Here is a 72,089-nt window from a genome sequence, read left to right as displayed (position 1 = left end):
TACCCGTCTTAGGAAGCTTCTTTGTTCCTCACCTTTCATCCGCCACCACCTTGTCCTTGGGTTCTTCGTATGATGTTTTTTCCTCAACTTTTGCTCAAGGCGAAAATCCATGACGAGCACCCTATGTTGTGTTATCAAACTCTCTCCCGGGATAATTTTACAGTTAATGCAAAATTTTCGGTCGACTCTCCTCAACAAGAAGAAGTCGATTTGAGAGCTTGTCATGCCACTCTTATAGGTTATAAGATGTTCGTCTCTCTTTTTAAAACATGTATTTGCGATGAGAAGATCAAAAGTTGAGGAAAAGTCCAAAATAGTTTTACCCTCGGCATTGATCACCCCGAAACCATGGCATCCGTGAATACTCCCATATCCAGTCACTTCTCTCCCAAGATGGCCATTTAAATCTCCTCCTAAGAAAATCTTATCTCCCAAAGGTATGCCTTGAACCAAACTCTCTAGATCCTCCCAAAACCTTATCTTGTGTTGTTCGTCCGAACCCACTTGTGGTGCATAGGCGCTAATCACATGGAAAGCACCTCCCTCCACCACAAGTTTGATAGAGATGATCCGATCTCCCACCATCTTGACATCCACTACGTCCTTCTTTCACTGCTTATCCACAATTATTCCAACCCCATTCCTATTCTTCACATTTCCTGTATACCAAAGTTTGAAACCAGAAGTATCCAACTCCCTAGCCTTTGCACCAACCCATTTCGTAAAAAAGCCCCCAAAATTTTCATAACCAATAATATGCACACTTCCCTGCAATTTCTTGAGAGACAATCTGAGGTTTAAATACTCTCGGTTTTTATTGGTTTGCATTGTGACAAACAAAATTAAACTTTGATTGAGGGTTGATTGTTGGTTTAGATCTATATTTTGACAAGAATATTTTGATAAAATTTTTAATTGACGATTTTCCTCCATCAACTAACATAGAAAAATCCTTTTTCATTATTTTCAACCTATCAAGTGAAATATGTCCTAACCTATAGTGCCATATATCAGGATCATCAGAGAAAAACATTGTGCTTGTGTGCTTTATTGTGTTTGTGACCTGATTATTTTTAGATGCTCGTAGGTTGAATGTTGCCTCTTTTTTATTATTTTCTTACAGCATATACAAAATCTTTTCCATTTTAGATGCTCCAATCGTCTTTGAGGAAAGCTGATCCTGCACCTCACATTTTATGTGAATGAATAAAAATTGGCAAGACAAAGCATTAGTGCCCTTAGAGATAGAAATAATATTGAATAAAAAATTGGGAACATATAGAACATCAGTGAGGCAGAATTCACTGGAAAAATAGACTATTCCACATATGGTTAAAATAGTCTATGAACCATTTGACATCTTTATAATCACTGGATCAATAATCCTATGTGATTGGAAGAACTTTAGAGAGAATGACACATGAGTGGTTGCTTCTGTGTCTAAGATTCATTTGTGAGAAAAGTCTCTGAGTGTAAGAAGAAAGTATTTGAAAAACACCTGAGGATGGGGCAGTAAAGTTGTTGCCGAATCAATGTTATGAGCAGGGACTTGTGTGTGATGTTAAAACAAGGCAATCATTGCTTTCTTCTTATCTTCGAAAAATAATTCTTCAAAATTCCGACTCTCTTCCTCTTGAGTTGAAGTCTTGCTACTATTTTCATCACTACTTGCAGCAACTATTAGGTTGTTAATGTTTGCTCCTTTTTGGGTTCTTTGCATGTGTGGGGAAACTCATGTTTGTGGTAATAATTATCAACCAAGTGGCTAGTTTTGCCACAGTGCGAGCACATCTTTATAGATGCTCGACCTCTTCCTTTGCCAAATACTCCATAGCCCCTTCCTCTTCCTCTATTGCTAGAAATTGGGTTGCTCACTGCTGCAATGATCATAGCTCTAGAATTCAGGATTTCAGCTTGGTTCATCTGCCGTTCTTGTTGCAAAAGTAATGAGAAAATTGCAACTACATCGGGAAAGGGCTTCATCAACATTATTTGAGACTTCACAGTAATGTACTGCTCATTGAGTCCTCTTAAAAAATAGATGACATTCGTCTGCTTCCTATAAGCTTTCATCACTCCAAGCCCCACAAGAACATGTCTCAACACACTTGCATAGAGGAATGGGTCTAAACTCATCTAACGCTTCCCAAATTCCTTTAAGTTTAGTAAAATAGGATGTGATCGACATTTCTCCTTGTCTCATTGTGAACAAATCTTGTTGTAATTCAGCTATCCTAAAAATGGCTCCTTCATAAAACCTATGCTTCAAGTCATTCCAAAGCTCATATGCATCATTACACCATAATACACTTTGCAAGATTTCTTGACTCAAAGATGCATGAAGCCAAGAAAGTACTATCGTATTGCATCTATCCCAAGCACTGAAGATACTATCATTTTCATCAGGTTTTGGAAGAGATCCCTCCACCAATTTGATCTTATTTTTCGATATCAAAATAATCCACGCAGATCGGACCCAAGAGTGATAATTCTGGTTTGATAATAGAATTGAAGTAAGAACGGTACCTGGATTCTCACTAGGGTCTAGAAGAAAGGGACTCGATGGGTCTTGATTGAGGCTGGTGTTCATTTTCGCAGGTTATGATTAAAACGATGATAATTGTACCATTATTTTCGCAAACTTCTGAAAATCTGACACGGTGAATTCTTAATTCTCTGGATTTGGTTGATCCATCGTTCTTTCTTGCGTGTTTGCCAAAATTGGGCTTGAACCATAGGATTAGAATTCACAAAGCAATTAAACCTTGAATGGTGGAAGGAACTCTAAGATCTCTGCAATCGTCTATGCTCATTGCACCATGTTAAAGTTTTGTCTCAAGTAGCAGAAAAAGAACTTGACGATGATTTGGTGTGAGAGAGAAGATTGCTAAAGCAGAATTTTGAGAGCTTAATTCTAATTTATTATCACACTTACATCAGATACAAGCTTTCCTTATATATACATCATAATAAGCTTAACTGGTAGATAATTACCTGCACTATATAACTAACCATCTATTCTACATTACTAAGCTAATTTCTCTAATTGACTAACAAATATAAATGACTTAATTTACTAACTGAATTCTGTTAACACTTTTATTCTCCAACACTCTGTCACAAACACTAATTTCTCCTCTTTTTTCATATTCCTTGGATTGGGATGTGAATTTACTCCCGATGATAGAATGAGAGAAAGATAAGAAGAATAAAAAGAGGTAAAGAAAAAGAGAAAGTTGTAAAAAATAGATTCAAATAAAAAAGATTTGGAAGAATAAGAAAACTAAAGAATTAAAGTTGAAAAGAAAAAGAAAAAGAAAAACCCTTAAAAACACAGCAAAAACTCTAACATACAATTAGATGAGTCTTGATATATGCTTGATTATTACCTTCATTGTCAATACTTTCTTATATTAGGCTAGTAAAACATAATTATAGTTGGAGGATTAAGCAAGTTGCTTTTCCAATATTCATGATTTTCTTAAAACGTGTCATACTTCTTAATAATTTGTCGTTGTTTTCTTTTTCTAACAAGCACGTTCAGTAGATTAAATTTTTTATTTTTTAAAATTTAAATTTTTTTTTAATTTAAATTATGCCTATCTGAATTTTAAATTATTTTTTAAATTAAATAAATTAATTCAATTTAAATTACAATAATTTGAATTGAATGGTATTATATTATAAAAAAATTCAAATTAATATAATACAAATAACCATTGTTTGAAACAAATTAGACTAAATTGAAAAACAAAGTCAGATTAATAGGATTTTTTTTGGTGACTTCAGATTAATAGGATTTAAATCATAATAAAGTATATTATATCATATCTATTTTCTTCCTTAATATTCTAGACATTTGCTTATACTTAAAATTCAAATCTTAACACCTGTATTTTAGAAATACTTTTACTTAATCATATAAGCACAAAGATATGGTTAGCTGTGGCAAAGTAGAGAGCTCCCATAATGTGACTCCAAAGCTATAAATATCGCACCTGGATATCCAATCACCACTTGGCATAATCATAAATTGTGAAGAGCTTAAAAGGGTGGCAAAGACAATGAGAAGATCAACGAGACAAGGAAGCCAAAGAACAATAGTTATATGTAATGAAAATTCAAATTTAATTTTCCCTATGCCAGATGATTCAGGTTAGAGAGGAAAACAGAGTACCTCCAAAAGCAAAATAAAGAAAAATTTAATGACAAAAACCGAGGATAACCAAGCTTACTTTTCATCTGAAGGTTCATTTCTTAACACTTCAGGCACCATCCACTCGGCCGGCAACATGTTCTAAAAACGAATGTATCGCAATCCCAAACAAGGCCTTCGGAGCAAAACTAAATACGTGCAGAATATCGGAGCTGATCACACATATGAAAGAGAGGAGATTGAGTTATAGATGAAAAGCATGTAGCTACACTAAGGCCCCATTTGGCAATTATCAGAGAACAAACACAAAAACACTAGAGGATACAGACCTATTTGAAAAGGAGACATACAGATATGCACAAAATTTATCTTCCCTAAGACAAAATGTGCACAATTATCTCTATATCCTGTCTTTATATGTTTTGTCCAGAAACTCTTATAAAACAATAACTCTAGTAGATTTAATTGTAACAAGCAAAATTCAACAATTTCATGTTTAGGCCTCAACAAAATTAGAAAACATTTGATCATTTGTTACCAAAGACCATTAATCATAATAGAGTGAGTTGGTAAAGTCTAGACAAGAGTTACAAGAGTTAGTTACGAGAGAAATGTTGGCTGTTAGAACAGTGCCAGCTAAGAAAGGACAGCTGTAAGTTAGTTACAGATATTATAACTAACTTAAGAATGAAGGGACTGTTCTACCTTTTGTACAAGCTTGCACACCAAGCTACTCTTCTCTATATATAAGCCCAGATTAGCGATAAGCTCACTAGTAATGCAGACCATACATTTCCTATCTTTCTCTCTAAATTTTCCTTTCTCTCTCTCTGTGTTTTCTTCCTTCTCTCGTTCTCTCAAACCTTATTCAATTGACATTTTCTTGGCCCATAGCAATAGTAATTGTATTATAAATTGAACATATCATAAGCTGAGGCTGAAGATAGGTATTCATCATCACAAACGGATTAATATAAAATGCAAAACATAATGAATATTTAAGTGGCAAGAAGCTCCTGACTTTTCAAATTTTTTGTTAAAAGATAATAGCAAGTGCCTCCATTTGTGTATGTTTATATATCTTCAAAAGAATATAAAACACAACGAAAATAAAAAACTTGAAATGTTTGAATATTATGTTATATTAAATGTACAGGGAATCATCCTCTTTATAGAGAAATTACAGAAATAGAAATAACTAGAAAATGGGAAAAATACTAGCTTAAAATAAAAAAAAAATTTCTAATCATAAAATCCCTAAAGTTAAGCTAAACTAAAAAGGAAAAGATATTATAATTAATTCTATTTACAAAAAAGATTCATAAAAGAAATTAGGAATCTGATTTTGATTTGATCTAGTCAACAAAAAATATATAGCAAAATGAAAAACAAGAGCACCAAAGAACGAATAATTTGGAAGGCAGAGGGTATGACACAGTATTTGAGCTTAGAAATGAGGGTTATGGCAGCTTACTGTTCATGCAGTTGATCTGGAAGAAAGGAATGTACTGTGCTTCATTCTTGATAAGCCAAAATCACATACCTGTTCGAAAGAAAAAGAAAGAGTGAAAAAAAAAAAACCATATCTACAGTTAGCATTCAGCATGCTATCAAGAAAATTCAATCATGACAACTAGTTGGCACCTTCACAACCCAATTTTTATCAACAAGATGATTTGGTGACTTCAAATCACGGTGTACAATCACTGGAGTGCAGTTGTGCAAATAGTTCATTCCTCGGGCCTGAAGATTCAAGAGATATATGTCACATCAACTGAATTTCACTGATTATGGCAATGATTTACTTAATGAAACTACATTGCAAGAAAAGAAAATAGAATCTTACAATATCAAGGGCCATCCTCAACCGCCTTCGCTCATCTAATTGATTGTTTGGTCGATGAATTAGTCTGTACAAACTTCCTCTGCATAGGAAATATACAGATCAGACTTCAGAGTCATTAAAAGTAATCCTTCCAGAACAACATTAATCAAAATAATAAAAACTCCTGGAAAAGTGTAAGAGTTCAACACAATATATAGTAAGGTAAATTGTGTCTAAATTAATCAAATAATAACTGAAAATTTCATCTTATTTTTGCTTATTACTTCTCAATTGACATTTGAGCTATTAACAGCATACATCACATATTTTAGATGTTCATTTAGAAGTAATCTTTTTGGCCTGCATAGCACTATTCTGTACCATATACTAAGATCTATTTGCAATCCACAGTCTCACATGAATCTCAGGAAATAAGGAACCTTAAGTTACCTGGGAAGAAACTCAGTAACAATAGAAAGATTCGGAGGTCGAGTAACTGCTCCCATGAAGAGAACAACATTTGGATGCCTCAGTCTTTTCATTATTTGAACCTATGGCAACTTACATCATATGTTAAATATGCAGTAAAATCATATAAATTCATGAAAATGCACAACTAGTTTTGGCATTCATAAAAGAATTAAACAAAATCCTTTTTTTGAATAAGTACAGTCAACTACAAGAACTAAATAACTCCAATGTGCTAACCCTACTTCTTAGTCTCCATTTAATATATTCTTTCCATATATATATGTTCTCTTATATATACATTCATGCACCACTATATTCTCAAATTGCATTAGGAAATCTATTCATAGAGAGAAGCACACAAGATGGAAGTATATAACAACAATAGAAGCTATAAAATGTTGGAGAAATAAAACAAGGATTACATCAAAGACCTTTGAAATGGTCAATCTTCATCAAGTACTTCTAAAAAAAAGGCAATTCAACAGGACAAAGTATTTAATCCAAATTTCAAATTAGCCTGGGACAAATACAATAACAATCTAAATAAAGTATTGCAGCTCTCTGATATGTCATTATGGAGCATAAAAATCACATCTGATAGTTGTAAATGTGTACTAAATGAAATCATTCATCAACAAAGATAAACATGAGTAGAAACTACAAAAGGAGCCAATAATGAAATATTACCTCACCTTTGAATTCTTCAAGTGATTCCACCAGATATATCTTGATCAAGAAATCTTTTTACAGCAACTTCCCACAAACCAAAGCAGAGACTTGATGTAAATGAAAGAATTAAAAAACCTACAGCCTAACAGAAAAACACAACAAAAAATAATGACAAGCATAAAAGATAGTCAAGTATAAGGTATTGATTACTTTTGTTAAGGGTAAAAATGAAACTGAAGCCAAAAATTTCTTGGGCCTTGCTCAGTTAAGAAAAAAGTTACATTTTATAATTTGTTAGTTGAAAATACAATTTAAATTGTAAGATAGATATGGAATGTATGCCTGAGTAGGGAAAAAACTCACTGTTCCATGCCATTCACCACGGTTTACCTCCCCATACGATCCTGAATGCAAAAAATAGGCCAGCAAAATGTAATTTTAGTCATCATATGGGAATTTATATGTATAAAATTATAAATAACACCATCTAACAAAAGAATGTAACCAAATCTTATAGAGAAAAGTACAGTTAATATCAAGTCCGATACGTTCACCCAGTGTGATTTCCTCCAACGGAATGTCATGCTCGGCAACATCATCTAATTTAAAATCAGATTTTATACTGTCATTGCTTACTATTAGATCTATCAGATATTCTATCACCTGAATTTGCTCCTACCACAATATTCTCACCATCACCAGTACCCTTCGGCTCATAACCAGTGCCATCCATGTGTCCGTCACTTCGACTGCCTTGCTCATACTGTTTGCTGACAGCTGCAGTGGTTGCTACTACAGCTGCAGCAGTTGCAGTGTCCGCTGCAGCTACTGGAAGCTCAATGTTCGAGTAAGTGTTTGACTTTGCGACAGCAGCTACCATAGAGGTAGCAACAACCGCAGCAGCTGCTGCTGCAGCTGCCGCAACTGGAACATTTTTCCCATATGTTACCTGGGATGGTGTATGTTGTACAGCTGCTAACTTCGGATCAAGAAGGCGGTTTATTCCTAAAGCCTTCAACAGGCTTAGAGTGCTCTGGCTGGCTGCTTGAACTTCCTTTCGCGTGAACTCTGTGGTGAGGCAAAGTAGGACCGAGATTTTCATCAACCTGAGTCTCTTGTCCACTTTCTGGTTTGTGTTCATCTTTTTCTTCAGTTGGGGAGCCTAACTCGTTATAAATTTCAGAAAATAAATTTGGAGGAGCAATGACACCACTTTCAAGTAAAACATCATGTAGTTTTTGAGCTAAGTGAGGATTTTCCTTGGCAGCATCAATCATATATAATGAAACATCTCTGACTTTCGTTCTGCGCACGGCAGGGGAACTTTTTGCAAATGGATTTGCAAATGTTTGTAAACCTCTTTTTTGTTTTTTTAGTTTGTAGCATGATAATAGTTAAGATATATGGTCTCATAGGATAACAGTAAATAACTATCAGCTACTACAGAGAGATCTTAAACACTTACCCTGTAAGCTACAACGAGAAATATCCTCTAAAGAATCAATAAAGCATAGTGGAATCAAAAAGGATGATAGCAATTGCAAACATTGAAAGTTTAAACTTAATTGAATAAAAAGGAGATAGTCAAGACATCAGTGGTATTGATATTATGGCATTGCCAAATTCCGCTGACCCAACAGATACAGAATTTACAGAACTATGATACACATTCAGCAACAATAGAGATGTGATTTTAATTTGAATTGATGTATCTTATCTCTTTTCATCCATTCAATAAGCCTCTAGCAATCATTTCCCGAAGAAGTTTCTCCGCCATGTCATTCTCACCTTTTTCAAACAAAGCACGAATAACGATTTCAAAAGTCACAGCATTTGGTAAGCAACCATTGTCTTCCATTTCCGACAGCAGGGCCAATGCTTCTTCAAATAAGCCCTCTTTGCACAGCCCATTGATCATAATAGTGTATGTCCTCACATTTGGACGATGGTTTTTAATGGAAAGATCTTGAAAAATCTCTTTTGCATCTATAAGTCTTCCACTTTTACATAGGCCATCAATAAGTATACTATACGTGCATATATTTAGATCAATGCCACTCTCTTTCATCTGATTAAATAACATAAGTGCCTTGTCAAGTTGTTTGATATTGAACATCGCATCCAACAAGGAATTGTAAGTGATTATATCAGCAGGTTGACCTTTATTATGCATCTCAACAAGAAGCTTTGAAGCACAAGAGATTCTCCTTGATTTTCCCAAGCCATCAATTAGAGAATTGTAAGTTACCGTGTCAGGAACCAAGTTCTTGCAACGCATATCTTCAAAGAGATTCAAGGCATCATCCATCAATTTACTTTTGCACAAGCCATTAATAATAATATTGTAACTTTGGATATTAGGAGCCATTCCTATCTGGGCCATTGTGTCGAATATACATTTTGCCTTGTTTAATTTGTTAACCAAGCAATACCCATCCATTAAACAATTATAAGTAACCACAGTTGGTTCCACAGCATCTTTTGTCATCACAGCCAACACACTCTTAGCATCTTTGATATTTCCCTCCTTACATAGTCCATCAATCGAAGTATTATAGGTTTGAACATCTGGGGTAATGTTTTTCAGCATCATATGATTTAGTAAATCAATGGCTTTCTTAAGTTGACCCACAAGGCACAATCCAAAAAGTAGAGTGTTATAGGTGATGACATCAGGAGAAATTCCCTTAGCAAGCATTTCAGAATATAAATGAAAAGCCTCACTTACAAGTGTATCCTTGCAGAGGCTATCAATAATTGTGTTGTACATGACGAGATTAGGAACAGTGCCATACCGTGGGATCTTTCTCAACACTTGAATAGCAGCTGCTGTGTGTCCTGTCTTACAGAGCCCATTGATCAAGGTCCCATAAGTGACTTGGTTGAAGTGAAATCCATGAGCCAGCACTCTGTGATGAAAGTGCATTGCTTTTTCAACATTACCACAGAGACAGAGACCTTTAATGAGTGTAGTCAATGTTATTGTATTTGGCTGAAAACCCAACCTGAAAATCATGGCGAATACAGAGAAAGCGAGAGTGATCCGACCCATACCGCAGCAACAATTGATTAAAATATTCATAGTAACTATGCTGGGCGCAATTCCCCTGGTTTGCAATTGCTGAAAGAGGGAAATGGCGGTTGGGAAATGGTGCGTCTTGGCAAGAGACCCCAAAATCTTGTTAAATTGGATGATAGATGGAGCGCAACGCACAGAGAGCATGCGAGTGAAGGAATCAACAGCTTCATCAACATGGCGAGGGGATGTGAGTTCAGAATGAGAGTGAAGGCTTGACATTGAACATGAACAGGAAGGAAAGCGAAAAGGGAAAACATAGGGAACAATATGAAGAGAGAAGCTGAACTTGGAGAATGAGAGTAATGAAAATGATGCTGCACGCAACATGTTTGTGTAAAATCCGATCAAATGAGAAGAAGGAGTTGGAAGAGAAAAGAGCGAATTCAATGGTGGAAACAATCACTATCATGAAGCAAAGGTTGAGACTTGATAGTTGAGACCAAAGAAAAGGACCATGTTAATGAAATTGGAGATAATTTTCTGATTATTCGCACATCATAGCTTATTATCTAAAAGAAAGATAATTGTATTTTTTGTTGTCTGAATGTGAATGGTCAATGGAAAAAGAAGGTTAACGAGGTGGAGATTTCTCTTATTGGATTATTGTGTCTAATCCATTCTAGGTAAAAGCTAATTTTATAAAATATGTTAAAATTAAATTGTAGGGTAAATACATGCATAACCCTAGTACATAACAATATTACATGAAAGTCTCAAATTAAATAACATTATATATATATTTTCGTTTATAATTTTATATAAATTGAATTCATTGAATTTGAATTAGTCATTATAGTAGTAAATCGAATCAATATGATTCGAATTACATGGTGCATTACTAAATCGAATTATAGTACTAAATCGAATTAATATGATTAAAATTACATAATACATTACTAAATCGAATGAAATCAATCTAAAAATTTCATATGTTAAAATTTAATTGGACTATTATTTATTTTGGATAGTAGTTATCTTTTAAAAAAAGTAATTTTATTTATAAAATCATTATAAACCCTAATGTTGTGAATTGCAACAATAATTATTTTTGAAGTTTAATTTTGCTAAAGTATAAAATATTTATATATTGTTTAGAATTTTTTATGAGTAATTATTAAAATCAATCATAAATTACTTACAAATGGAGTACAAGGAGTATTTCTGCTAGAGTTTTTTTTTTTTTCTAAAATAGAGCTCATGTACCGTCTAGGTCAATGTTTGACTTTGTCAATTCTTTTTTTTATTCTCTTCTTTATTCCTTTCTTTTAATTCGCTATGAGAGTCCTTTCACAAAACTGTCAGGATTTGGAGAGACCTCTGACAGTTTATAACCTTAAAGGGACGTGCCAATCCCACTCCCTCAATATTGTGTTTATATGTGAAACAAAAAATCAATCTCGTCTAGTGAAAAGTAAGTTGCAATCTTGTCATTTTACGGATTAGATTATTGTTATGGATATAGCAGGTGAATTGGCTTTAGCATGGAAAGAGGGCACAGCGGTTGAGGTTGAGGTTCTTGTTGAAAAAGAATTTTTCATAGTTGTCAAGGTAACTGATCCTGCTTTGAACTGTTCTTAGAGACTGATTGGGGTACATTTAAATAGTTTAGATGGGATTCGATCTATCCAATACACAGAATTTTTCTCTTTAGTACAATATTTCCTTGGAAATGTTGTAATTATGGGTAATTTTAATGCTATAGTAAGCCTCAATGAGAAGGAAGGAGAGGGTTAGAATCAGCTTCATCTATTTCTGAAATTGTGAATTTTATTGATGATGGTGGACTGAAGAACTTGGGTATGATTGGGAGAAAGTTCACCTGGACTAATAGGCAAAGAGGGCAAGACCATATTAGGGAGCAGTTTGACTGTGCACTTACAAATGGTGAGTGGATGGATCATTTTCTGTCAACCTTGCTGTCTCAACTCATAGAAAACGGTTCAGATCATGCGCTTATCCTCCTTAATACAAATTCGATCATAGAAAATCTAAACGGAGGTTTAAGTTTTAGAAGAGGTAGTGTGGTTTAGAAGAAATTAAGGTAATTATCATCGAAGCTTGGAAAGAATGGGTGGATGGCTCAACAATATTTGTTTTGGCTCAAAAATTGAAGCATTATAGATACTGTATTATTCAATGGAAACAACAGAACAAATTTAATTCGAAGAAGGACATTGGTGAACTCACATCTCATCTTGAAATCATCAGAGAGGAGGGTAGTATAGGAGGAGAACAAATTGAAGTATTAGAAAATAAACTTGAAGATGCTTACTTTAAGGAGAAAAGCTATTAGAGGGAAAAATTTCGTGTAAAGTAGCTAAAAGAGGGGACAGAAATACAAGTTTCTTTCACCAATTATTCCAATACAGAATCCGAAGAAATAAAATTTAGAAACTAAAAAAGAATAATGGTACGTATGCTACCATCCGTAAGAAAATTACACAAGTAGCTGAAATATACATCAAGGATATCTTCACATCGATTGGCCAAGCTAATCCTGCACATGCATTTGAAGATTTTGAGACCAAAATTTTAGCAACCATGAATAGAAAATTAACTAGACCAATCAGTTTTGATGAGGTAACACGTGTGGTCTTTAGTGTTCACCTCCAAAATGTCCTTGGTAATGATGGATTTACGGCTAAATTCTTTCAATTTTATTAGAATTTAGTAGGGGGATGTTTTTAAGGTTTTTCGCAGTTTTTTTGTCGGTGGTAGACTACTCAAGAATTTCAATCATACACAAATCTATCTCATTCCTAATATTCCTGATGCAAAGGATATGACACAGGTTAGACCCATTATCCTTTCCTCAGTTGTGTATAAGAATATTTCTAAAGTACTAGTCCATCAGCTATGGAAATTTATGACTTCGCTGATCAACCCTAATCAGAGTGCCTTTATTAAGGGTAGATTGATTTCAGATAATGTCCTAGTCGCTCATGAATGTATGCACTATCTAAAGACAAAGAAGAGGGGCCTACCGACTGAAATGGCTGTTAAATTGGATATGAGCAAAACCTATAATCGTGTTGAGTGGCATTTCCTTTTGTTCATTTTGGAGAAATTGAGATTTGAATCTAGGTGGATTGGTTGGATACAAGAGGTGGTGACTACAATTTCTTACTCTGTCGTTGTTGAAGGTCAACCTTTTGATTTTTTTAAACCAAATAGAGGTATCCGTCAAAGAGACCTATTCTCTACCTTTTTTTTCCTGTGCGGAAGGATTATCCTTTTTACTAAATAAGGCAGAGTAAAATGGTCTTATTGAAGGTATTCAGATCAACCGAAGATGTCCTACTGTTAATCATTTATTTTTTGCAGATAACTCAAATTCTTTTTTGTAAAGCGTCAGAAAATAGTTGTGAAAATATTCTCAGTCTTCTTCAGCCATACGAAGGATTCAGTGGCCAAAAAATTAATTTGAATAAATCAGCTCTATTCTTTAGTAATAATACTCTTCCTGCTGCTCAATTACTACTGACTCAGAAATTGAAAATTGTTCATATTGGTTCACAGGATAAATATTTGGGTATTCCATCTACAGTCCAAAAATAAAAAAAAAACCACCTTCGGAGAAATCAAGGATAAGGTGAGGAAGCGAGTTCAATGATGAAAAAGAAAACTTCTCTCCTCTGTAGGTAGGCATGTTCTAATCAAAGCTGTTGAGGAGGCTATTCCAATTTATTTACTATCATGTTTCTGTCTTCCTAACATTTTAATTAGGGAGATTCACAACATACTCTCCCAATTTTGGTGGGGGTAAAAAAGGTATAGAGTGAAAAATGACATGGGTTAATTGGGATATTATAACAAGACCGAAATTAAAAGGTGGACTAGGTTTTAAGGATCTAGGGGCTCAGAATTTGGCATTATTAGCAAAACAACCTTGAAAAGTTGTCTCTCCACCACAATCACTCCTATCTAGACTCCTCAAAGGTAAATATTTTCGATATAGTTCTATAACGAATGCAGAGATTGGAGCAGTACCTTCGTGGGGGTGGCGTAGCATATTGGAAGAGCGTAAGGTTGTTGAAAATGGGTTGGTTTGGCGAGTTGGTGATGGGTCCAGTATCTGAATCTTTAGCGATCCTTAGCTTGCTCCTCCACATCCTTGTTGTCCCTCCATCTGAAGCTTCCAATCTGCAAAATTAACCACTTTTGATGGTCAAGTACTTAATACTTTCTAATGGTATGTGGAATCAAATTCTAATTAGAAGCATTTTTTCTGAGAGCACTAGTCAACTTGTACTAGCAACAACAATGGGAGGGTGGAGAAGATAAAATTTATTGGGTCCTTAATAAAAGTAGTTTGTATGAAGTGAGTACTGGATACTGTGTGGCTTATGAGTTCTCGCATCCTCCCATTGAATTTTTTCTAGAGATTATGAGACAACGAAACTTGTGGTGAGAACTTTGGAAGTTGAAAATCCTAGCCAAGATTAAGATTTTTCTTTGGAGGGGCTTCCATGAAAAACTTCCTGCAAAAGCTTCATCATCGCATCCCATCGATTCAACCCACCTTCCAAAGATGCTTATAATTTCCACAAACAATTAATCATTGCATCTTTTATTGTGAAAAATCAATGGAGATTTGGTCAAAATGGGCTTACTGGCTGCTAGAAGGGGCATCGAAGACTCTGATTTCTATGTTGAGTGGAACTTGAATGGGATCTTACGTACCCAACCTAATAGCTCCTCTCAAAGGATGATGATGGTGATTTTGAGTTGGTCCTTATAGAAGGCTAGGAACAGGTTCATCTTTGATAATGTATCAACTAATGTAGAAGAGATAATGGCGTGGACTTTGAAACTGTAGAAAGAGCTTCAACAAATCCACAATTTCTAATTGATGAGCATTTTACTTTTTTTATTTCTCTTGTTATATTATTGTATGATATTACCTTTATAATAGAGTATTGGGAGTTTCCCAATTTTTTTTGTTCCATATATAAATACCTACATATTTTTTTCACTTCATGAATGAAATTATCTATTTTAAAAAAATTGAATAAAATAATTGAAATTTTTTACTTTTGTAATATGCTAACAGTAATAAAATTTAAATCTTAAATCCAATACTATTATTTATTTTGGAACAAAACTTTTGGTTTTCTAAATGGAGAAGAGAGGGACGGCTATGTCAGGAGATGGATTATGTTCACATTTCTGATTCGAATCTTAGGATCTTGGACCTTTGGTCATCTGGACAGTGGAACCTTGAGAATATCTATTCTCCTCTGAATCACTCTCTGCAGAGCAACATTAACTCTTACAACCCGGATGTTCAAGCTGGTTCAGAGGTCGGTTGGTATTGGACTGGTGCGACTTCAAAGGTTTATGATGCTCGTAGTGGTTATTTGTGGCTAAGTAAGAAGATGTTTAGTTGGGAGGATAGGGGTAATTGGCTTTGGCTTTGGCGTCAACATGTTCTGGAAAAGCACAAATTTTTGGTCTGGCTATGTCTTCGGGAGGCTCTTCCTATTGCTGCATTTCATTTTATGAGGGGCATTTTGCACACGGATAGCTGTTCACGATGTTTGTCAGGTCAGGAATGGGTTTTACATTGTATTTGGGATTGTCCAAAAGCCCAACTAGTTTGGCAAGTTTTAGGGATCTTCGATCAACCAGTGGATTTGATGAGTTGGTTCTTACATAACAGCAAACAGCGCCCCTTTAGATTTTTTTCTGGTCGATTTGGCGTTCGAGGATTGGACCACAGACAAGGTAATTGGTATGGCTTTGTCCTTGGAAAAGAAGCTCTGAAATATTTTTGAATTGCAACGACTATCTATCTCCTCCACCATTAGTGGCTCTTGGATTCCCCCTCAGTGGGTACTTTTAAGATTAATTGTGATGCTAGCTATCCTGGCAATGGTGCTCGAGTTGGTTTTACTTGTGTTAGCAGATATTGGAAGGGAAGGCGGCAACGAGGCTGTCTGGGAACAATTGAGAGTCGTAGCATTTTGCAAGGAGAGTTGTTTGCTATTTGGAGAGGCTTTCTTTTAGCATGGGACAGACTATGTGAAACAGACTCTGTGGAGGCTTTTACTATGGTCAATAATTTACAGGATTGCTCTGGGCTTATTGATCCTTTGGTGTTAAAAATTCGAGATATCATGTCTTGGAAATGGCGTGCTGATCTTCAGTTGATTTTGAAAAATGCAAATACAGTAGCAGACATCATGGCGAAGACTACAATGAGGACCCTTTCTCCCCAAGTAGAGCTTTCGTTGCCTTATAAGGAGTTTGAAAGTAGTATTCAACGGAACTGTCTTTCTTAAACAGTTTCTTATTTATTTTTTTGTTGTTGTTTATTTTTTTTAAGTCACCAAAAAAAATCTTTTAGTACGTTTATGATCAAGAAATCTCCATTATTTTTAGCACTTAGCAGCAGTTTAAAATTTAGTTTTTTATTTTTTTTTTATTTAATCCCAGCTCTCTCCCTAAACTACAGGTTGTTTTAATCTTTTTCTCTTTTTCATTTCTTATTTTTTTTTTCTTTTTACAATGGTTCACTTCAAAGACTTCTCATTTAGATATATGTTCTTCTGACTATAAATCATATATCAAATTTGTTTTTGCATTAAATCTGGATTAGTTCTACTTGTCTTTAAAATAAGAAAAATCAAAGGCCGAAACTAATCAATGGATATCAATAATGACTGAAGCTCCACTAAGTAAGGATAAATAATTATATTAAAATAATATGCAGAATTTAAAATTTTCAAATTGTATTTTAATATAAAAAATTGATATTATTAGAGTACTTAGAGACACTCAAAAGTATTTTTTTATTAAAATAATACAAAATTATTTTTTATTTTGTGATATTTAGGAGCTATGAAAATTATTTTTTATTATAATTAACCATGTTCTAACTTTTGTTTCATTAAATATATTATTTTATTTATTTTTATATTCTATTTAATTTGTATTATTTTATTTTATTTCATACAAGATGTACTAGTTACAATATACCAAATAAAACCGTACAAGATGTGGTACTTATTTAGAGTCTATGTAAATTTCAACAAAAAAAACTATAATAATAATAATAATAATAATAATAATAATAATAATAATAATAATAATAATAATAAACTTTGGTTTAGCTATTTATTTTCTGTCTTGTAATTAATCTAGGTTTATCTAATGGAACTTTAAATTTATATACTATAAGATATTGATATTAGAATAACTTTATAATAAAATTACAGTATACATGTAATATCATGCATTAGTACTTCATCAAAATTTTTTGGAGTTGAAGAAATGGTAAAAAACATCAAACTGGTACAACAACATATGTATTTTCACAAACACGTAGATAATAACAACAAAGAGGATTGATAAGTACTTTGAATCCGTTGGATTCTAACCAGAAACCAGCACAATCAACCAAAAAACATTCTCTTTGGTTAAAAAAAAAAGTATATCTCTAAAGGTTAAATTAAATTAAGGCTGGTCAACATTTTAAGTGATCTTTTTAATATTTAAGGAAACATTTGATATCATAACTGTATTTTTTATTTTAAAAAAATCACAAAAAGTAAAATATTGTTAAATGGATAATTTTTTTGCAATGATGATTCACTTGTTACTACAATAAAAAATTATCCCAAAAGTAACCATTTTTTCAGTTCTTTGTTTTATAGTTTACATGCATGCAAGATAATTTGATTGCAATATATTCTAAATGAAATTGTTGTCATCATATTTTATAATTTGTTGTTATTTATTTGAGTACAAAGATACTAAGGTTGTATATGTCATTATAGGTAAGAAAGTTTTAAATATTATCACTCGGTTTGGAGTTGACATTCTATTATCCCGGATAACAGAATTCAATTTTTTAAAAGCTTGGTGCAAGCCTCAAAGATTAAGCACTAGTTCACATCGGTTTAACACCCCGAAGCTAATGGATAAGTAAAAGCTGTAAATAAAGTCGTGTTGGTCGGGTTAAAACGCCGAATATAAAATGCAAAAAGAGTATGGACGAATGAGTTCCATCAAAATTTGTGGGCATATCGGACAACCCCCACTCAACAAGCGGAAGAATCTCCTTTCCGATTTGCTTACGGCATAGAAGCCATGATACCTATAGAAGTCAATGAAAAATCTCCAAGGGTTAGATTCTATGACAAGGTGGGAAATATCCGAGCTCAAAGGAAAGGACTTGATCTCCTTCCAAAAGTTCGAGAAGAAGTCCGGATAAAAGAGGAAGTGTTGAAGCAAAGAATGGCCTTAAGGTATGACAAGAAAGTCATCAAAAGAAGTTTCTCTACAAACGACCTCATACTAATCTGAAATCACATCGGAGTACAGAAGTTGGATGAGAGAAAGTTGACTGCGAACTAAGAAAGACCTTATAAGATCATTAAAGTCTTAGGAAAGAGTTACTATAAAGTGTCCGACCTAAAGGGAACGAGCTCCCAAGATCGTGGCACGCAGCCACACATGTAACTTAAATAGGTACTACAGTTAGAAAGTGCACCTTGTTTCCTGGTGTACTCTTTTTTCTGACTTTATGGCTTTTCCCAAAAAGGATTTTCCTGAAGCAATTTTAACGAGGCACCATAGTAAGGGCTAAAGTTAACGAAAACCCTTAGTAGCAAGAAAACTTATGTAAATCATTTTGTTAATGATAGTTCATTTTTCTATTAATTTTCCCATTCAAACGCACTAATTTAAACTTGAAAAACCGCAAAAATTATTGTCTGGCCTAGGTGGTTGGCAAGATAAAGCGACGAGGTACAAATTAGCGTAAGAAGTTATGTAAGCAAATCGTAATCTGATCTCATTACAACCTAAAGAGTTAGGCCTAAACGAAATACAAAAGTAAGTTGTTAAACTCGACTACTAAAGGTCGGGACATAATTAATTAAAGAAAAATAGTATGGACCTTACAAACGAAAGGTTCCAAATAACGGCTAACCTATTTTTGACCAACATCTTCCACGACTTAGCAAAAATAGCATCAAAAGTTATCAATGTGTCTTAACGAAAACTTTTGCTAAGTCATGAAAAGCTAAAGAAACAGTTGTGCCAACTAATAAAAGATGTTTGAAGAAACATTCATTTATGCAAAAGTCACCACATATCCAAGTAGTGGAGAAAGATTTTTAAGCAAAAAATAAAAAAGAACTTGTTCAAACTACAGCTATTACAAAATTAAATTGTTCATAAAGATCCACAGGTCAGGCCATCCCATACTTTGAAACTAAAATTATGGCGGAGGGATTTGTTTGCTAGAGGTCATGTTAGAAGTGTTTTCAAGCTGCGCGGAGGAGGTTGGAAGAATTTTTGGCTGAGAGGGGTAGGCTCATTGCCCATACAAGTTGGAAAGCTTTGAGAAGCTTCCTCAACTTGGACTTCCGAAGCCTTTGGGTCGGGCATAGGAATGTCCTCCTCATTATTAGGTGCAGGGATGATCTTCCCATTAGCCACAACGTTGTCAGGACTAATGAGAGAGAGGTCCACCTCGAGAGCTATAACTCGAAACTGGGCCTTCAAATTTTCAACCAGCTCGTCTATTCCTGAGCTATAGTCTCCTTCAAATATGCATATCTCTCCCTTGACTTGGTGACCTCATCCACTTCAGTTTTTTCCTGAAGACCATGGTATAGCTCTCCTCAACCTTCTTTTTCAAGTCCTTTGCCATGGGGCAGGCGGCTTCAGATTGCTTCACCCTCTCCCGAGCTTTGGAAAGGTCAGACATCAGGACCTCCTTCTCCCTCTTCAACTCCAAGTTAGACTCCCACAAAGATGCCACCTCAGCCTTCAAGTTAGATAGAGATCGCTGGGTAGCACCAAGGGGAGTCTTCTCAAACTACTTTAGTAAAGCGTAACACACTCCCGCCATCCTAATCCTGCCCCGAGCTAAGACTTGAAGGTGGTGATTCACATAAACATCATCCATACCAATAAAGCTATGTAAAAAGATGCATTTCTCGCAAAATGCCGCCGAGTCAAAGCTTTGTTTGTAAATACCTACTGATTCAGTAGTCTTGCGCTTCTTAGGTTTCGACTCAGGATTGGGAGGCAAAAGGGAAATTGTTTGATTACCAGAACTGGAAGGAGGAGGAGTCGGGTTAGCAATAATTTTTATCGATGTTGAGGCACCTAAGTCCGACTTAGAGGGAGAAGGGAGGTCGCCAAATCCACCAGCCTCTTTTAGCTGTATATTTTGGGCAACAACATTCTTCTTGACAGTTCGGAGAGTTTTCATAGCAGTCAACTTAAGGACCATTTTTCTGCACGACATCAAAGTCGGGTTACGTCAAGCCACCAAAAAAAAACAATAAAATTGTATCTACCAAATGAAAAGAATGCTATTTAGTTTGGATTGGATTTGGCTTGGATTTTCTAAGTATTTCTTGGTGTCCAGATAAGGAGCTCAACCCCAACACTTTTTGGAATAAGGCGACTACTGATGACAAGTCATCATATACCTATTTTTCTATGCTTTTTCATACAAGAAATTGATGATTTGTGCTTAAATATTGAATGCTTTTGTGCTTAAATGATATATTTTCTTGATCTTTTAATTTTATAAATCTTGTAGGAAATAAGAAGAAAAAGAAGCAAAGAAGCACAAAATAAGCTAAAAAGGAGAAAAAAAGAGCTTTGGGGAACACTTGAAAGAGGGAGACACAAGGAAACCAAGGAAATGCTGCCCTCAAGGAGAGCAGACTGCTCTCTTGGAGGGCAGTATCGTGCTCTCTCCCAAAGAAAATGTAAGAAAATTTGAGTGGAGTGCTTTCACCAAGGCTTGAACTTGGGAACTCCTCTTGGAAGCACCATTGCGCTGCCCACAAGGAGGGCAGAGCAATATTCCTTGGGCGCAAGGCACGCACCATGACACGGCCCAGGGAAGCATGTCACACACAATTTGGCACGGTCAAGGGGCTTGGTGCATACAACACACACGAGCAGGATCCCCACACAAGGCTTTACTGCTCTGCTCTCCTGGGAGCATCATGGGCCAAGATTCAACCAAAATCTCATTTAAATTCAATTCCTCTCCAAATTGAATCAAGGCCAACTAAACCCATTTCTCCTCAATTCCAAAGCAAGCAAAGCCCACATCATCACTCAAAGGCACAAGAACAAGCTAGATTAGGAATTTTATTTTGTGAATTTATTTTTTATTTCAATTTCATTTTGTAAAAAGCCTATATAAAGGGCATCACTCTCATTTCAGAGAGGAGGTTGGCTCTAATAAGAGCTCGATTAGAAGGAAGCTAGCCCCATTAGAGAATATTGGAGGGCAGCTCCATTAGAAAGCTCTCTTAGTTTTCATTTTCGTTTTGGATATTGGGTGGAGAATTGAAGAACTTCTTTTTCAATTCCACCTTGAGATCTCTTGTTAATCTTTCTGCATAATTCAAAATTCATGTGTTGTTTTAAATCTTTTTCTTCTGCAACTCTAGCTTTTCTGTTTTGGATCTTGAATTGAGGTTGAAGAGCTCCATTGATTCAAATTCTGAGAATCATCTTCCACTCTTCCTCTCAATTGATCTAAGGATTGGGTTTTAATCTTCTCTGCTATTTTTTAAACCTCAGTTTCTTCTGCAATATATTTTCTGACTGAGCAAAGGAGAATTGAGATCCAGATTTGCTTCCTGAGTTCATTGCTCTTCTTGGATCCTCAAATTCTCTTTTAGATTTTACAATTGAGCTAAGTTTCTTTCTGTCTTATTCTTCAAGCAATTTTTCATTTCTGTTTGAATCTGCTGCACTTACTTCATCTTTTACTTCTTTGCTTGATTGCACTTTACATTTTCTTGTTGAAGTTTTAATTTCCCTGCACCCACTCCCTTTTACATTTCCTGCAATTTACATTTCTTGTCATTTAAGATTCCGTTAATTTACATTTCTTGCTCTTTAAGTTTCTGTCCATTTTTACTTTCTGCACTTTAAATTCATTGCAATTTTACTTTCTGATGATCAACTTCACACAATTCACTTAAATGTTAGCTTGACTAAACTAATCACCCACTAAAGTTGCTTGATCCATCAATCCCTGTGGGATCGACCTCACTCTTGTGAGTTATTATTACTTGATGCGACCCGGTATACTTACCAGTTGGATTTGTGTGTTGGAAATTCGTTTTCCGCAAAAACACCCATCAAGTTTTTGGCGCCGTTGCCGGGGATTGATTAGATCAACAATGATTAAGTGGGTGCGAAGTCTAGATCAAGCATTTTTTTTGTTTTGTTTTTGTTCTCTGTTTTAAATTGATAGCAAGGTGTTTGAGCTATTGCCTCACTAAGAAATTCTTTCTCTGTGACATGAATTTCAAATTTCATTGATGTTTAAAAAATACAAATGGAGTTCAACTCATCTTATGGTCAAACAAAATTTTATGGGATATCACCCACCATCACCAATCTCTAATGGTGGTTGGGAATATCACCAAGAAAATACAAATTCTAAGCACTCTAATCCATAGAGATTTGCTTCACAGACACAAGATGAGCAAGAAAACCATATGGGATATTTCCCTCCACCACAAAATGATGCAAGTCATAATTCCAATGGTGGCTTGGAAAGGAATTGTAATGCTCCATATGATATTCATCCAAAGATATCATCACTTGACCATGCTTCAACAAAAAGCCCCTTTCAAAACTTACCACTCACACAAACTTCCAATAGCCAAAGAATCTCAAAGCTTGAGTCCATGCTCAAAAGATTTGCGGAGGAGAAAGAGAAGTACCAGAAAGAACAAGAGAACTCCCTCAAAAATATGGAAGTGCAGTTAGGCCAATTGTCGAAAGCATGGAAGGAGAAAATGGAAAAACAAAAACAAAAGGTCCCTATGTCAAGTGAAATTGCAATGAAGGATGAGGGACATGAGCCAAGGATTTTACATTCACAAACGCTACTTGAGGTGACAAAGGAACATGAACATTCACAACCCTCACAAACTTCCCTTGAATCTGTGATCGAAAAATATGAAGAGGAGATGAAGAAATCTTGGGAAGAACAACAAACCTCCTCCATAAAAGAACTATTAAGTCAAATGTTGGGTGCAAAGAAAGGAGTGGAGGAGCAAGAAAGTGAGAAAGTCATTCCAGAAAATTTACACTCAAGTGAAGCAGAGAAGTACATAGAAGAAAAGCTCATGGAACCACCAATTCAAAAAACTATGGATGAATACGAAACTCCAATAATCACACAGCAACCAAGTCTTGAATCCAAAAGAGTGAAGGCAACTAGCAAGAACACCAATTCTGTCCCTAATCCAGCAAGAACACCAAGATCAATCAAGCCATTTGCAAAAGGAAGCTTGCTGAGGAAAGGCCAAGACAAGGGACACTAGCTGAATCTTTCCCTCCTTTGAGGTCTTTCCTCTTAACAAACTGGAAGAAGAGGAAGAAAGTTAAGAACAACATGTCAAGCTAATGACACTAAAAGAGCACTTGTTGGGAGGTAACCCAACCGTAGGTATAATTTCTCTTCTCTGCTTTGTTTTCTTTCTTTGCTTTGTTTAAATTCAATAAATTGGCATATGGTTACATTCTAAGTTTGGTGTTGCCATGCAACACATTGTTTTCAATCTTTTTGGATGATTGCATCAAATAAAAAAAAATGAAAGTGACACACCAAGATTCTAAGTTTGGTGTGCCACCTATTTTTCTATGCAAATCATTCAGCAACACCACTTGTCTGCATAACCATAATGTCTTTGCAGTGTTAATTTTCTTTTGGTTTGATATTTTGTTATTCTGTTTACTTTAGTTAATTCTTTGTTTTTAATGCTTTCATTTTAGTTTGCTTATTTACTGTGTTTGTTAATACATTACCAAGAGAGCTTTATTAATGACAGATTCTTGGCTTGGTGATTGTACTTAATAAATAACAGTTTCATTTGCTTGGTTTTAATTCAAATAAGTGGACATAAGATTTCATTCTAAGTTTGGTGTTGCTATGCAACACAATTTGCTTCAAATCTTTACTGGATACTTGCATTGATTCCAAGTGAAAGTGTCACACTAAGTTTGGTGTGCCACTTATCTTTTATGCAATGTATTGTGCTCACCTTCTTAAGTTTGCAATCACAATGCCTCTATCTCTTGTGCCTTGATTATTATCTTTAATTTTGCTTGCTTAGAACACATGTACTACTAACTTTTCATTGTGTAAGACATTCATGATCCATCTTAGCCCCATAGCCATTGTTCTAATTGTTGCTTGAGGATGAGCAAGCATTTTGAGTTTGGCAAGGGAAAGAGGAAGAATAGAGGAGAAAGGACAACAATAATGAAGATGAACTACAAGGTTGTAGAGTTCCTTTTCTTCTCATTTGTTTCCAGCACTTAAATTGCATGATTGTCTTCATCTTTTCTGTTTACATGTGTGTATGAATAAAGCATAACTTGAATCTTGATTTGTAACATGTTGTTGTGGCATTATAACTACCAACTTGAATCCTGTGAGTTCAAAAGCAGTAAATCATCATGATCATAAACAAACAAGCCATTAAAGAAGAACTTAGCATGTGCATACAAGTATTGGAAAGCTAGTATGATTGATTGTTGCTCAATTGCATTGGATTTTATTTAATTGAACTTTTTATCTAGGACATTTTGTGAAATCTTTTGAAATCATGAAAACCTTGAAGAAGCAAATACAATTAAAGTAAGAAAAGAAAAAGGGAAAGAATGAGAAAGCTGAAGGCTCTGAGTACCAATGGCAATTTATTTGCTAAGTGCTTGTGGTGTTTATGTATCAAGCCAAATACTTGAAAACAAAACACTTAGAAGTCAAGGCTAGGCTCAAGTGCAAAAGCACTCTCTCAAAGCTCAAGGTTCTGAGCATCAATGATTAGAGAGTCAAGAAAAGAAAAAAAAATGATGAGCTTAATGAAGTCCTCTAATTAAATGCTTGTGATGCTTATGTATCAAGTGGTAATACTTGAAAACAAAGCATTTAGAAGTCGTAGCTTTGTTATCAACTCATGGGGCAAAGCACCCAAAAGGAGAAGCTAAAAAAAAAATTTCAAAAGCTTGTTTCAAGGAAGAATTATAAGAAAAAGATTTCATAAATTGAGCTAGATAGAAGCATCAATCATTTACATTTCTTTTGTGATTGAAGCATGCATAGAAAACTAGCTTACCATGAACATTAAATTGCTATTCTTCTTACCTTGGATTGTCAATTTCTATTGCATGATTCTTTTCTTGCTTGGGGACAAGCAAGGTTTAAGTTTGGTGTTGTGATGACAAGTCATCATATACCTATTTTTCTATGCTTTTTCATACAAGAAATTGATGATTTGTGCTTAAATATTGAATGCTTTTGTGCTTAAATGATATATTTTCTTGATCTTTTAATTTTATAAATCTTGTAGGAAATAAGAAGAAAAAGAAGCAAAGAAGCACAAAATAAGCTAAAAAGGAGAAAAAAAGAGCTTTGGAGAATACTTTGAAGAGGGAGACACAAGGAAACCAAGGAAATGCTGCCCTCAAGGAGAGCAGACTGCTCTCTTGGAGGGCAGTATCGTGCTCTCTCCCAAAGAAAATGTAAGAAAATTTGAGTGGAGTGCTTTCACCAAGGCTTGAACTTGGGAACTCCTCTTGGAAGCACCATTGCGCTGCCCACAAGGAGGGCAGAGCAACATTCCTAGGGCGCAAGGCACGCACCATGACACGGCCCAGGGAAGCATGTCACGCACAATTTGGCACGGTCAAGGGGCTTGGTGCGTACAACACACACGAGCAGGATCCCCACACAAGGCTTTACTGCTCTGCTCTCCACAAGAGCAGAGCAGCCTCCTGGGAGCATCATGGGCCAAGATTCAACCAAAATCTCATTTAAATTCAATTCCTCTCCAAATTGAATCAAGGCCAACTAAACCCATTTCTCCTCAATTCCAAAGCAAGCAAAGCCCACATCATCACTCAAAGGCACAAGAACAAGCTAGATTAGGAATTTCATTTTGTGAATTTATTTTTTATTTCAATTTCATTTTATTTTCATTTTGTAAAAAGCCTATATAAAGGGCATCACTCTCATTTCAGATAGGAGGTTGGCTCTAATAGAGAGCTCGATTAGAAGGAAGCTAGCCCCCATTAGAGAATATTGGAGGGCAGCTCCATTAGAAAGCTCTCTTAGTTTTCATTTTCGTTTTGGATCTTGGGTGGAGAATTGAAGAACTTCTGTTTCAATTCCACCTTGAGATCTCTTGTTAATCTTTCTGCATAATTCAAAATTCATGTGTTGTTTTAAATCTTTTTCTTCTGCAACTCTAGCTTTTCTGTTTTGGATCTTGAATTGAGGTTGAAGAGCTCCATTGATTCAAATTCTGAGAATCATCTTCCACTCTTCCTCTCAATTGATCTAAGGATTGGGTTTTAATCTTCTCTGCTATTTTTTAAACCTCAGTTTCTTCTGCAATATATTTTCTGACTGAGCAAAGGAGAATTGAGATCCAGATTTGCTTCCTGAGTTCATTGCTCTTCTTGGATCCTCAAATTCTCTTTTAGATTTTACAATTGAGCTAAGTTTCTTTCTGTCTTGTTCTTCAAGCAATTTTTCATTTCTGTTTGAATCTGCTGCACTTACTTCATCTTTTACTTCTTTGCTTGATTGCACTTTACATTTTCTTGTTGAAGTTTTAATTTCCCTGCACCCACTCCCTTTTACATTTCCTGCAATTTACATTTCTTGTCATTTAAGATTCCGTTAATTTACATTTCTTGCTCTTTAAGTTTCTGTCCATTTTTACTTTCTGCACTTTAAATTCATTGCAATTTTACTTTCTGATGATCAACTTCACACAATTCACTTAAATGTTAGCTTGACTAAACTAATCACCCACTAAAGTTGCTTGATCCATCAATCCCTGTGGGATCGACCTCACTCTTGTGAGTTATTATTACTTGATGCGACCCGGTATACTTACCAGTTGGATTTGTGTGTTGGAAATTCGTTTTCCGCAAAAGCACCCATCAACTACACTCTCCTCAACCTTATCCAAGTCATCAAAACTGTACTTAACAACTACAGGATTTTTCTCCCAGTACAAGCTAAAAAGGGGATCATCTCTCTCATCCAAAAAGAAAGGTCGGACACACTCAACAAATCGGATTTCAAAGAAGTAATTTTAAAGTCGTGGAAAGAGTCATAAAAAATGGCAAAGACCTTCCTCCCTTGAATAGCTCGGAAGGAGATCCAACCTTGCTTTTTAGAACTAAAAGGTTTGGTAAGCACAAAAAGGTAAAAGAAAACTCTAGTAGAAGGAGGGATGTCGAGTTCACATCAGAGGAGTTGATATATTTTCATAAAACCCCAAGAGTTGGGGTGGAGTTGGGAAGGAGCGACTTTACAAAGCCTAAGGACTCCGAACTCAAAGTCGGTGAAAGGAAGGATAACTCCCAACTTTGTAAAAAAGCATTCATACACGTATATGAAATGATGTTCCAACTTGTCAAGTCAGGAAAACAAACCCTCTCTTTAGGATCAGCAATTGTGACCTCATATCTATACTCATCCTCCCGGTTTTCACACAACCTATGATGCCTACAAAGGATCTCAACATACTCATTATCAATAACAGGAATGGAAGAAAGAACAGATACATTTACCCAAGTTAAATCGGATGGGACTTTAGACGACATGCTAACAATTACTGACTGAGATATAAAAGCTATACCTACAATATAATAAAAGAAGATCATCACTACAAGTTGGCATGCCAGGCATAACAACATAAGCATTTACACAAAATTAAAAGAGGTCGGGTTGTCATCAACTAAGAACGTTACAGTTCTTATAACCCTTCATATGCCAAACAAACATACAAATATGGAAATGGTATCATCTTCAATGAAAAATATGATACCATTTGGGGGCAACATAAAGTAAAATCCCATTCAATTTTACAGCGGCAATAACAAAAGTTCAAGAAAAAAGCAAATTCTCAAACGAATACGAAACAAAACCATCAAATGAACAAAGAATTATCGCTAAAATCAACAAAAATGAATTCAAAATAGAAGTACATCACCAAAAGCACAAGCACAGAAGATCAACCTCGATTGGAAAATAAAACGAAGCACACACAAGCAGCAAAACACAAACGTTCCTTTCAAAAGCACGAGCAAAGCCTTATAGGCCTCAAAATAAAGAAATCTTGAACGTAAGAGTGGTTTCATGAAAGAAGTTGAAAAGATTGAAAGAGGAAAAATGTTGAGTGTAAACATTTCAAAAAAGAAGTGAAAAAGAAGAAAGAGAAGTGAGTTTGGGTATTTATAAGACATCATGGGTAAAAGAGTAGTTTTGTGACCCCTCATTTATGGCACACACGGTTACCAAGGTAACCGTAGGGTAACATGTGCAGAGCTACAAAAGGACGTGACGTCTCAAATTCAAAAACATGTCGAGTACCTAACCTAATCCTAGAAAAGTAGTTTGTCCGAGCTGATGTGTCAATCCACAAGAAACCAGTCTAATCTACAAATGCTTGAGTACCCCTTGTAAAGCTCAGACTCAAGTAGGGGCATTGTTCATACATTGGCTCAAAAAATATATAGCCAGGCCCAAATAAATAGAAGCACACTCAAGAGATCCAACTACTACACCTACCTGACCTCATAGAGGTCGGGCGCGACGACGGCAGTTCAACTCTACTTATTTGAATAAGTAACTAACTCCTAAGATATCTCCCACTTATCTAGAAGGGAGATCTCAAAAACTTCCCAAAAAAAGGGAACAGTTATCCATCATTAAAGGTGTAACTATTCTAATAGGTGGTTATCTTTTTTACTATAAATATACTAACAATTCTCAAGTATATTCAGAACCCAATTTACTAAAAACCTGCTTTAAACCCTTGCTAACTTAAATATCGGAGTCCTTTGCAGGTACCACCCCCACCTCCTCACAAGAAACTCGGACGGCAGCATCTCGACACCAGTAAAAGTCGGACACTGCCCTAAAAGAACTTTAGACCTCACGTTCAGGCCAAAAAATAATTCAGTTTCAAGTAACCCACGAAACAATACAATTGCATTACAAATTTATATATATTTAATAAACGTTTTAACTATGGTTACGCTCGGTGCGAGTGACCAAACCTTTAATTTATACTCCCAAATCCCACCCACTTTTTTCTCCATTCCCTCTATTTAGAAATAGTTATTTAGTTTAGTTTAATCTCTTTTATTTATTAGTATGATTTTCAAAATTAATATATCCTTAGACTAATATATTTAGATAAAAAGCAGTGTGTATCTAATTTATATATGAAATATAGCTTAAATTATAAAGTTATTATTTATGTTTATATTTTATATTTATTTTTTAAATTTAGATTTTATTTAATTATGACCAATTTAACGAATTTAACAGTAACTTATCGATTAAATCAGTGACTTAGTGATTCAGTAATCTGATTGGTTCAATTGTCAATTTGCTTTATTCTCATTTTCATGTATTAATAAAACGTTATCTACATATGTAAACGGTAAGATTGTCATTGGAATGCCCTTTCAAATAATGTCCTTGAACAAAAATTATTCACTTTCATGTGTATCCAAAATTATTCTAATGTTATATACCAAAATAATTTTTTCTAAGAAGGTATCCAAAATCGAGATCTCATTTAATTCTCCCTACAATCCCAAGATTAGAAGAATCTAATCTTTTTTGATGTCCCTCCCACCTCCGAAAATGTTATCTCAATTGTCTCACCCCATTTTGATGTCTCCTTCAGGTTAGTGGCAAATGAGAAAATGGCTAAAAGAACAAGAAAAGGAGAAGAAATGGTAATGGAGAATAGTACTGAAATTATGTTAGAGAACATATGTATTGATAATGTTATAGAAAGAATTTCAAATGTACCAGATACACCGATATTTCAATAATTTTAACCATTAATCTTAATTATAAAAAATATATATTAATTAAAATATAATATATATTAATTAAAATCAACGATTAAAATTACTAAAATACCAATATTCTAAGTACATTTGAAAACTTTCCAATGTTATATTACATGGTACTGTGTCAAAATCACTACTTAATGCCAAGGGGAAAACAAAACAAAACAAAAAGTTTTTCACATGCATACAGGAGTTTAAGCTGAATAGAATAATTGACTTTGGTTGAATAATATGAATTGCAAAACTCCATCGGGCCTTATATCAGCTTCAATAATTTACATAAAATTCATTTACATCAAATTCTTCAATGGTAACAAAATGACATTGACAGCGGATCCACTAAGTACCAACATAACTTAAATAAAGGAATTATTCTTTTGCTGCATTGAATGATTGCATAACATATTACAAAAAGAAATTATGGTTTGAAGGAGGATTTACAATAACCAGGTAATCTACAATGAAATTCAGACTCAATTATACAACAGTGCTCTTGAAATATTATATTTACTCACATCCTTGTAGAATTTTTTATGTAAAACTGAAACCAAATTTCAGATCAGATTGTGTAAGTGGAAGAACCACTCAAGTTTTATGAGAGCCTGCCTCTTATGATCACTCGTTCACTCTACAAGTAGGAACAGTTGCTAGATTTATTGCAAAATAATCCCCTAGGGGGGAAAAACAAATTAACACCTCATCTGATCAAGAACAAATTATCAACTTGTGCAAAGGCCAAAATTGATCATGAAACCTGTTGTACAAAATAGTATGCATTACAATTAGTCTAATATGTTAGACTATTGATACTTAACATAGCATAATCATCATAAAGCTGAAAAGAATGGTATTTAGAATCACAGAAATGGAAAGGTATAATTATTCTAGAAATTTCTATAGTTTCACTAAATTTCAATTAATTTTCTATAGTTTAAAAGTTCGTAATCAAGTTCTTAAATAAAAATTTTTAATTAGATACTTGTAGCTTAAACATTTCTAAGTCCCTGTATTGTACAAATGTTAATACAAGGACTAAGATTATAAAAGTTTGAACTAGAGACCTAATTTGAAAATTTCTATACAAAAGAATTTGATTACAAACGTTAAAAATAATAAAAACCTAACTAAAAATTAAATGAAATTATAGGGACCATTGGAGTAACTTAACCAAATGGGGAGATCAATCTTATCTTACAGTGCAAGGTATTAAAATCAGTGTCGCAAACTTATGAACTGAATGATCAAATGGCAAAGTTTGATACCGCTCTAGCTGCAGGCACTGGCAAAGTTCATTGCAATTAATTTTGAAAATTCCGAATGGCCTTCAAGAATTTGCATATGGCCTTCAAGGATGTTCACCATTTTCTAATTTAGAAAACTCAGAGTCATCCTCATCTTCCCAATCAATGTCTTGCTCCTCATCAGAATCATCATCTTCATGTTCATTGTCATCATAATCATCCAAACCATCAAAATTTTCATCTTCGCTCTGCAAATAACATAAAGTGGAAAAATTAATTTTGGAATGAAAATCTATTCTTTTCAAAATTAAAAGGAAAAAAGAATCCCATCAGTGTTTGACCTCCTACACTCTTTCAATGATAGGTAAATTACTGTGATGAACAGTCTCATATTGCATTATACTATATAACTGTGTTTACATTAGATCCAAAACTTATCACCCAAGTTGTTGTCTAGGAGAATCAGAATTGTATGATCAAGAAAATTATGAAAGCCATGGCTATATGCAGGAGTTGTATTGATTTGGCAAAGAACAATTCCATTGCATTCCCAAAGTAAGGCAGATAAGAAACCATTAAAAGAAGTGGGGTATCTTACTTGGCTGAATTCCGAGCTATTGTCTATTTGGTTATGGTCCTCTATGTTTGGCATATCTTCATCTTCCAGATCTTGAGGCATTCCCTGTGGAAATTATTTAAATTATAGGTTGATGAAACTTGATAATAGAGACCATAGAGAAACAAAAATGCCAACATAAAAACACAGCAAAATTAAATTATGACAGATCAAATACTTACAAGTTCTGTTTTCATTTGTTCTATGGTTTTCTCCAACTCAGTAATATGCTGACTAAGAGCCTGTACAGTTCATACAAGATTGAATATAACATTACAGATTTAAAAAGGGAAAAAGAAAAGAAAAAAGATGAACAGATTAGCAATACAACAAAGGGGTACCTCATGCCGCTGCATAGCCACCGATCTCTTCAATGCTTTTTGCTTTGTCAGTAAGTTTTTAGGCCTCAGAATGATGGGCCTCTTATAATTCTTTCCACGATAGTAAATAAGAGCAAATCCTTTGGGAACTCTCTCTATTGCCACTAGGATTCCACCACTTTCAAATTCCAGTAACCTTGCTGTATCTTCAACAAAAGCAAGGGTCTTCTGTTTTGATATCAATTTTACAAGCTCCCGATGTTTCCAATGCAAATGCATGTTCTCAACGACACCATCAAAAACACCACGAATACCTGCAGTTAGACACAAACTGATGTCAGTTTTGTATCATTGGAATGGAACAGCTTTCGGTCAGATGAAAATCAACCCACCAAGTGGTAAATATGCCTTCATTCTTAAACCAATCCGACGGAACACAACACGTTCTTCATCTGTGATTGTCTCCTGGTCATAATCAGGACCAGCTGGAACCATAGATGCTTCTATTTTTGCTAACAGCCTTTCTGCCCTAAGTTTTTTTGCCTCAGCCTGTTCATGCATTGAGTGTTAAATACAAACAAGGGAAGTTAACAATTGTCAAGATTTGCAGAGACCAATCAAAACAACATGAAAATCCCATTCAACCCAGAATCCGGCAACATATGTTGCATTGCATTCATCTTAGCATATAATTTTAAAGTTACAGCCAGCTGATCTAGGCATCATAATTTGAGTAAATTTACAATCTAAACTAAACTTTACAAAACTGTCAGCAGACAAACTAAAAGTAAAATTTAATGGGATAAAGTTAACAAGATAAGGATATATATTTTGAACAATGAAGAAATAAAAAGACAGGACCCAACTCCTATGCCAAACATATACCCACATGCACAATAAATCATGTCAAGCATATAAACAATTGATTATTTTAAAAAAAAATTAAAAAAAAAAAAACCACTTACGGTAGCTAATTTATGTTCGATATGTCTGACTAGCCTGACTTGCTTGGATTTGGCAGCTTCCTCCATCATCCTCTCCCGTTCTTCAGTAGATATATCCCTTCCCCAGCGTGCCTGAGCTTCATAGAACTCTGCTAAAGATCCTGCTCGTGGTGTTGCTGATTCATCTTTCCCTGATGGAGTAGCATCAAGAACACCAGACCGGAACTTGTCTTCAACATCTTGTACCTGTTTGGTCAATTCCTGTCTTTCAGCTAGGACTGTAGCTACAGCTGTCGGGACAAAGTCCTTCCCACGATATATAACAATGTAATATTTATTCCGTAGCAGCAAGGTACCTCCGGTCAATGTCTGCACTTTAACAGAGTAACAGTCACTTTTCTGATAATCAGATTAACATATGAGATGGATTTACATATTTCTAGCTTATAACATGTGAGCAATTAAAGAATTATGCTTTAAAAAAAACACAAAAAAACAAAAACAATAAATAAATAAAACATAAACAAAAACAAAACTAATTTTTCACCACCTTACATGAACAAGCCCATAGAATGAGTATCAATTTCTTCAAAATAGATCCCCCCCCCCCCCCCCCCCCAAAACAAAAAAAAAAGATAACATTTAAAAAATGAAGATAAAAAAAGAACCACATTCTTATGGATAAAAGGAAAATAATAAAATAATATATTCTTTGAGTATATAATGCCCCTAAAATTATTCTTAGGTATAATTATGTTACTAGTAAAAGTCAATGCCAAAAATGCACTACTTCACTGGAAGATCAATCTGTAAAACAATTATTGATTGGTTTGTTACTCCAATGTACTGAATAAAGCATAGCCAACAGCTTAAAGGGACACTGTTTTTTCGGTTAAAAACTTCAGAGGTCATTTTAACAACCCCCACACCACAGCCTCACCTCCGCACGGTCTTGGTTCCAATTGAACCACCCACAAGCAACTCATGTTACCTACAGCCTGATTGACCTAATTAGAAGAACCATGACTTGACTAACAAACTCTACCAGCTAGGGCTGCCAACTAGATTAGGACAAAAAACTTATGAGCTAAATACCTAATCTACCCCTGATGTATCTTCTCCCTCAAGCCTCCTCTGTCTCACTCCCTTCTCATTCTCTAATATTTCACTTGATGTTATCAACTTTCCAACCTATTGTGAGTGTTTAATTCAATCAAATCTATGTCAGCACTTTGTCCAAAATGTGAGGCGTCAGGTTATTGTGAGTGTTCTGGATTAAACATAAGCATAATTATAGAAGCAAATAACTGCAAATGGGAAACCACAAATAACAGACCTTTATCTCCTCAGCCATCAGTTCATTGTTTGTGTTCTGGATACCACGTTTTACAGCAATCTTTGCAATTAAACTTTTCTCCCAAAGCTTAAGAATAGCACAAGCTAGGCCTTGGTGACGTCTATTTCTCCCTTCATAATTGCCAGGAAATAATCCATATAAGTAAAAGGAAAATAAACTCAACAAAATATTACAACAGACAAATTTTACCTAAGGCAAAATGACAAGGAAGTGTCTTGGCAAGTTTCCTTAAATTGGTCATTTCCGCATTTGTTAGTCGAGAACGCATTCCAGTAGGAAGAAGCCTAAAGGGTGTTTTGTAACCTGGAACTGTAGGGGGAAGTGAATCAGCATCAACAGGAAGTACTCCTGTACCCCACCATTCAATGAAACGAGGACCTAAACTATCAAGCAGGGCATTGTACTCCGCTTCCTCCTCTGTCATGTTTTCAGGCTGTACTTGATTCCACACAATAGGCTCACTCTTCTCCGATGATGAGGCTGCATCACTGTCTTTTGTTCTCGAGGAGACATCCGGTACAAAAAAAGCATCACCTTCTTTTGCATTGTGTTGACCCGCAGATGAAGGCCCTTGGTAATTAGCACCACGATAAACCATCATAACACTACCTGCCCTCCATGTGACCAACCCTCCTGTTCGGCGCTGCACACTGCAACAAGTCAGTTGATATGCTCTTCAACGCATTAGAACAAACATCAAAGGTAAATCTCTAATGGCTATGCTTGAACAAGGATACAAGTATAAATATATATATCAGTGATATATCGACCAAACAAGTAAATCAAATGCAAATTTTAATTTTAGAAGCGGCTCATGAAACCCACCAAAACATGAATAACACTGAAGTAAATTATTCATGCCCTATCACATGTCAACTTCTACAACTACAATATAAAAAAAGCTGCCATTTCTAGCATGTCTGGATTTGATATTGCATTTTCCAAAGCATGGTTTAGAAGGTGTGCATCATGTTGAATTATATTTCAACATGATCTTTAGTCCTAATCTATGATTCGCACGCACGCAAAAAAGAGTTTATTCTTAGATAAGCAAAGATCTATCCCCCTAAGCATCCTACTAAATACCAAATGCGAGAAGAGTTGAAAACTTTTTTAAGATTTCAATACATAGAAAACCTTTACTATTAAATTGTTTAGAACATTTTTGGGATGCTAGATCATTACTCTTCTCAGAGAGATCAATTCATTTGCAAACTATAAAACCAACACATCATTCCAATTGACGCTATCAGGTCACGATGATCAATCGGCACCGAGGTCTCAACCGAAACAAAGAAATTCAAAAGCAAAAGCAGAGGCAATGAACCAAACCTCAACAATCTCATGAGCAGTTCTCATGTCCCTTGCAAGGTCCTCATGAAACTTGAGCCTCACAAGCTCCTCCTTCCTCCACCTCTCATGAATCTTCTCCATAACCTCCTTGGTGAGCCCAGCTTTAGGGACATTAACCCTCTCCCTAGTACGCATTCCTTCCCTCCTTAACCTCCTCAAAACCTCGTCCTCAAGCGTCAGCTCCGCCAAAGTTGGAGCCTTTACCCTCCTCTTATCCCTCATCCCTTTCTCCCTTCCCTCTTTAGCAGCACCCATCTCTCTCTCTTCCACTTCTCTCTGCCATGGCAAAAAGACCATCTCATCATCACCAACACCATCATCTTCACGTACAATAGCATCAGGCCTAATCCATTCCCTTCTCAGAAGCTCACCAAGCCTCTCTTCTCCGGTCACCGGAAAATCATCACCAACACCACCAATTGAGACCTCTTCTTTTCCTTCTTCTTCTTCTTCTTCTTCGTCATCATCATCTGAAGCCAATCCTAGGTTCCTCAACCGAAGAACGATCCTCTCAACCGCGTTTTGCCCCTTATCACCGTCAAAGTAACGATTTTCCGTTGTATCATGAAGTGGGTCGTTGGTGTGAGATTCGGTGACCCTTTTGGAGGAATTATTGGGGGGAGGGGTTTTTGCGAGCCATGGGGCAGAAGGGTTGCTGGTGCTGGTGTTGGTGTTAGGTTTTGTTGTGGAAGAAGAACGGTTATTCTGTTTTGTATGTTGTTGTTGTTGTTGTGAGGTTCTAAGAGAAGAGAAGGGTGTGAGTGTAAGAGTGCGGAATGGGGGTTTAGAGCGAAAGAAGAAGAGCGTTGAGGAGGAAGATGAAGAATGAGGAGAAGTGAGTGAGAGTGATGAAGGTGAACAAGTTTTGAGATGCAATTCAGAGAGGTTAGTAGTTGCCGTCCTGGTGGCTGCGAACGCCATTTGTTTTGTATTTGTAGTTCTTAATAGAGTCGCATTGTTCGTTTCGTTTTCTTCGGAAGAGAAAAGTTGCAGACTTTGGAGGTGTGTAACGAAGAAGAAGAAGAAATGCAAGTGGCAGCAACAAAAGGCGATAAGGTTTTTCACTTTTTTGGGTGTGAAAATTAACTTACATAAAAAATATCTACAAAATTATTTAAAAAATTACTATGTAAAATAAAAACAATCATGCTAATTGCTAAACACTAAAATTAATCCACAATAAAATACATATAAAATAGTACTAAAATGAGTTAAATTATATATGTATTTAATTATTTATACATATTAATTGATTTTACTGTAAAAATAATATTTTTAAAATAAAAAACAATCATTAAATTAGTTATATACTTATACCTAAATATATATTATTTAATTTATTTTAATAAATATTTTATATTAATAATTAATTTAATGATTATTTTTTTTGAATTATTAATTATAATTTATGATTTGACTTGTCATTTTAAGCTTACAAATTAATATTATTTTTATTACCAATAAATTAATTGGGATTAATCTATTTATTATTTCACTCTCTGTTTATGTAAATTTTTTTAAAATCGTTTCAGAAAAAAGACATAAGTTGCCCAGAGGTAAAAGTTTGTATTTTCAGCTTTTCTCAACTCAAATTTAAAGATCAACATAGAACATACAAAACTAAAAACAGGAAACATTAGTACTCTGAAACAAACAAATATGATCACACAACCTCATTCATCACAACAAAAGTTCTTCATCGTCTTATGCTGATTCTTTTGCTCTCAACTGACAACTTCATTCACACACTAACAATTTCTACATTCTGGATGGATGTTCTTTTGTGTTTAAACTTTCGAACTTGGTTAATTTGTTACCCATTGTCTGCAATTATCTTTTAACGAAATCACTTTGTTGACTACAGAAAAAATTCTTCCCAATGAATGTACTTTATCATTTTTAAAATGAATTTCACCCCAAGGAAATGTTCTCTTGATTGGTCCATTTTTTGGCAGATACATCATGTAGTTTCCATATTTAAAATTTTTTTTAGCCAAAAGAGAACAAGAGAGAGATACAAAAGCATGCTAAATCTAAACAATCAACCATGCCATATTACATTGGAGATTTGACCTCAGAATCATATATCTATCTATTAAATTTGTTGACAATGACAACTAATAGTATCTCTTCAGTTACTGGATATGTTAATGGAGACATGATATATGCTCAAAAGTGACAAATTATACATATGCAAAGAAAAATAAACAAGAGTGGAACTATATATATTATATGTCACCAGTGTAAGTTTACATAAACACCACTCATGTCAACTATATAATGGTAACAATTCCACAACTAACCTTCACATCCTATAAAATCATGTCTTGTGAAAAGACTACACAACCCTTACATTCCTACAATAGAAACAAAACTAATTTTCTGGTTGTCCAAACCCATGAATCTCTAAGGATTTCTACTGGCCTAAACCCTATGAAGAAAAACTATAATAGTCCTTTCTGTATTGAATGCAGCACCTGATTCCCAACATTATGCATACCAATACAAAAATTAATCAAATTAACCATATACAAGCTATAATGTGATACTATAAGATGACTTGCGTGCTAAGAAAATTAGAAAACATGTACAAAATCTTTCCATGATGGTCCTTCTTTTTCCCATAAGCAAAGTTGAGCATGGGAAAGTATATATTAACTTCAACTACAAAGTAGAAGGAAGACAAGGGTCAGCTTCCACTTCCAGAAGATCTTCGACTCATTGAAGGAGAAGAATTAATCATCTCTTGACCTAGCTCCCTTATTTTGCTGAGAAGCATCATTTGCTCAGTTTCCAATTGGACTATGTAACCTTCTTGTGTATCCTCTAAAGTTTCTAGCTCACTCAAAGCTTCTGATAGCCCGTCGAGGTTTCCATCCTCTATTAAAGACCGGAACTTGATCATCATCTGTTTAATCTGCGACGATATTTCAATTTATGCAATGTGTCAACATAAAATGAGGATGATAATAACTTCACACAGCACAACTTATATGTTCATAGTTTTGCCACATTTGTTCAATAATGCTGAAAATTTGGTCATTTTGAAGCTCAATATAGCAGTGCAGAAAGTTTGCAGCAAGCATTTTTACATCAGCAAGAATATTTTATAGCAGTGTATTTGCAAGCTCTAGGTTCTAATTTTATTCCGTTTTGCAAGTTTTGTTAAGGGACTTAACACAGGTTACACCTTAGGCTTACAATGTGATTTCTCTCTTCAATTAATTCTTTTGATGTGCCTCCTATTCTATACTTCCCCATTTCATTTGATAAAACATTTCATTCATAACATTGAATAAAGAACATGTAAGCAGAAATAGTAAGAAAGAAACATTTTGCACAAGAGTGCTTCAGCAAAAGTCGAAGCCATTGAGAATTCTGTTGTCTCATGAATGGTATTTTTGTTGTGAGAATTCACTCATCACCACTTAATCATGATAATTCTCCAATGTAAGTTATGTTTTCCCAAGTCTTTAGCATAGATGTTAGCCATTTCCATACCATTATACATAGTAGAATTGTGTAGTTTTGTTATTTTATGATTTTATAGTTCTTATTTATGTATATTTAGCACAAAAAGAGGAAATTCAACCTATTGCAACCATGCCAGAGCACAATCAAGTCAGAAGATACAGGATTTCAACATTCGCAACTGTGGGCTCTAACACAGGCTTGCCATGTTGGAGCACAATTGCGACTCTCAACACGTAAATTATCTAATCAACATGTGATTAAGGGTAAAAAAAGGGGTATTTTTAAAATAAAAGAGGAATGTCATTAAGAAAATTACAAAAAGATGAGAGTATCAGAGATCCTCCTTACAAAGAAGCAAAAAACAAACAAAAGACCAACCAAGTGCAGCTTTCCAATCTCAACATGTTTGAGAGCTTACACCAAATAGATGTTATATGACTAATTTGATCCCATAAAACTTTTCAAGCTGAAGATCTATCATTAGAGGTGCATGAATTCCAATCCAACTAAATACTACAGAGTCTATCATTCAAGGGTTTTTAACCATGCAATTAAGCATCTTTTGGCACAATCTCCATACCGTTAACACTGAGGAGGCAGCTGGAGAAGGTTCTTGGAAGTTATTGAGTTCCAAATGATCACTAATAGATACAAAAAAGGCACCATGGCTTCAATCTCAATGGAGCTTCTTTCACCTCTCTGCTCCATTTTTGTTATCTTGTTCTCATCATTAATGAGATATACCCTTTAATTAGGCCATTGATATAGCCACTCTTTGATTATTAATCTCATTATGATGTAATTCATGTTTTTTATTCGAATGTGTAATCAACACTTGATTGAATTGACATGAACTTGAGAAAGGAATTCAAACCTTCTTGTCATGCTTGCCACAGGTTGAGTGAAATTAAGAGATAAGCAAAAGTAATTTGTGTGGTTATTTGGTAAGGAATCCACTGATCTTAATCATTCATTTCAGTGTAGTTTATTCTAACAGATTAGGTATTCACATTGAGGTGAAGAGAATTCATGATTTCAAAAGAAACACAGTTAATCTAGGAAACCCAACTATTAATTGTTAAACAAGGAACTGAACAACATAATAAAGAGTTTAGTGGCATGATTGATTAGTTTTACTCAACAAGAAGTAAGAGCAAAAGCGAAACAATATCCTATTTTGGTATTTTTCTTTGGGGCTATTTAGATATATAAATTTGTTCTATGGCACGAGTTGATGATTTCAGAAAGCAATTACTTAATTTGAGACGATGTCCAACATCCACTCATACTTCAAGTATATATGACAAGAAATCATGGAACATGTTCTATTGCTTATATATTAAAGAGTTTTTCCATTATTTATTAACTTATATTATTTTACTTTCAAACCCATACTTTACAAATTGAACATACTTCTTCACAAAAACAATTCCTACTACTTGGCATTTTTCCAGACAGGTAAGCCTTTAGTTCTTGAATTTGGATCCTCTAAATTTTGAATTTTCACTTAGAGGGTAAAGTGTGATCTCTCACCATTTATTTCATAGGTGGGACCAAGAGAAAATATGAGAGAGAAACTATTCAAAGGTGAGAGATCACACTTTACCCTCTAAAGTGAAATTCAAAATTTAGAGGATCCAAATCCTAGATTCTTATCCCATTAGTGTTTACAACAAAACATAATTTGTTTTGCTCAATATCCAATACCAAATAAACTTACATGTGAAAAAAAAAAAAACCTTTGGTTTGTCAATAATTTCATGTTTGGATGTATATATGCACCTATTGGCAAATTATATTAGTGAAGCCTGGAATCTAGGAAGGGCAACAAGTATGTGCAAGTTTTGTGGGGCATTACATCGGTGCGGAGACAACAGAGTATACACTCTAACCATCTATAAATCTACATTATTGTGGAAACATCACAAAAGCCATTCCTTGTAATTATTCAAATTTATAATGGGGCTTTGGCCATAACAGCTATATACATTTTTCTATCTTTATACTACCAAATTTGTAATATTTGAATCCATAACTCGGCTTTGGGTCATCATAGTTACATACCTTTTCTTTCCTTTATGTTAGTAAGCTTTTATTTTATTGTAAAAGACAATTTACTTTCACTAAATTTTCATTTCTCTCTTAATTATTTCTACTATTATATCTATAAAAAATATAACTAATATGCTTTATCTACCCATGCTTCTCCATCTAGTTAGCAACTTCGAAGAGAAATTTCTAGATTTGCAAGATCTCACCTGGTTCGGAATTTGGTGTAATTTGCTCAAGGAAGGTTCAGAATCTATACTATTTCTCTTTTGCAACTCCGGAACTTTTCTAGTAATTTGGATGTGAATCTCTCCCCTTTTCACACCTTGGAGGGGTATCCACTTGTCGGCAGTTTCATTTGGAGGCAGCATTTGATATTCGACGACACATTCACCTATGCTTGATGCGGCCAACAATGCATTGTGGTCCTTCACATAGAGTACAAGGGGACTACCATCATCGAGGAACTCTAAGGTCTGGTTCCACTGAGGGTTAAGAGTTTTGTATATAACCTACACCACAATGAAAATATGAAATTACAAGACAAAAAAAAGTGCAATCTACCCTTGGAAAATAAAGCAATACATAATTGAGGAGCAAGTTACCCCAAAAGGATTAAAGGAAAATGAAAGATAAGAGATATACGGCAGACTGAAAAGTTATAGAAGTTAGTAAGAATCCACCATGCCATGGATACCTTTAATATCTAAGGCTGCTAACACTGACCAGTCCTGAAATTAGGTGATGTTGCACACAATTCCCCCTTGATTTATCATGCTTACACTACCCTCCTTCGAGTTCGAGGGGAGGTCAATATGTTTATAATGGAGGTTAATGTCACATTTTACAGAATACAAGGTTGTCAAGTGTTATATAACCTAAATTCAAAAGATTAGTGTATATTTTTACAAACGAAGGAATGTCATTTTTACTAATATTGCTTAACTGTGGGGCAAGTCAGTGTAATTTGCCTTAATATTTGTATCATAATCCAGATAAAACTGTAATGCCTAAGGAAAATCACTTTCATGAAAAGAAACCAAGGGAAAAGTGTTCCAACCTTCGTCTTTTTCTTTATGTTTCCATATTGCACCCTCACAAATGGATCACTTGTGCCTCGTAGATCAGCGGCAACAAGATCCCTTCCCTCAATCAGAACAAGTTCTATCCAACCGTTGGCCGGGCCTGGAGCTGATCCCTGGCCATTTTCAATATAGCAAAGCATGTTAGAATTAAGTGATTAAGAGATAATATATAAATAGAATCTCAGCTGTTTGCATATCTTTTCTTCTGATTTGTATAATTTACTAAAAGCATCACTAATTTTTTTACTGATAAAACACACCCTTGAATTTGATCCTTCTTGGTCGTCGAGCCTGACTGCTTGTATTTGAAGTCTTAATTCTCCAGAACGCACTCTTTCTAGAGGTATCCATACATCCCTGACTGTTCCATCTACCAGCCCTTCCAAATTTACATTTGCACTACCAATGTTTTCGTCTCCGAAAATTTCTTCACTGAAGCCTTTTACTTTTAAGTAGTCACCGCCACTAACCTCATCGAATTCAAACGTCTGGTTCCATACAGGATTCGAACCATGGGCAGTCTTCGTTTTCAGGACAGTCTGGAAGATTAACAACAAAATTATATATGGCGTAATCATTACAACCTCAGTTAATCATGTTAATGAGAGAGAAGTGTCTTGGAGACACAACACCACTCACCTTTCCATACTGAAGTTTAACATATGGATCAAACTTTCCAGATTTATCTTTTGCAGCGAGATCCTTTCCTTCCATAACAGTTATGTTAAGTTTCCTTCCAGTTCTTAACTGAATATTTGATGATCCACTAACTGATGACTGAGAACTCGACCGGAGACTGTTCAAGCTATGCGTACCATCGGAATATTGCCACTCTTTTACTACAATGCTGACCTTCAACTGAAAATTGAAGAAAGGAGGTAAATGAATATGCCATTCAATAATATTTTATTTTCTTTCAAAAAGCTACATCAATTATCCATCACAAAATCTGGCCTAAGGAGCATTTTTCTAGGAAGGATTATTAAAAATCAGTCAAAAATAGAAAAATAATCATTTTGTATATTAAAAGGTTATAGAATTCATTAAGACCAATTAAAATTGATACAATAAACTAAGCCCGAACCACAAACAGATGAGGCTAGAAGCATTGCACAACAAAGGCTATCACTATGAAACTCCATAATCAATTTTAAATGATTAATATCGATATAATGTTATTTACAAAGAAATGTTATCAACATTGAAAATATGTCCAGTTCGTGTACAAATTTCACATGAGAAAATTGTTTCCCGCATGGCCATAATGCAACCAAGGTGTCTAAATCATAAAGCAGGAGGAACTAATTATAGAATGGTCATAAACACTGTACCTCCCCGGGGTTAGCCCCCTCAAATGGGACCATCATTTCAACTTCATCTCCACAAAATTGTGCTTGCTTTGCTATGACCCCAGAATCGGGTCCTATTGCCCAGAATATCGTTGAATCATCTTCAACATGCCTCATCTGCTCAAAGACTTACCATAGTAAGGATTGTATAAAAGTTGAAGTAGTTTCCAAAACATAATAGAGACTAAAGAAACGTAACTACTATTTGACCTGACATGGTAATTATCTTGGTACCTTGATTTCACAACTTGCTAGGTAGTCACACTTGATATTGTTGGGATGAGACTCATAAAGATTGAAACGAAGGTTTCCAGTGTTATCATGTAAAACCATATTAAATGGTGCATCCCATCGAGGGGTTGATCCAAGTCTGACATCTGTTCTCCTGATTAAGTCCCCAACTTCTACCTCGACAAATGTTTGTAGGTCCTTGTCATCAAAACTGTCCACCGAGAAACTATTGGTTGTACCATTTTGAGGCCTCCTAGATCCCCCCTTGAAGCAACTCCTTGAAAGTTTACTAGCCGCAATCACTCTAATATATATAATGCCACCAACAGCCTTCTTCCTCAAATCAACAGCAGGCAAAGTAAAACAGCGGCGCCGAGGTTCCACCATGGTCTTAACCAAGGTGTCAGTAAAAAGCTTTTCCTACAAAAATTTAAATTCAAAATAAGCATGATTACAAGAAAGGCATCAAGCTGATATCCATTTACGTAGAATCAGCTTCATAATCCACAATGCATTACAATTTCTAGGAGTTGCATCAAAACCGAAGTTCATAGTCTTTCTACTACAGCACCGCAAATAGAAGTTTTTTATGGAAAACAGCACAACTTGAATTTTATTATTTTTCTTACAACAATTATATTAAATCAAACGTAGTAGAAACACACCAGCCAAGAAGAAACACCGGGCCATTCAGTGGCAGGAAGTGACTGGCTTCCACCGCTTCCAAAGGCGATTCCTATTCTCACCTCAGGAGTTGATACAAATGAATACAAAAGTGCTTTTCCATCCAGGATTGGTGTAAATAGAAGCTGCAAAATGAATATGAATCTTAATAACAAAAAGATAAAGCACCAAACCATGTTTTTAATTAATGCATGAAAATCAGTTCATAGCCCTAGAAGTAAAGATAACATATCCAAATGTTTTATTTTTCTCTAAATTTGCTTCTTCAAAATTCAAAATGCGGACATTGCTTTTACTTACATCACCCTTGATATGAAGACTATTAATCACAATCCGAGCTGTTCCGATCAATGGCTTTGCAAGCTTCGCAAGCATCAAAATGCTCATTTCATTTGTGTCCCAATCCAAACCCAGTTGTAGGACTCGCTGTGAAATACAAAGAAAATGCTCATTTCATTTGTGTATGAATCAAAACATAGGCATGTGAAATATTCTTAATAAAATATCTAAAACTACTATTTTTCAGGTTATAATATTGAAATGTGAAGGAAGTAAAACCTGATCACCGATAGTTGACCATCGCATCCCTTGAAGACCCACACTAGGAGGGCATGAACCCAATGAAAACTCCTGCAGCTCGACTCTTTCCTACAGAATGATTTCCCTAGTTCAGCATGCACCTATGAAATTTCCAGCATCTATGATTGAAGGAAAAGAGTGTTTCTTACTATAAGTCTTGGCTTCCGGAGCTTTAAACGTTTCTAGAGACATAAAGATAAAAGCAAGAAAATCAAATTAGAAAATCCATCACAATTCGTGCCGGGGGAGGGGGGGTGTTAGTGCATGTATGAAGAGTGTGTTGCACAAGAATTGCTAACAAGAAACTTATCGACTCTTTCAATGTTTTCTTAATCACCATAAGAGCTAAAGGAAAAAACAAAATTACAAAAACAGAAATCTGTTTGTGTTACAGACTTCCAATCTAAGTTACCCTTTTATTGAAAACATATAGAGTATTCCAAAAAGTAGAAGATAACAATATGTAGAATCTAAAATAACTAGTTTAACCATAATAACTACTATACTTTAATGTTGACAGTAACATAAATGTTGGTAATTAGGAAACGGCACTGAGATTTCACCTCAACTATCGCCGATAACCTTATCGAAAGCTTTGGGTTATAATGGCTGGACCAGATTTCAGTCAAGAGCTTATTCAGCCACTCGCAATGCTCCAACGGAGTGATCGGCTATAAGAACAGGAAGCTGAAGTCAACTTCATAAAGCACTTTGGGAATTTGAAATGATGAAAAGGAGAAGAGAAAGCTACCGATGTGTTCAGTATGATTCGTTGCCATTTCTTATCCAAGTCCTCAACAAGTAGTTTCCGTTGATACCTACCATACTAAAAATGGAACAGCAAAATCTCACATTAACTGCTTATATCATTAAGCTCAGGCTCAACCACCATTGATTTTGTCTATTTTCTTCTATTACATTACACATCAGTGTTTCGATGCATAGTTACATGAATTCACAATTCACCAGCATACCGAATTTTCCTCAAAATATTTTAAGTGTGGCATACTACATACCGGAAACGGATTGCGTTCTATGTAACTATGGTCCAATGTCAACTAATCAAAAAAGGTCAACGGTGACCGTTTATACTAAAAACTTAGGTATCACCATAATCAGAAATATAATTAATCAAAAATTGAATCTGAAATGACCTCAATTTCATGAAATTTGACAACAACAACTAAAGTGATCAGGCAAGATAGTTTGTAGTACTTATTAGTAAATGCCACATGGATAAAGTAAGACAAAAAGAGGGGAAACTAAGGACAGTGATTGAATACAAATTTTAAAATGAGAAAATAAAAATAAAAATAAAGAAGTTATCAATCATCAGTGAAGCTACCTGTATAGCTATCCACACAACAAGAAGAATGGGAACCCAGGTGGAGAAAGAGAACATCCATTTCTCAATAGCCCAAGCAACCAAAAGCAGAGGAATGAAGAATGGAATTGATGGCTTCTCCTTCAAGAGATGGTTGAAGAAGAAGTCCACTGCAACTTCTTCTATGTTGAACAAAAGTCCCCTTTTCTTTCTACTCATTGCAACGACCAAATCACTCTCCTCTTAATGCCACAAAAATAAAAAAGGAAACTTTTTTCCTTCTTGTTCTTCTTCTTTGTAGTTGTCAAAAAGTGTGATCTTGTTGCTATGCATTACCTACTCATTCATAGTTTTTTACAATAAGAGACCATAAACAAGGTGGGGTAAGAGAAAGGGAAATGAAAGAATGGAATAAAGGAAGAAGATTTGACGGATTTTGAAGGGGATTGTATTACTAGAAGAAGAACAGAGAGAGAGAGAGAAACAAAGACCACAAAAAGTGGGAAGAGCTGAATGGTAAATTCGATAACTGAAACTGAAGCAGTTTCCGAATGTCTTCAAGTGGAAAAATGCGGATATTAATATTATATACTTTTTTAATTTTAATTAATTATTTAATTATGGAGTAATAAATACTAATCTGGATTTCGGAGTGATGATATTTCAATGATTTGGAGAGTGATCGTCTTTATTAATGGGTAATAATTAATTAATATCTACTGACGGTGAATTTAAACCGGTTTACAATAAGATTTTAAAACAAGTTTACTCTATATATATATATATAAAAAATCAGTCATTAATATTAAAATATAAAACATATATTTATATATAAATATATTATAATTCATTTTTAAATAAATGAAACAAAAATTAATTATACTTAAATTAAAATAATAAAATACATATTTTTTAAAAATTATAAATTCAATTGTGATTAACACTATTTTTTAAAAATAATTATCTTGTCCTCACTTCTCATAAAAAATTTAATGGTCATATGTACATATGTGATATACATGGAATGGAACAAAAATTTTCAGCTATACAAAGAGTTTATGTATGTCATTATAACACCAATATTATTTTTTCAATTCTCTTCAATAGTATTTTATCATGTCACAAAAAATCTAACTAATTTAAATCAATTAGAATAAAATTATTAAGTAAGATATAACTAATTACTTAACAAATAATTCAAACAAACTAAAAATATTTTTTCATGTATTCCATTTTCAACGTGAATGAGATAATTATGCATATATTTTCCTTTTATTATAGGTAAAATATATTTACAATGATCTTAGTATTTTATTTCATTATAAACTAAATACACTATTATTATTTTTTATTTATCTCGTCTTTTTCAAAAATGAAATATATATATATATATATATATATATATAACAAATTCGTTCTATACGAAGATGAGATAAATAATAAAGTATAAAAAATTAAATATTTCAATGTATATCTATATCTATAATTTTTATATTTTTTATTTGTTTAAAAAAATTCAATTAACTCCTTATTTATCATGTTACTGATTTTTTATTTTAAAAAATCTAAATTCTTTTATTAAAAGCGTAAGTAGAATTTTTTATTTTTAAATTGGTACTAAGTTTCTATTGAAAGAAAGAACAAAAATATAACGTTTATTGTTTTAAAAAATATTAAGATTTTCTTTAAAATATAATACTAAATAGCAAAAATATATTCAGATATTTCACCGAACGAGTGACTATAATAATAAGAGTTTCATTCTCTTATTTATTTATTTATTTGTTTACTACCAATCTGAACTAGAAATGTTATTTTCTTTCGTTTTGAAATAGTTAATATTTTAGTTTTTTTTAATACATAAAAAATTAATAAAAGGTAGAAAAATATAAAAAACAAAATAATAATTATTTTAAAATGAAGTGAAAAATAATATATGAAATGAGAAAGGTAGGTTTATTACTTTATATGCAGCATGTGGCCAGCCACATTGAAGGACAACTTGCCTTTCATGCCCATCGATGCCACCCCATTGCTAATCATCACAATAAATCTATACATCCAAATTTCTCACCTGCTTTTTGTTTTTTTGTGTCCAATGCTATTTAAAAAATTTTCATATTTGTATCCATGATATAAAAATAAATAAACATAAGAATTATCCAAACATTTTAATTCTTTATTATTATTATTATTATTATTATTATTATTATTATTATTATTATTATTATTATTAGAGAATTGCAGATTGATTCAACAACCTATATGTCATACCCGAGTTGACCCACAATCTAATTGTGATATGCCATTAGACTTTTCTCTTTTATTTTCTTGGTAGCAAGTCTTATTCCATAATGATAGGCTTGACCATCAAATTAAATTTTAATATTGGCCGGTCTAGACTATATTAATTTATATTTAAATTGGTGTGTTTTTTATTGCTAAAAGAAAACCATAACTGGAAGAATTTTCTTTTCTCCATAAAGTAAATGGCTTAATTATTAAATCCTTAAAGGATAAAATTAAAAGTACCGAAAGTAATAGTCAAGTATTTTTGTCTTGTTCATGTAATAAGATGTGGTTTTCATCTTACAAGCACTCTCAATTCTCTTAATCAAGTACTTGTAATCGTAAATTATGTAACAACAGTAGTATTCTGTTTTTAATTGAGTGTTGATTTTTAAAATTTTTATTTAGATTAAAATATTATTAGAATGTATTAAAGTTATAAAAATTAAGAATGAATTTATAAAATATTTAATTATTCTATTGGTTCTTATAGTTTCGTAAAATTTTTAATTAAGTTTCTATACTTTTTTTTCTTTTAATTGAGTTCTTCCATCAAATATTTTTTTAAATTGGATCCTTATATTTTTTTATTTGGGTCCCTACATCAATTTTTTTAATTAGGATTATTGTTAAAAGGGACCTAATTGAAAAGAAAATTTGGATTAAAAACAAAAAGTATAGAAATCTAATTGAAAATTTTGTGAAATTATAGAAAATAACAAAGTAATTAAATATTTATAAAACTATTCCTTAAAATTAGTATTTCTAATAATATTTTATTTATTTATTTTCTCTTATTACTTATTCTAAAATTGATTTGATCAAAATAGTATTAATAAGGAGTATAACTAAAAAAAAAAAGAGTAAAAAACCAATAATATTACATTGATGGCTAGATAAAAACTTATTTATAAACTAAAATAAAAATTTAAAAACAAATACTTATTTAAGAATAAAAGGGCGTCTTACTCATATTTGAGTTTCGCCCATTTGCTCTATAATAATCTCTCTTCTCTATGAGAAATGAGAACTCAACACTATCACATTTGAATAGAGATCATACTCCAAACCTAAAATTTTCATACTCATTATGAAAAATAAAATGTACATTATAAATAAATTGTATAAGAAATTGAGAGAACGAATTTGCATTTTTCTTTCAAAAGATACATGCATTAAACTTTATTGACGAGTGAAAGAAAATTATAAATAGGTCTAACAAGACAATAAGCATAAACATGTGAAAAAATAAAATAGAAAATCTCTAGTATACTATTAGAAGGTAGACAAAATAAAATTACATAGATTTAAGAGAGAGGAAGAAAATTTGACACCGAATTAAGATTCATGAAAATTCAAGCTTTGTTTTGACAAGAAGAGCTTCATGCAGTAGCTTCCCTTAAAAACCTTGTTATTGTCATTATCAACGAGTGCTTCACATGTTTGTAACATGCAATTGAGACATGTCAAGCATTGTAATCTTTATTTTATTTCATTTTGTGATTTTCTCATTGGTAATTGCACATTTTTAGTCCAATTTGATAAAAATTTTAGTTTTCAAAATAACTTATTAAAACGAATTTTTGAAATATATTTTTATTATTTATAATAGTTATGTTTGATAAATAAAAAAATTAAAATTAAAATTAAAATTTATTTTCAGTACATACAAATTATAACAATTGTGTTTGACAAAATTATTTTTAAATTTTAAAATAATTTTAAAAGACATAAGCTAACAAAAAAAAATAAACATAAATCCATATTTTTTTCAAATGATATGAAATTATATTAAATTTTTTAATTTTAATATATATAAATTATCTTTTAAAAATATTAAAATTATAAATACAAGTATCGGATATGATATTTGTTATTTACAAACAAACAATGATATTATTCTATAGATTAACTCTCAACATTCAAATACAATTCTGATATTTATTTCATAATAATTTAATGATATTCTTTTATGTCTCAACGGTCAACTAGTTGAAAAACCTGTGCTATTTTACGGGTAAATAATTAGAAACAATTTTTAGAAATTAATTATTTATTTTAAATTTTAATTTATTTTTAAATAATATAATTCTATTTCATTCTTTAAAATTTTTATCATTTTCTAATTGAACTCTGTTCAAAATGGAGGATGCTCCTGCTCCTATAAAAACGCATAAAACGTCTTTTTGTAAAGACATATTACTGGACGTATTAATGAACCGGTTATTTTTAATTTCTTAACAAATTAGAATAAAACTGTTTTTTATAATAATAACAATAAACCTAATTGTTATCAAATTCGGTCGAACTGACCAATTTACAAAACCCATTTAGACCATGGTCTTTTTTGTTTTTTTTTTTAAATAAAAATTAGAAATATATTTATCTCTTTATTAAAAAATTTAAATATGAGGTCGTGGAGGAGGAATGACGGGAGAAAACTGAATGATCTACTTCACTCTAAATCATGCCAAATTTAGAAATAACAGCACTAAAGCGACTAAACCAAGCTTGAGGAGATTGTTTCAAGCCATAAAAAGATCAGCGTAAATGACATACTAAGCCGGAAGACTCCCCCTGAGCAACAAACCCGGGAGGTTGCTCCATGTATACTTTCTCCTCGAGATCACCATATAAGAAAGCATTTTTAATATCAAGTTGATGAAGAGGTCAATGGCGAATGGCAGCCATATAAAGAAAAAGACGAACAGAGGCCATCTTTGCAACAGGAGAGAAGGTATCACCATAGTCCAAACCAAAGATTTGAGTGTAGCCCTTAGTCATAAGGCGGGCTTTTAATCGATCAATGGTTCCGTTTGAGCCGACCTTAATAGTATAGATCCAACGACAATCCACAGTAGATTTGCCCGGTGGCAATGGAACAAGATCCCAAGTACCAGTAGAATGTAAGGTAGACATCTCCTCAATCATAGCCTGGCGCCACCCTGGATGTGAAAGAGCTTCTGCTGTTATATTGGGTATAGAAACAGAAGACAAAGAGGAGGTAAAAGCATAGTGCAAAGATGATAAACGATGGTAACTAAGAAAATTATAAATAGGATTAGGATTACGGGTGGAACAAGTACCTTGTCTGAAAGCAATAGGAGGACTATTGCTAACTCCCGAAGAAGGATCCAAGGATGGTTCAACCACGGATTCAGGAGATGAGTTATCTTGGACTGCAGGCTGTGGGCGGCGATGATAAACCTGGAGAGGCTTTGTGGGAATAGGAGGCCCATCTAAGTAAGGAACAGGAACCACCTCCGTAATGGAAGGTGAAGTGATGTCAGGTGCAGAGAAAAAAAGGGTATTCTCAAGAAAAGTGACATCCGCAGACACGAAGAAACGATTAAGAGTTGGAGAATAACAACGATAACCCTTTTGAAATCGAGTATACCCTAAGAAAACACATTTGATAAAGCGAGCAGTTAACTTGTCTTTGCCTGGGGTAAGATCATGGATGAAACAAGTACAACCAAAGACTCGTAGTGGAAGAGAAAAAATGTGCTCATGAGGAAATAAAATGGAATGAGGAACTTGATTTTGCAAAAAAGAAGAAAGCATACGATTAATTAAATAACATGCAGTCAGAACAGCCTCACCCAAAAACTTAAGGGGAACATGAGTATGGAGAAGAAGAGTGCGAGCAGTTTCAATCAAGTGACGATGTTTACGCTCAACCACACCATTTTGTTGAGGGGTATGAGGACAAGACGACTGATGTAGAATGCCTTGGGAGGACAAGTAAGACTAAAAGGGTGCTGAAAAATACTCACGAGCATTATCACTTCGTAAAATTTTAATTGAAGTTTTGAATTGGTTTTGAATTTCAGAACAGAAAGACTTGAAATGTGCAAATAATTCAGATCTGTCCTTCATTAAATATAACCAAGTGCAATGAGAAAAGTCATCAATAAAGGTGACAAAATAACGAAAACCAGAATGAGAAGTAACACGACTAGGTCCCCATACATCAGAATGAATAACTGAAAAGGGAGACGCAGCTCGTGGATTGACACGACTTGAAAAAGAACTACGAATATGTTTACCTAAATGACAAGTTTGACACTCTAAGGTAGCAAGACGAGATAAACTCGGGACCATAGCTTGTAACTTCGAGAGGCTGGGATGTCCCAGGCGACAATGGACAACGTCTGGAGACTCAACAGCAGCAACAGAAGACACAGTAGTAGTAGGTAAGGCAAGCCGATACAGTCCTTGAGACTCGCATCTTGTACCAATCGTCTATCCCGTCCCTTGATCCTGCACAATGACGGAGTCAGCAAAAAAGGTAACAGAACAATTAAGAGAACGAGTAAGTTGGCTAACAGAAATCAAATTGAAAGGACAATTGGGCATGTAAAGAACAGATTTCAAAGGTAATGTAGGAAGAGGAGTAGCTTGACCTATTCCCTTAGCACCAATTTTAGAACCATCAGCCAAAGTGATAGAAGGAAGAAATGCAAGGTGTTCAAGTTTAAAGAGGACAGAAGAAGTACCAGAAATGTGATCATAAGCACCTGAGTCAAGGACCCATGGTCTAAGAGAAGAGGAATGAGAGATACAAGCAACAGAATTACTAGAGTGGGCCATCGAAGCAACGGGAGTAGATGCCTGCTTTGAAGCTTGGTACTTGAGAAACTCATCATAATCATTGCCAAAGACAAATATCCCTTGTGGTTGTGCGGTGGAGTGAACGTCAGATGGCTCATTAGTTTGGACAACATTAGCTACCTTGGTAGGACGACCATGGAGAGCATAACATTTATCCTGAGTATGACCAATCCTTTGGCAATAGGTACAACTAAGGCGAGTACGATTACCACGACCATTACCACGACCCCCACGGCCGCCGCGAGTGGGCACTTGAAATGACACTTTAGAAGAAGATTGGGATGCCAATGCAGTTTGGTCGAAAGTATGGGTCGCAAGAGAGGGGCCGGATTACAAGAGTCGTGCAAATACGTCCTCATGGGAAGAAATGGGTGAGGTGCCCAATATTTGTTGCCGAAGAGATTCAAGTTCAGCTGGCAGCCCAAGTAACGTAAGTACCAAAAACAGCTTTCCCTGTTGAGCATGATGGTCATTAGCATTAGACACATAGGGAAGGAGAGTTGAAAACTCTTCATTGACAGCTTCCACAGCTCCAATATAAGATTCCATATCAGTTCCTTGAAGCTGTAAACTACACAGCTTCTTAGCAACATGGTAAAGTCTTGCAATGTCATTAGTGTATAAAGCTTTAGCACAGTCCCACACCTTTTTACAAGTTTTGTAAGCTCGAAACATAGTCAGCTTTGGTGGATCAATGATCTGCCACATAAGGTTACATAGCTGGGTATCAATCTTCTTCCAAGTAGTTTTGTCCAAGGTAGAGAAAATCGAGATTTTACGTGAAATCGAAAAAGTAAATAAAAAACGTAAAACGTAAAATCTTAACAAGATTTAAATCGTAAAATCGTCAGATTTAGTACAAATTTCGTAAAATCGATAAACTCATTTAAAATCGTAATATCGGAAGATTTTAAGAGTTAAATCGAGATTCTAGCTACTATGGTTTTGTCAGCGGCGCGAACGTCATCAACAGATTTAGTAAGGTGGTCTTCATAGCCTTGGCCCATGAACCAAAGATTGTGTAAACCGATCGGATCAAATCGGGTTCAATAATTATAATGCGGACAATTGGATTTATTATTATTGCTATAATAAACCGATCTTATTCTGATTTATTAAAAGTTAAATTATTAACCGATTTAATAAAGATATCCAATAATATCATGACATATGTAAACGTCTTTAAAAAAAGACACTTTTAATGTCTTTATCAAAGTGATCTCCATTCAAAATTACTGCAACACAAACAAACTTGGACGGTACTCTAAAAATTGTCTCTAATCTCCAAAATCAAATTCTTCTTCTAACGATGCTTGCATGAGAAATTACCGGTCCTTCAAAATCTCCATGGGCGCATCCTCGCCATTTTCCCATCGCTGCAACCTCATTTCTGAAACCACTATATAGCCATTGCTTATTCTTTTGCTCCAAACCAATGAAAGTATGGGCAAGAAGTTCATCATCTAGGAGGATTTCTAGAGATGAAACTCTTTCCTTTTGGCAGGTATGGAAGGACAGCATTGAAAAGCTAAAGAGGAGTAAGAGCAACAATCGCAATTTTCAGATGCTAATACTACTGTGTTGGCAAATCTAAAAGTCAAAAAATAAATTCATCTTCAAAGACTACTCTCAGGACATAGCATAGATTTTAGAGTCTACTTATATGAAGTGGTTTGATACAATCTAATTCAGGTGAGACTTTGCTTAACTCTAGTAAAATATACTTTGACAATGGAGTTAATTTTTCAAGAATTTTGTATAATATTATTACCACCTAACATTACAAATTAACACAATTTCATAAAACACCAATCACAACAAGCATATTGTTCATACCTTACTCAAAAACATAAATCAGGCCCAAAAAAGTATACAAAAAGCCCAAAAGATATTCATTGTACAACCGACCTCTTAAGAGGTCGGGTAAACACGTTACAGAAAACAATTTCCTCGAAGGAGTTATAACTGTCTCTAATATCTCTCACCCGCTTTTAGAAGAGAGATCTTAACAACCCTAAGATAAAGGGACGGTTATCTACTACCAGAAGTGGAACTACTCCAACAGTGGTTATTGCCTTATCCCCTATAAATACACTGATACTCTTCAGGTATACTTAAGTTCTAATACACTTAAACCTGCTAAGACCCTTGCTGACTTAAGCATTGAACTATTTTGCAGGTACTACCCCCCACCTTCTCACGAACAACTCGAAAGGCGGCCATCGGACGTAGGCTAAGTCGGAGTCTGCTCCCTTGAGGATTTAGGCCTCACTTACAAGTCCAAAGGCAATCCAGTTTTAGGTAACTCTTGGAACACATATATTACATGAAGATGCCATATATTACTAGGTACCTGTACCTTTTACTTTGGATGATTATATCATTTGCTTCACAAACTCACGGATATCTACATCTATATATTCTTCTTCCTTTCTCTTATTCTTTATTTGTATCAATAATATTTATTGGTTCTAAGGTCACTATAAGAAAAGTGTTGAGTACTGTCGATCTGTACTGTCAGATTTAGCGTCGAGTTTTCGGATAGAAAGGAGGAGAAATTCGTCGTCATAAAAGATTACCATTGGAACAGCCTTTTCGTCGCTAAAGTCGACGATAATTATTGGCACGAAAACGTAACTCACCTATGCCGATTTTATCGTTGGATTCTCTGTTGGTATATTTCGCCGGTATCACAGTTTAGTGAAATATGTCGTTTTGGTAAAATTGGGGTTAAATTCACAATAAATCTGACGGTAACTAAATTCAAATGCGAAACTGTTTCCTCTCACTTTTTCAAACACTGTCTCTCTTCTATCTTCTCAGCTTCTCTCTCCCTCGTCATCGAAGTTGTCACCGTCACGACTGCCGAAAGCATGTCATCATCGCCAACGCCTGGAGCACCTGTTGTTGTTGCCGGTGCACTTCGTCGTCGATTTTGCTGCTGCTATCCCCACCGTGAATAATGTTGCGATTGCTGTTCACGAGGTTGTCACTGTCGCCTCTTTCACCACCACGTTAAAGAGATCTTGCAGCCACTATTATCAGATTTATTAGTTGTATGGTGGTTGTATTTTTCTAGATTATTTTGTGAATTTAGCATTTTGTTAGGATTTTTTTTTTGAATGAGTGGTTAAATTTGTTTAATGAAGTGGGTGATTAAGGAGTTCTTGTGTTAATTTAATGTAAGTAAAAATTAAATAATGTTAGGGTAGATTAATTATACGATGAGATTAAGAATACTTAAGTTGTTGGAATATTTTAGTTGAGTTTAGTGAATGAATTTTTTTCAATTGCATTAAACTTATGCCTCTTATTTTTGTGATGTCTATTGTTAGTTTGGTAAAATTATAATTAGTTTTAATTAATTGAAATAATTAGTTTTACTTATTCTGATTGAATTCATTTTTGAATTAGTTTTAGTTTGTGAATTTAATAAGTTGTCCTATTTATGTTGGACTTACTTTTTCTATGATAGAGTTTTAAGATGAAAGTAAAAGAAGGTCGCGCAATGGCGCCTTCTTGAAATCCTTGTTTGCCAGAAAATTGTGGAGTTATAAGGGGTTGTGCACAGGGACGGACATAAGGGGAGCGAGTGGCGGCCTCGGCCCCCCAACTTTTTTTAATAGTAATAAGTTATTATGTATAATTTAATTTTTTTTAAAAAAATTATTTATTATTTAGTCTAGTATAAATAAAAGTTCAGTCTAATTTAAATATTAATAATTTTTAATATCTAAAAAGTAAGTAACAATATTAAAAAAATCTGAAAAAGATATTATTACTAATATTTTTTAATTAAATAAAAATTTTCAAATCTCATAAAGTGAATTCTTTTTCTTCTTGTGGCAGTCTCTTTTTATTCATTTGGTATTAATTCTCTCTGTTTCAACTGCTACAATTAAGAGATCTTTTTCAACTATGAATATTGTGAAAAATAACTTAGAAATAAAATAAAAGATGAATTTCTTGCTAATTGTCTTTTAATTATATTGAAAAGAAAATTATTGAAAATTTTGACACAAATTCTATTATCGGTCAATTTTATGATGCGAAGATTTGACCACTTCGTTAATAAAAAGTATACACATATTTTTTTTACTTTAATATATATTCTCTGTCGGTATATTTTTGTAATAAATCTTATATTATATAATTTTTTTACATAATTTTTAATATTATATGTGTTTTTCGCCCCTATAATATCATTTCTGGATCCGTCCCTTACTTACGCACTAGAATGATTAGGATTTAATGTTTTATTGAATGCGTGTATATCATAATTTATGTCTGGAGCTATTTTTCTGTGAAAACAGTTATATTTATTTCATAGGTATCTCTGAATTAAGGAGAAATTTTGGCGAATTATCGTTTAAATTGTTTAAAACATATTTGGTTTGTCAAAAAATAATAATTATATTTGGTGGGAGATTCTAATTACAGGATATATTCCGCTAAATTTTCTAAAAATTTAATAAGTTGTATTATTGATTGAATTTTAAGGTGTGTGTTGCAATATGATTTCAAGTTATTGCCTATGAATGTATAATAGACATAACGGTGGACGAAAAAGGAATTTAAAATTTGAATTCTTTGAGAGGATTGACGTATTTGTTGTCCATGTCTTTAGCATGAAACCATTTAGGTCTAAAAAAATATTTAGGTATTTGTATCATAAGTGTCAATTGATTAAGTGATTAAGACATTCGGATATAACACTTCACCTCTATTTATAAAATAATGCTATAAAATCTTTACAATTTATTATTTTTCCTCATACCTGTATACCAAACACTCTTAATATTTTTTATAAAAATAAGATAATGTTATAAAATATATATAATTTATTATTTTTAATTAACAGTTAATTAATAATATTTAAAAATATTAACTAAAGTAGTATAATACAAGAATATTAAATTAAAAGTATATAGACCAATATAAATTAATGATATATTTAAATTATTTTTATTAATTAATAAAATAAAAAATAAATTTTTTTAAAATAGTGTTAAAATATATAATATCCACTAGTTGAACAGGTACATGCGTAACCATATTATTTTTTTTTCTCGCTTAAGAATATAAAGTGAAATATCATATTTAATAATAAATGAGTCACCCAAAAAAAACAAGTCACCAAAAAATATTTAATAATAAAAGATAATATTTTACATCATTTATTGTATATATTTTTTGAAAAAATAATAAATAAGTTTTTAACTTTTTAATATGAGAACATTTAAGTTTTTAAGAATTTGTATTTTTAAGTTTTTGATATTTTTAAAATCTAAATATATCGATTTCTTATGTTTATTTGGGTCTGTTAGACCCACAGAAAAATCAAACGTAATTTTTGTTGTGTTAATATATATGTATACGTGAGAAAATTTTTAAAATAGAACAAATTAAATTCAAAAATGAATGTGTTTAAATTTTAAAGAGGTCAAGAATTTAAATGTATTTTTAAATTTTCGAAAATTTAAATATCTGCAGACCAAAAAATTAAAAATTAATTTATTCTTTTCTCATATGTTATTAATATATTTTTGATAATAGAAATATAATTTTTTTATTTTCTTATTTTTAAATTATTTTTAGTACAAGAAATTAAAAATAAATAAAAAATAATATATATAATACTTTTAAATGAAGATTTATCTACGATTGATTTTATATGAAATTGATAATTAAATATTAGTAGACGATAATTTATTTAAATTTATCGTAAAATGAAAATCTAACTCGTTTTCACCGTATTTCTATCACTTGAACAAAAATTGAAAGATTCATTTCCTCCCTTTTTGTTTCATGTTTTTTGGCCTCTTATCCATTTAAAGCAAACCCATATAACTCCATAACCTATCTTCGTTCGTTTCTCTTCATTGCGGTAATTTGTTTCCCCATTTTGTTTTCATCATAACCGAAAAAGCCATGAGCCCCTCACAACTCTATGCAAAGAATGAAATCAATAATGCATTGTTGCCACCACCTTTGAAAATCAACAAGGAATCTCATTTCATTCAAAAATCATCCTCTTCGTCGTCACCGCAGTCGTCATTATCTTCTTCTTCAACATCGTGGTCGACGTCGTCCTCCTCCTCCCACGCCATGGCATGCACATCAAACAAGTCGTCGCCGCCGCAGCGCCACCCGGTGATAATATACACACATTCTCCAAAAATTATCCATACTCATCCTAAAGACTTTATGGCATTGGTGCAAAAGCTCACAGGGCTTTCGCGTTCAGAGGAAGAAAACAGTGAAAATAATAAAGTTAATAATGTGACATCGTGTCAACAAGAAGCAAAACATGAGTTGGCGGCTGCGGCGGCGAATACGGTGGTCGGAAGCGAGGACAACGAGACATCCTCCGTGATCACAGAGGATAACAATTGCTGTAGTAGCATTGGGGAAAATAATCAAGTAAACTCGTGCTTTGTGCCGCCGATTATGGAGCCTCCGCCGCCGGTGAACCCTTACTTGGCGAACTTGCCGATGTTCACGATGGCGCCGAGCACCGCGAAGTTCCATCATCATCATCAGTCATTTCTTAATTATTCAGATTCTTTGTTCTTCTCTGATCATAATAATAACAATAACATGAGAACCTTAGATTCTTTGGAAGCGGTGAATGAGTTTCGTGAGTATTGATTGTTTTGAAAGTTTTTCTCCGGTTTCAATCCTCAGATGCCAAATAAGAGTTAGTTTTTCTTTTCCAAGGTGTAGAATTTTTTTATAAACAACCTTGTAAGGAATAATGATTTAGGTTTTGGGGTTGATGTTGCAAGGAAAAAATTGTATCAGGCTATCAGCTAGCAAGGAAGCTATAAAGGTAGAGATTTATATAGATTTGTAACTGAAAATAATAAAGAAAGATTATATTTATTATATCTTTATATATGATTATGTTAATCAATCATGTTATATCTCTACCAAAATTCAGTCAACACTTGTATAAAAAAATATTCAAATACAAATATATATTAAATGTAAAATTCAGATACAATTCATTTGATGTAAAGTTAATAATTAAAAATTATTAAATAATTTAATAAATTTGATTAAATTATTATCTAATAATTTTTAACTATTAATTTTATACGAAACTAACAACTAAACTTTCACCTATAATAAAGTATGTGAAGCAATATATATAAATATTTTTTTTTGTATAATTATGGTTCTTGTTAGTTTCTATTTCATTTACTGTTTTGAATTTTTTTTTCTTCATGTTACATTGTAATTGCATTACTATTATTCTATCAAGATAATATTTAATTTGGTCCCTGAATTTACATGCAAGTCTCAATTTAGTCTCTAAAATTTTAATTGTCTTTATTTAGTTTTCAAACTTTGTGATAACTTATATTAGTCCTTGAAACAATTTTCAACGTACAAACGTTAACACTATGTTTGGTTTGATAGAAAATGGGTGAAAAAAATGGATGGAAGAAAAATAGATGGAAAATAATATTTTTCTTTGTTTAGTTACGAAGGAAAATAAGAAGGAAAGAAAATTTTTGTGTGAAACCCACTAAAAAAATTTTCTTTCCATCACAAGCAAAAAAACAAGAAGAAAAGTGCTATATTTTTATATTTTCAATACTACCCTTAGTTATATTATTATTAATAAATATTAATATAAATTTAATTTTAATATATTATTATAATAAAATTTTATATTTAAATATTATATGTATTAGATAAATAATTTAAATCAAATATATAAAAATTATAATATTTTATAATATTTATAAAATATAATAAAACATGAATAAATAAAAATATTTATACTTTATTTTATGATAAGGGTATTAATGTAATTTTATACTATTATGATTTTCTTTCTCTTCACTTTTCTTTCCATCCAAACAAAAAAAAAAAAAAATTTCTCTATTTTCTTTCCATCTATTTTCTATTCATCCAAACAACACACAAATAACTCAATTTTTCTTTCTATTTTCTTTCCTCTTATTTTCTTTTCTCTTATTTTTTTTCCTTCTATTTTCTTTTCAACATCCAAACAAACCCTAACGGAATACTGTCGTGAATAGCCAGATGTCACACTAAATTTTGTAAAATGATATCGTTTTAGTTTTGGTACTCAATAAATAACCCAAAAATAACATCGTAAATGGTATTTATTAAAATTTTACCTAACAAAATAAGTGATACGATGCTGTTTTTTAGCTATTTAAATGCCAAAAACCAAAATTGCATCATTTTACAAGTTTTAATGTGACATCTGATAGTCTATAACAGCGCTCCATTAACGTTTTTATACTAAAAATCGTCTCAGGGACTAATATGAGACACGTTTATAAACTTTGGAGACTAAATAGAGGCAATTAAAACCTCAAGGACTAAATTGAGACTTGCGTGTAAGTTCAGGGACCAAATTGAGTATCAACTCTATTATATCTCTGTTATATGGTTATGATCTTCTTCATAACTAACTCTTAAATTGCGTTCCTATTGTTGTGGATGCAATTATTGTAAGTTAAACCCCAAGTAGTCTCTGAGATTCACAAAATGCAACAATTTGGTCTCTAACTTTCCAATTGCATTATTTATGTCTTTGAGATTGAAAAAAATACACCTATTTGATCCCTTCCCGTTTTTTCGTCCATATTACTTTTCGGCGGTAATGATATGGCAATAGATTGTCATGCTGGAATATTTAACGGTTACATGACGTGACAATTGAAAGTGTTTAACCCTATGGTTCTTGAACCCCTTTTTAACCCTAACTGCAGAGGTAGCGCACCACTTATTCTTCTTCTTTTTCCCTGTTCATTTTCTTTCCTATTCGTTTTCACTCACTGCATGGATACAAAAACCATTTGATTCGACCTTGTTTCTCTTCTAGTTCACCATTAATCTTCGATTACCTACCAAAAATAAACTTCAATTTTCAAGTCCTCGTGAATTCTGAGCCATCTGGGTATTCTTACTTCCCAGAAAAAAGTAACTTTTTTTCTTCTTTTTTGTTGTTTCAATCCGAAATTCTTCAATGCCACAAGTTGTTGAGAAAAGAGAGAATAGCAGAACTCGCATGAGCGATTTTTTAAGAGATCTGCTAAAAAGGTTTATGTCCGTGAACCATCATCACTATCATGAGCTACAACAACAACAACATCGCCATGGTGATGGAGATGCAGAATAAGAGATTGAGCTAAGTTTTAGTCTTTCAATGAACAGTCGTTTTAGTGTGGACGACCCAACAGCGAAGAAGATCAAGAGAACAACATCAATACCCGAATTCTCATTCTCAAAGCCCCTCATTAGAGATGAAGATAATAACAACAGCAATAATAATAATCAAGTTATTGGGGGTTACTCTAATAACATGCCAATGCCTTGTACAACGAATTTGATAAGAACATATTCCCTTCCAACGGAGACAGAGGAGGAGTGGAGGAAGAGGAAGGAGTTGCAGACGCTGGGGAGGTTGGAAGCAAGAAGAAAGCGCTCTGAGAAGGAGCAGAAGAACATGAAGACCATGAAGAAAAAGAGTAACCGTTCTTCTTTTTTCTCTGAAGATATTGCTGCTTTTGTTGATGGAAACAATAGCAATCTGGTGGAGCCTGCTTTGAATGAATTTAGTAGTTTGAGAAAAACGACGTCGTTGAGTACTAGCATATTGCTACATCACTGCTATCAGGAAGCAGTTTAAACGAAAAAATGGAAAGGGATAAAATAGGTGCATTTTTTCTAATCTCGAAGACATAAATAATACAATTGAAAAATTATAGACCAAATTGATGCATTTCGTGAATCTCAAGAACTACTTTAGAGTTTAACTCAATTATTGTTTTTTATGTTGTGATTGCCGAGCATTACAGCCATCCAACTAGGTATTGGATCGTTGCAGTGTTAATATTTTTTTGTATATTTGCAACTTGAAATTGGACTCGTCATGCTGCTATGATAATCCTCAGATCCTGATACAATTTGTTTTGACCTGCCTTTACAAGATTATGGCAAAATCAAATGATGTGATATGTGGTTTAAAATACTAATAATTTTAACAATAATATTGCAGTTACAACTATCAATAATTATATATGGCAATTTCAAACCATATGTCAAACAATATGCAGAAGTGTTGGAGAGATAGAATGAGGGTGCTTCAAGGGGCAAAATATCTATGATTGCTCCACTTCTCAACAATAATATATTTTATATTTTCCTTTTCGGTTCCTTTTTATATTAAATATTTCTTTTTTTTTTGAAAAAATGATAGAATTTATTGTTGTTTTATTAATAATTAGTCATTAATCTTTAAAAATATGATTTAAAAGTATATTATTAGATTATTAGACTAAATAAATTAAATTAATAGTTAAAAGTGATAACAAACAAATAAATTCTAATAGAAGTTTTTTTAACCATATATTAATACCATGGTTCTAAAAACTAAACTGGACCGGCCGATTCAACCGGATTAACCGGGAATCGGACACTAACCAGTTCGAATAAGGTCAGAAATCGTCTGGCAAAAAACGGTTAAAAATCGGTCGAACCGACAGTTAACTGGTGAACCAGAAAAATTGTTCGATTTTTTAGCGGTTTTTGGTTTGAAAGTAAAAGAGCCCAACCGCGCCGTTTTGTCTCTTATAAAAAAAAGAAAAGAAAGGCTAACTATACTAACAAGCCACGGTAACCCACCAGACCCAATTCCCTCACTCCCAATCCCAATTCCCTCACTCCCTAACCCTAGCAGAGCAAACACCGTCGCCATCGTCAGCCCCCATCCCGCCTGCTCGTCGTGAAACCCCACCAGCCACCGTGAGCCCCTAGACGCCGCCACTCTTTTCTTCCTCCCCTTCTCTGTGCTCGTCTTGAAGCCCCACCAACCACCGCTACTCTTCTCCTCCTCACCGTTTCTATGCTCGTCGTGAAGCCCACCTCTGTGTTCGTCGTCGTCGGCAGCGACAAAGGGTGCCATCGTTGGCCTTGTTCTCGTCTCCGTCCCGACGTCTCTGCTTGGCTTCTATATCTTCAAGCTCGCTCTCTCTCCCTCTCCGATCTCACTCTGCCTCACGCGAAACGCGAACGTCTCTGCTCGCTTGTCCTCCTCGCCGTCACCTCCATTTAACTGCTCGGCCATCACCTCCTCTCGGACGTCTCTATTGCTCGGCTGTCTTGTCTTCTCTAGTGAGCACTCCTCCGGTGCTTCTTCAGTCCTTTTTTTCTGAAATTAATTATGATTAACATATATTTCTGAGTTAATTATTCTTGTTAATTTGTCTGGTTTTTTATTTTTTTTAAGTTAAATTTTTTAAAATAATTTTGTTTATTGTTGATGATAATTGTTAATTCTGGGTTATTTAGTTATTTTCTGAGTTAAATTTTTTCGCTGTTCATTGTTGTTAACAGAGCTGGATTATTGTTGTTGTTTTATTCTGACCTCTAGTTAATTATTGTTGATTATTCGTAATTTTCTGAGTTATTTTTGTGTTATTTTTTCTAATTCTGAGTTAATTTACTAGTTGTTGGCTTGTTGCCAAGTGAAATTAGTTAAACTTAAAAAAACTTGACTTGTTAGATTGATTCTGATTTCTGAGCTTTGTTTTGTTATACTGATTCTGATTTTTGAGTTGTTGGTTCCTGATTTTTTCTAATTCTTCTAATTTTGAGTTGTTGATGGTACTTTGCTGGGAATAAATGTGTCAATATGCAATTGAGATATTTGTGCTCTTCAACTGGATTTATCTCTAATTTGATATTAGAAGAAGAGTTTTCAATGGATGATCTTGTTATGAATGAATGATCTTGTTTTCAATTGAAGATAAGTGTGTGTTCAATTGTTCAAGCCCATTGTTGGTCCAAACCCTATAATAGAACTTTCTAGGAACAAATGATCTTATTTTAAATGGATGCTGATTGCTTGTGTGGTTTGTTTGTTATAGAAAGTACAAAAGGCTCTTTTGTAATTTGATGTCCACTCAAAATCTGCTTTTCAGTTTTTATTTTTTATTTTGAATGCTATATAGAATATTTTGGATTCTGAATTTTGTAATTCTGGATTTTTGAATGTTACATCAAATTTTGTAATATGGATTATCTTTATGATGGGAACAACGAAATACTTAATGATGATTATGATTATTAATGAGCAGTGTTTTTATTTAGTTGAAAACCTGTTTAATTTTTGAATGCTATATTGAATTTTTTTATAATTTTACTGTATATTTAATTAAACTGGTTCGATCACAGTTTGACTCCGATTAGACTATTAAACTATTAAATTAATTACTTGACCGGTTCAATGATCGGTCCGATTCTCGTAACCTTGGTTAATACTCACTTTTTATTGAGACTGGTAAAGGAGGTTGAGACATTTCTTTTTACTGTTAATTAGAATGTCATTTTTACTTTTTATCAGAGGCCAAAGTAGAATTTTTTATTTAAATTATTAACATATTATATTTATCGAAATATGTAATGCATAAAATATTTATCGTCTTATGTAGTGCATGCTACACATATAAGAAAAAATAATATATTGAGTATTCAGTAAGCGAAATATGACAATAAAATGTTACAGATTTTGAATGCACTTAGGTTATGTAATAAATGTTGAAATCGGATGGAGTGCACTCGGGATATGCTTCAAAATATTTTTGAGTCAGACATGCTATACATATAAGTTTTTTTGGCTTACAAGTTATATAAGTTGGGTTAAACCCAACAAAAAGGACGCTCACCTATACGAGCGTGTTAACGGTTTCCATAGCATGCTCACTTACCATTATGAAAGACGCTTCTTCTTTTTTCTCGATCAAAACCATAACCATTGTTTTTTCTTCGTGTTCTTCCTCCTCTTTCTTCTTCTCTTTTTTCTTTGCGTTTCTCCTCCTTTTTCTTCGAGTGTTTCATCTTCATCGTCGTTTTTTATTACTGTTGTTGTTGCTGCATTTTTTTTCTCTTTCTCTTTCAATTGATTTTGTAACATTATATATATATATATTTTTTTTTTCTTTGTTTGATTTTTTCCTCTCAAGAAGAATTATAAGAATATGAAATAAGAAGATGAAGAAGAAGAAGCAACAGAAGATGAGAAGGAGGAAGAGGAAGAGGAAGAGTTTTGAATTATTCAGAACTTATTAGCACACATACACAAAAAATTCTTAAATAATACACCAAAATATCTACGTGTTACACCCGAATTTGTTGCAAATACAGAAAATTATTTCCTCTAATACTGCTTTTTTTGTACTTTTTTTTCTTGCTTCTTTCTTTCTTTTAGTTGAACGAATGTAAGTTCATTTTCTTCCAAGTAATTTTGTACCATTATGTGTTTTTTCTTATTCTTTGTTGAATTTTTTTTATTCTTGTTAAAAGAGTAAAACAAGAAGAAACTTGAGAAGATAAAATAAGAAAAAAAAGATGAATAAAAAAAGAAGATGATAATGATGATGATGAATTGATGATGATGATGAAAAAGAAGAAGAAGAAAAAGAAGAAGCAGCAGAAGATGAGGAGGAGTGAGAAGAATAGTTTTGAATTATGCAAAACTTATCAACACACATACACCAAAAATTATTAAATAATACACCCAAATATCTTCGTATTACACCCAAATTTGCTGTAAATACAGAAAAATATTTTCTCTAATGCTGCATTTTGTTCTTTTTTTCATTTTTTTCTTTCTTTTAGTTGAATGAATGTAAGTTCATCTTCTTCCATGTAATTTTGTACCGTTATGTGTTTCCTCTTCTTCTTTGTTTGATTTTTTTGTTTTTAGTCTTGTTAAAAGAGTAAAACAAGAAGAAACTTGAGAAGATAAAACAAGAAGAAAAAAAAAGAATAAGAAAAAAGATGATGATGATGATGATGATGATGATGAAGAAGAGTTTTGAATTATACAAATTTATCAGAACACATACACCGAAAATTCTTAAAGAATATACCCAAATATATGTGTTACACCTAAATATCTTCGTGTTACACCCAAATTTGCTGCAAATACAGAAAAAATATTTTCTTTAATGTAGAACTTTTACATTACATTCAATTCAAACTATCAACAATAAAATATTATTCACCTACAGAATCATCATAAACTACTAACGAAAAAATTAACTAGAATCGAACCACACGTCAGCTACTTGATTGGATTCAAAACAATAATCAATTTCATTTTAGTTCAATTGACAATGTGAACTTAAATTATTCGTTATCTTCAACAACGAAATAACTGATGATGGAGGAGAAAGAGTAAAAGGAAGGAGAAGAAGAAATTCCAATGAAAAAAGAAGGAGAAAGAGGAGGAGGAGGAGGAGGTGATGGTGGTGGTGGTGTTAGTGACGATGATAACGAGAGAGAAAAATAACGAAGAAGAAGAACGTGCAGTAACGACACGAAAAAAAATGTACGCGTATGAATATAAGTGACTTCTATAAATTATATAGAAAAAATACTTGTATGTGGAGAATAATTCTTTTTGAGTTTCAATATTTGGGATATGTACGTTAGAAGCTATATATAGGGTGCATCCAAGATCAACGTTCATTTACAGAATTTTATAAATTTGGAAAGTTTGGTTACACTTTTCTTAAAGTTCTGTGAAGTAATGAAAGCATATAGCTCGCGGACAATATGTATGCTCAGGAGACATCAACCGACTCAATACGAAGTGGCACGTAGTCGGAGCATTAGATTTTGAAGTTGGTTTGTCTACATCTTATTTTAAGTAATTAATTAATTGATATGTTAGGATATTTTGATTTAATTAGTTTTAGTTGTTCATGTTAGAATATTTTGATTTTAAGTAGTTAGAAAATATGTTAGAATAATAAAACATTAGATTAACTTAATTTAATTAATTAATTGACATGTTAAGATGATTCGATTTAAGTAGTTAGAGTACCATCTAAAATAGTGATATTTTAGATTATTTTGAGGTAATTGATTAGTTGACATATTAGGTAATTAAATTTAATTAATTAAAAGAGAACATTAAAATATAATTAATTAATTATTTAAATTTCGATGAAGTTCTCTTTTTTACCGATTATTTAATTTAATTATATTAGGATATTGTTAATTCATGTTGTTATATAATTATATTCATAAATTAGAGTATTATTTAATTAAATTATTTAATTACTTGATTATATATATTTAATTACATTAAATACTCGAAATTCACGTTATTGTTAGTATTGTAATACGCAATTACAAAAAGACTAATCAATTGTATTTTTATAGACGCTTCGGTTGCCACATCGTGTGTCGTCTATCCCATCCCCTAGCATTCTACTATTTTATATTAGGGAATTCGAACTAGGACACGTAGTTGAGTTGAGAGATTTTATGTTCGACAATGTTTTACTTTATGCATTTGTTGAGTGGTGGAGGTCCGAGACCTATAATTTTCTTTCACCTTCCGTAGGGTGAAGTTATCATTACACTCTAAGATGTGGCTTACCATCTTGGTTTGCGGACAATTGGTGAGCTGATTGTGGTTGCCTAAAGATTTTCAGTAGTATTATGGTCATCCCACATGATAGTAGGTTGAGGACTTGATCGGTGATAGGCCTCTACCTCAGCTAGAGGACAAAAAGTAAGATTTTCAGTCTGAGGATGACATGGCTCAAAAATAGTGTCCAATCCCATGTATTCCACCAGGGGCAGATGCAGTCATGCAAGTACTCTCTGGAAATATGCTCAGTGTTACTTATTGATGTGATTGGGGGATATTTGATTATGGACAAGTCAGTCAACCTTGTCCTTCTTAGGTGGTTGTTGCTCTTCGAGGATTTTGACAATTATCCTTGGGATCTACATTATTGGCACACACCTACCATTCATTATGCATCTAGGCGTGATGTGACAAACATTGCATGGTGCATAGTACTTGTGTTGTCGTGGATTTACCACAGGTTCTCTTCATTCTGTCTAGCTGGCTACGATGTACTGCCTGCAGCGAGGTAATTAATGCTTGTTATGAATTGTTGTTTGTTACTATTTGCAATATTAATTATTGAAAGTAATTTATCCTCCATGAATAGGTTGGCAGGACTAGAACAGCAGTGTAGAGACCACTATCAGGAATTCAGGATAGGATACTACGTTTGCGACATAGGCTGGATGCTCTTAGACTTGATGAGGTACGATCAGTTTAGGTTTCTTATGTGTTATATATTGTTCTTCCATGGCAAATTACATGGTTACCTTTTTTTACCAGTTCTGGTGGACACCTTACGACGATCTCTAGCTACATCACACGGCTTCTAACTGGATTAGGAGTGTTGGGAAGATTTGTACATGGAGAGTCATGGTGCCTTTGGAGTGCTTTCACTTTGTCGAATTTCATTACATGGACAGAGTCAAAAGACAATTTGGGGTCAGCAGCACAATTCAGAGAACTCGGTCAATATGGACAAGTTTTTGTTCAAGACAACTTGAGGCAATGATGTGTGGTGGCTCGAGGTACACCATGACTGGTATGACTTATAGAGGGCCTGTGGCCAATAGCAGCACATGGTAATCATCGACAGTGTCCTTGATCCTTGACCCACGCAGAAGTACTTTACATGATGGCAGAGAGCATGTCGTGTTATGTTTCTATCAATGAAGGACGTGTGAGCTTATCCGGAGTTGTGGTCCTACCTGTGAACATTCTCTTGGCTGTCTCGATCAGAGGAATGTTTTATCCCTTCCATGGGATGCTCCAGATTGCAGACAATGGGCAAGGAAGCAGGTTAGAGATGATATCTGGAGACCAGCTTGAAAAGTCCAAGATTAGTGAGGGAAGCATGCACCTGCGGATGATTAGTTGTTAAATGAGAAAATCGAGTATGCACATCAGGAGGGTGTCCCTGAGAATCCTTCAGTGATGATATAGCAGGACATACCATCGCCTAGCTTCTTTGCTGGGCATGAGGTGGACATTTCAAAGGAGTTCGTGCCAGGGTTTTCCTTAGGGTCACAGCAACACGATCCATCCTCCTTGGCAGCACAACAGCATAAGGAGATCTCGCAGTGGGATTATAGTGACTTTGACCTAAACACACCCCAGAAGGTATCATTCAACGAGTTGTATGACCTTATGTGTGCACCTAGGGATGTCATGGATGACCTGGCGAATCGGTATCGTAGTAGAGAGACCAGTTGATTTATCAGGGAGGTTAGCAATCTACATCTTGGGTCTCCACATACACTTTGTCGACAAGACCCTATGGACCCGGGCCATCTATGGCTCCTATCATACAACAACAGACTCCACCACCATAGGACTATGCATAGACTTCGTCCAACACATATTGTGGTATTATCCTAGGATATACGTCAAACATTACTCTTGCTCATCAGCTTTGACCTAAAATGTCATGTTAAGAAATTCTCTATTCGGCAGCACTGATAAGAATTTATAGGCAACTCTCCCAACTTTCTTAGAATCTATTGCCCCCATATTGCTCAAGATAACATTCTTCAGCGCATCTAGAAAATTAAGACGACAAGTGAACAACACATCACAGGTGAATTATACTCAAATATCACTCCCTCCTCACCGTTTCTTATGATCCCATATGAATAAACTACCACAAAGAAGAATTGATTACTAGCCATATTTATGAAAGAGAATCGCAAATATGGTATGGTTGTATTGTGATTAGCTTTGGAGCCTTCAAGCTCTTTATATAGAGTATTTTTTTTATATAGTTATTTAGGATGTAGAGATACCTAGATAATTTGTACACATATCTCATTACTCAACATTTTGGATATGTATAATTGGCTCAGGATTCGGTGGTCCCAAAACCTTTGGATCACTTAATGGTCCCATTAGAAAACATGTTTTTAGAGTTTTTTTAACAATTGTTACATAGTCCTTGAACTAATTTTAATTACAAATTAACTCCATATATTTTATTTAATTATAAAAACTGTTTTTTATTTTATAAATTATTATTTTATCAATTATCTATTATATTTATTAATAATCAAATACAAAAACAACAATCAATTATATCCTCTATTGATCCTAATAAGGCTTTTGGCCATTCCAATCGATTAAAATATTAAATTTGATATCGTGACGTTCGTCCATGGCTTTCAAATCGTGTTTCCTTGAAATTCAATCGATTGGTTTATCAAAATAATCGATTGAATTGTAACTCAATCGATTGAATTACAGTGTATCACAAAACAATCGATTGAAAGTTGTAAGGTAGAATGGTTTTCACTTAAACCAATCGATTGTTTATACTTTCCAATCGAATGAATGCCCAAAAACAATCGATTGTTTTTGTTACTCAATCGATTGAATTCACGAAAACAACATGAATTTGCTAAATACAATTGATTGGAAAGTGATGGCATTGAAGTTTTAGCCAAATTCAATCGATTGGTAATGTAATCCAATCGATTCGAAGGTGATGAAGTTGAATTTTTTGCCAACTTCAATCGATTGGTAATGCTACCCAATCGATTAAAATGTGTCCTGCGCCTATTTTAATCTTGTTAT

At 33.7% G+C, this 72,089-nt stretch overlaps 4 protein-coding genes and 1 pseudogene across 5 annotated transcripts; 1 reads left to right on the top strand and 4 right to left on the bottom strand.

The window, feature by feature from the left end:
• Positions 1 to 3,868: 3,868 nt before the first annotated feature.
• LOC130949042 (probable serine/threonine-protein kinase SIS8) lies at positions 3,869 to 8,491 on the bottom strand (annotated as a pseudogene).
• Positions 8,492 to 8,650: 159 nt separating this feature from the next.
• On the bottom strand, positions 8,651 to 10,511 carry LOC130948493 (putative pentatricopeptide repeat-containing protein At1g12700, mitochondrial). The gene is made up of 2 exons (XM_057877242.1): positions 10,127 to 10,511; positions 8,651 to 10,030 (listed from the first exon to the last, which is right to left on the bottom strand). Exons 1-2 carry the CDS (start codon positions 10,417 to 10,419, stop codon positions 8,845 to 8,847), a joined length of 1,479 nt encoding a protein of 492 aa, XP_057733225.1. The 5' UTR covers positions 10,420 to 10,511; the 3' UTR covers positions 8,651 to 8,844.
• Positions 10,512 to 30,335: 19,824 nt separating this feature from the next.
• On the bottom strand, positions 30,336 to 36,966 carry LOC130948491 (CRM-domain containing factor CFM3, chloroplastic/mitochondrial). 2 transcript variants are annotated; one of them, XM_057877240.1, is made up of 10 exons: positions 35,910 to 36,966; positions 34,767 to 35,220; positions 34,557 to 34,687; positions 33,242 to 33,589; positions 32,669 to 32,825; positions 32,298 to 32,590; positions 32,139 to 32,198; positions 31,939 to 32,022; positions 31,295 to 31,588; positions 30,336 to 30,853 (listed from the first exon to the last, which is right to left on the bottom strand). In XM_057877240.1, the coding sequence occupies exons 1-9, from the start codon at positions 36,849 to 36,851 to the stop codon at positions 31,445 to 31,447; spliced, it is 2,613 nt and encodes an 870-aa protein (XP_057733223.1). In that variant the 5' UTR covers positions 36,852 to 36,966; the 3' UTR covers positions 30,336 to 30,853; positions 31,295 to 31,444. The 2 variants fall into 2 exon arrangements, with proteins under 2 accessions (XP_057733223.1, XP_057733222.1); XM_057877239.1 differs by having other exon boundaries at positions 31,362 to 31,588.
• Positions 36,967 to 38,122: 1,156 nt separating this feature from the next.
• On the bottom strand, positions 38,123 to 47,247 carry LOC130948492 (synaptotagmin-5). Its single transcript, XM_057877241.1, has 14 exons — positions 46,727 to 47,247; positions 46,133 to 46,207; positions 45,945 to 46,052; positions 45,531 to 45,563; positions 45,361 to 45,450; positions 45,103 to 45,228; positions 44,784 to 44,927; positions 44,122 to 44,538; positions 43,870 to 44,004; positions 43,178 to 43,396; positions 42,799 to 43,077; positions 42,514 to 42,651; positions 41,663 to 41,965; positions 38,123 to 38,847 (listed from the first exon to the last, which is right to left on the bottom strand). Exons 1-14 carry the CDS (start codon positions 46,922 to 46,924, stop codon positions 38,620 to 38,622), a joined length of 2,493 nt encoding a protein of 830 aa, XP_057733224.1. The 5' UTR covers positions 46,925 to 47,247; the 3' UTR covers positions 38,123 to 38,619.
• Positions 47,248 to 59,716: 12,469 nt separating this feature from the next.
• On the top strand, positions 59,717 to 60,259 carry LOC130949041 (VQ motif-containing protein 20). Its single transcript, XM_057877875.1, has one exon. The coding sequence runs from the start codon at positions 59,717 to 59,719 to the stop codon at positions 60,257 to 60,259; it is 543 nt and encodes a 180-aa protein (XP_057733858.1).
• Positions 60,260 to 72,089: the final 11,830 nt, after the last annotated feature.

Source organism: Arachis stenosperma, chromosome 9 (assembly GCF_014773155.1).
Source record: "Arachis stenosperma cultivar V10309 chromosome 9, arast.V10309.gnm1.PFL2, whole genome shotgun sequence".
NCBI lineage: Eukaryota > Viridiplantae > Streptophyta > Magnoliopsida > Fabales > Fabaceae > Arachis > Arachis stenosperma.
Note: the sequence above shows the minus strand (reverse complement) of the source record. Positions and strands in the feature narration are given on the sequence as shown.

What these genes read in the sequence shown, in the direction of transcription:
- LOC130948493 (XM_057877242.1), bottom strand. Translation starts at nt 10,419, where the DNA reads ATGTCAAGCCTTCACTCTCATTCTGAACTCACATCCCCTCGCCATGTT. An exon ending in GTATTCGCCATGATTTTCAG is followed by an intron (nt 10,031 to 10,126) that starts GTTGGGTTTTCA and finishes CTTTCATCACAG; the next exon opens with AGTGCTGGCTCATGGATTTC.
- LOC130948491 (XM_057877240.1), bottom strand. Translation starts at nt 36,851, where the DNA reads ATGGCGTTCGCAGCCACCAGGACGGCAACTACTAACCTCTCTGAATTG. An exon ending in TCCTTGTCATTTTGCCTTAG is followed by an intron (nt 34,688 to 34,766) that starts GTAAAATTTGTC and finishes GCAATTATGAAG; the next exon opens with GGAGAAATAGACGTCACCAA. An exon ending in ATAGCTCGGAATTCAGCCAA is followed by an intron (nt 31,589 to 31,938) that starts GTAAGATACCCC and finishes TGTTATTTGCAG; the next exon opens with AGCGAAGATGAAAATTTTGA.
- LOC130948492 (XM_057877241.1), bottom strand. Translation starts at nt 46,924, where the DNA reads ATGAGTAGAAAGAAAAGGGGACTTTTGTTCAACATAGAAGAAGTTGCA. An exon ending in CCGGTGTTTCTTCTTGGCTG is followed by an intron (nt 44,539 to 44,783) that starts GTGTGTTTCTAC and finishes AAATTTTTGTAG; the next exon opens with GAAAAGCTTTTTACTGACAC. An exon ending in TAGCAAGTTGTGAAATCAAG is followed by an intron (nt 44,005 to 44,121) that starts GTACCAAGATAA and finishes GTCTTTGAGCAG; the next exon opens with ATGAGGCATGTTGAAGATGA.
- LOC130949041 (XM_057877875.1), top strand. Translation starts at nt 59,717, where the DNA reads ATGGCATGCACATCAAACAAGTCGTCGCCGCCGCAGCGCCACCCGGTG.